The sequence below is a fragment of the Miscanthus floridulus genome, chromosome 4, assembly GCF_019320115.1.
Source record: "Miscanthus floridulus cultivar M001 chromosome 4, ASM1932011v1, whole genome shotgun sequence".
NCBI lineage: Eukaryota > Viridiplantae > Streptophyta > Magnoliopsida > Poales > Poaceae > Miscanthus > Miscanthus floridulus.
The window spans coordinates 13,822,958-13,895,046 of record NC_089583.1 but is presented as its reverse complement, the minus strand read 5'-3'; the positions used below and the strand labels follow the sequence as shown (position 1 = coordinate 13,895,046).

General features: G+C 43.3%; 2 protein-coding genes across 9 annotated transcripts; both read left to right on the top strand.

The window, feature by feature from the left end:
* Positions 1-22,544: 22,544 nt before the first annotated feature.
* On the top strand, positions 22,545-27,080 carry LOC136550988 (uncharacterized). 7 transcript variants are annotated; one of them, XM_066542581.1, is made up of 4 exons: positions 22,546-22,684; positions 22,835-22,872; positions 24,589-24,961; positions 25,557-27,078. In XM_066542581.1, the coding sequence occupies exons 3-4, from the start codon at positions 24,608-24,610 to the stop codon at positions 26,307-26,309; spliced, it is 1,107 nt and encodes a 368-aa protein (XP_066398678.1). In that variant the 5' UTR covers positions 22,546-22,684; positions 22,835-22,872; positions 24,589-24,607; the 3' UTR covers positions 26,310-27,078. The 7 variants fall into 7 exon arrangements, with proteins under 7 accessions (XP_066398680.1, XP_066398678.1, XP_066398675.1 ...); XM_066542578.1 differs by having other exon boundaries at positions 22,835-23,975; XM_066542582.1 differs by lacking the exon at positions 22,835-22,872 and adding an exon at positions 22,904-22,955 and having other exon boundaries at positions 22,549-22,684.
* A 2,638-nt stretch (positions 27,081-29,718) lies between these two features.
* Positions 29,719-31,114, top strand: LOC136550986 (GATA transcription factor 16-like). Of its 2 annotated transcripts, none has more exons than XM_066542577.1 (3): positions 29,719-30,066; positions 30,167-30,283; positions 30,400-31,114. In XM_066542577.1, exons 1-3 carry the CDS (start codon positions 30,046-30,048, stop codon positions 30,712-30,714), a joined length of 453 nt encoding a protein of 150 aa, XP_066398674.1. In that variant the 5' UTR covers positions 29,719-30,045; the 3' UTR covers positions 30,715-31,114. The 2 variants fall into 2 exon arrangements, with proteins under 2 accessions (XP_066398674.1, XP_066398673.1); XM_066542576.1 differs by having other exon boundaries at positions 29,720-30,066; positions 30,164-30,283.
* The last annotated feature ends 40,975 nt before the right edge of the window (positions 31,115-72,089 follow it).

Below are 72,089 nucleotides of genomic sequence, written 5' to 3'. Positions count from 1 at the left end.
CCTATGGAACAGTTGTTATAAATCATGTTACTCACTTTGTTCCATAGAATCATTCATCATCATGTATATCAAGTTTAGTTAGAGCAATAGCAATCTACCCATATGCATTTAACCCATAGGAGACAAGGAACAGGATAAACAATCACTAGGATGTCCTTACGGGTATCAAAATTAGACACATGCAAATAAGTAATTGATTAAAGTGAAATAGGACATCAAGGTAGGCCCATGCTATACTTGCCTTGGTTCACAAACTCGTGCTGATCCTGCTGGTCGTCGAAGAGTTCTTGGTCTCCAACGTTTTCCTCACCGTCTGAACACGACCAACACGGCAACATACAACATTCCAAAAGCACTCATGCAAAGCAAACATTCCTATCATTAGAACAGTACACCAACAGTATTGAAAACAAGATAAAATGTTTGTAAAAATAATCTGCGCCTCGCTACGATCACGTCAACGCGAAGTTCACGAAAAACGGAGCTAGATTGCGATAGTTATGATTTAAACGGGTTTTTCCTATAGCAATATATTTAATTAAATCTAACCAGGAAATTAAAATGTTCCAAACTTGACTAACACTGGTTCTAACATGTAGCTTATAAAATTACGATGCTAACGCGATTTGAATGGATCAATTCGGAGCTAAACGACAATTTTATAAGCGAAATAGTTCAAATGGCATTTCTGTAAATACTGAAAACGTATTTTTGACTTAAGCCATGAAGTTTACGTTTTCCAAACGAGAATGCGCATTCGGGGAACTACGCCTTGGACTGTGGGTTCAATTAGATGAAAACCGAGGGTCTCTTTAGAAAATTAACCCGCGAAGGGGTATCGGATGATCTCGGCCGTTGGATTAGAAACGAGCGGCCAAGAATGATTCCGGGGAAAAGGAGAAGAAGGTGGCCGGCCGGAACAGTGATGCCGGCGGCAAACACCATGGCTGGCGGCGCGGAGGTCTCAAGCGCGCGCGGTTAGGGGGCTAGGTTCACCAAATGAGAAACCGAGAGCACTGGGGTAGACGGGGGAAGATGGGGGATCTCGGCCATGCTGATACGGCGGCCGGAAACAGCGGGTAGCGCGGTGGCCGCCATGGCCGGCGGCCAAGGCTTGCGGAGCTCGTGGCCAGGGCATCTAGAAGCTAAGAAAAATGAAACCATCGGTACCGGAAGATAGATGGAGGCCAGGGAATTCTCACCGCGGGGAAGAAGGAGGACGGGGAAGCTCAGCGGCGGCGGTCCGTGCGAAGGCGTGGTCGGCGAATCCCGGCCACCTTCGGCTCGGCAGTGTCAGCGGCGAGGGCGAAGAAAAAGGAGCGGGGAATAGCAGGGGCGCGCGGGGGGGGGGGGCTCGGCTGCTATTTAACAAGGCCGAGGAGCGGGGGAAACGCTCCCACGACGCACGTCGTGGGCGACGGTTGCTGCAGCGCCGGGCGCGGGCGGTTCCGAGCCACGTGGGGAAGAGGACGGCGCTGACATGCGGGGCCGAGCGGTCAGCGGCTGCGGGGAAGGGAGCGGCAGCGGTTGCGGCCAGGCCGTTTGGCTAGGCTGGGCCGGCAGCGGTGCTGGGCCACGCAGCGCGCAACGGCTGGCGGCTAGCGCTGGGCTGAGCGAGGCGGGGAGGCGAGCTGGGCCGGGGGAAAACTGGGCTGCGGGGGAAGGAGAGAAGGCCAGCGGGCCGAAATCAAGAAAGGGGAAGAAAAAAATGATTCTTTTCTTTTCTTTTTCTACTATTTTCCAAATCCCCTTTTTAAATTCAAATTTCAATTCTTTTTGAAATATTTAATAAATTCCTAACATTCACAAAATGATATGCAGCAGCATGTATGCATCAAAAAGTTTCTAACCTTATTTTTAAATTTTAATTCCACAAAATTTATTATTTCCCTATCTTTTAATGCACACATATTTGCATAAATAAATCCTATTTAGCTATTTTAAAAGAATGTCATTTTTAGGGTGTTACAGTTTAATACCATGTGCACCTATTGGAGCCTCCTCACAACAACTCCACCGAGGAAGGTCACCAAGTCCTCCACCAAGCCATCTAGGTGATGGCAATCACCTAGGATAACAAGTCTTTAGCTCCTACTCAAAGAAACCCAAGCAAGAACACCATTAGCACTCAAGCTAGGCTAACACTCAAATTCACTTCTTGGATTGGGTACCTCTCCAAAGGCTTCACAATCCTTTCCTATAAGTGCTGACAAAAATGGGATGAAAGAGCATCTCGAAATAAGCCAAGGGTAGCACTTTTATATATATATATATATATATATATATATATATATATATATATATATATATATATATATATATATATATATATATAACTACTATCCTGTAGCTGGCTACAGAATAACTTATTCTATAGCCACTTTGAGTTACGATAATTACTATATTAATTTACAAGATTATAGTAACTCCTTACTAAGTGGTTTAATATAACGTTATGGTAAATATCCCCATGTGTTATAGTAACCCAACTATCGTAAATATGTATTGACATTATGGTAAATTAGTATATAAAATTATAGTAAATGGAGGTGGCTACAGAATAACTTATTTTGTAGCCGGCTACTGAATAGCTATATATATATACACACACACACACACACGGTGAAGGGGCTGCTAGCCATTGGAAAAATCTGACAAATGCAGACATCAATTGATGAATCGCTGGCCTTCATTGCCTATGCTAGATCATATGGTGCTGGTGTGTCACACTAGTTGGGGATATATATACCAGAATGTTCCCCATTGTATCATACATTGGTTTGTCACATAGTCACACTGGAACATATGGTGCACGATAGAAACTTGGCCAAGCTTGTCACGGAGTCAAGCTAGGCCCACCAGATGATCCACCGAGAGTTACTTAGTCTCCACTAGATCATACGGCGCACTCTAGTAACCTTGCCAACTTGTCACTAAATCAAGTTGGACTTTTCCTAATGCTCTTCTGAGTGCCACGCAAGCACACTAAATCATTTGGTGCACATCAATGGAATGGTCAACTTGTGACTTAGTCAAGTTGGGCCATAGTGTATGATGCACCGGGAGCTACATAGGCACAACGGGTCATACACTTACCAATCTGTAACTAGAGCAAAGTTATTTCTACCCAAGTGAAAGGTCCTAATATGGCTAGAGGGGGGATAGCCTATTTAAAACTCTACAAATCCACTAGAGCAATTTGTTAGTAAACTAAATGACGAAATACAAACTTGCTCTAGCTCTACAAGGGTTACAAGCCACCTACCAAACAATTCTAGTTGCTATAATCGCTAGGCACACAAGAGGCTAAGTCACTACATACTAAGAGCTCTCAACAATGCTACACTAAAGAGCTCCACTAGATGAAACTAAGCTACCAAGAAAGCTCTCAAAACTAGCTACACTAAAGAGTTTGTTACAACTAGTTTGCAAGAAAGTAATGGAGTGAGTAGGGTGATTATACCGTCGTGTCGAGGAATAAACCAATCACAAGATGAAGCCAATCAATCATCGGGAGAAATCCAATCACATAAGAGACACAAGATTTTTCTCCTGAGGTTCACGTGCTTGCTGGCACGCTAGTCCCTATTGTGTCGACCAACACTTGGTGGTTCTATGGCTAAGAGGTGTTGCACGAACCTCATCCAACAAATGGACATCGTAAGAACCTACCCACAAGTGAGGTAGTTCAATGACAAGCGCAATCTAATAGAGTACCTTTTGGCTCTTCGTCGGGAGAAGGTCAAGAACCTGCACAAGCAATCGATCGAGGCCGGAGACAATCACCAACTCTGCTCAATGATCCTCCAATCACTGGGCCATCTAGGTGTCGGCAAACACCAAGAGTAACAATCTCACAATCAACCCAAATCACCCAACTAGTGCCACATGATGATGAAACTCAATGCAATGCAATAGAGGCTCACCAATCTCACTCAAATGATGAAATCAAGTGTGCAAGTGAGTGGATTGTGTTTGCTCAGCTCACAAAGGGTGTGGGAAAGTGTATGAAGTGCCAAGAGAGTGGCCAAGGCCAGCCACACCCTCTTTTTATAGCCACATAAGCAAATAGAACCATTGGCCCTTTGGAGCTACTGTCTGCGAGGTCACCGGACATGGCGGTGACCTGCCCAACGGTCGAATTCCAACGGCTAGGAACTGGCCGTTAGGGCACAGGAGACCCCAAAATACCTCCTCTCTAGAAAAATATGGTAGTGCACTGCCGTCCCAGTGGCGGTGCCCGCGGCGGTGACCGAAGCCAGATCCCCTACTCTATGGAATAAAATGGTGGTGGCACCACCCTGCTAGTGGCGGTGATCGGGCAATGCACCGCCCTCATAGAGGTGGTGTGCACCAGATGCACCAGTGCCACCCTTCAACTTGCTGCTCACGGCCACGTCTAGGTGGGCACTGCCCTAAGGGTGGTGGTGCCACTGGACATAGTGGCGGTGCTAGCCCCACAAGCAGTCTAACACTTCTTTGCGCATTGCTAACTCTCAAATGTTTTCCAAACAAGTCTTGAGCTATGTTAGCATTTTCCAAAAACATTTTCAATAAATATTTTCGCTTGCTCTCTGAATGTGCACTAGGCCTAAATGCAATGCATGAAGTCCAACACCTAGTGGCACTACATGACCGAATTATCTAGTAGAGAACCCCTCCTAATAGTATGGCCATCTACCTTAAATGTGATCACACTCTCTATAGTGTCTTGATTACCGAAACAAAAACCCCTAATTATACCTTTACCTTGATCTCCATAGGGTTTTGTTTTTCTGTTTCTTCTTTTCCATGTTGAGCACTTGATCATCATCACATATGGCCATCTCATCATTTCCTGTGATCAACATCATCACTTGAGTGCCACCATGCTTCACAACTTGGATTGGACCACCTTTTCTAATCTACACACTTAGATCAAAAGTTAGTCCTAGGTTTCATCAATTATCCAAAACCAAACTAGGGCTTTCAATCTCCCCATTTTTGGCAATTGATGACAACCTTTCACAAAGATATTCAATAAAATCTTTTTGGATTCATGTTGCTTGCCCAAAGTATATTACCATGTGTAAAGGTTATGAACAACTTTCATAAAACCCGAATTGGTAGCATTAGCTCCCCCTACATATGTGCTAAGAGTTTGGATTTGAAAGCTTGCACATATGCATGGATTAGGAAGTGTGGGAGAGTAATGTCTACCAAATGATGCTATGGTTTAAAGAATGGACCTTTGAAGCGTGATACCAATCGGAGTTGCCATTTAAACATCATCCTTAGCACCATGGTTTGCTAGACACCACTTGAAAAACACAAAGAACTAGATACCTCATAAGATCAATATTAGAAACAAGGCTCTAGTACCACTTGTAAGTGTCTAGCTATCCTATGCATGCTATTTTTTTATTGCATCAATCATTTTCTATAATCTAGCAACACCACACAAGCATGGATATAGAATTTTAAAACTTGTGCCATGCAAGCAAACATATGTAATGCACATACAAATGCAACATACAAGTTTATGAGCTTGCTCCCCCTACTTGTGTGCTTCAAATTTTAATTGATCACCTTCCTTTGTCATTTCATTCGTTTGCTCCCCCTATCTTCCTATCTTTGTGAATTACTTCTCCCCCTTTGTCATCAATGACCACAAAAAGTGAGCTCAAGTTTTAGATAGGTAGGGGTGAAACCATGTGGAGGAGGATCATTTTCCCATATTTGGTTCAATCTAGATCACTTGCAAAAGATATTTAACTTGGTTTGATCCAAGGGCAAGCTTCTTCACACCTCATTTCAAGGGTTATCTTGACCATGTTGAGTTAAACACTTATAGCTCATTTTCTAGATTAAACACTAGGTTCACAAGCCCACAAACATGTCATATGCTACCACTAGATTATTTCAAGTATACAAGCAATAGTGATACCATACAAGCATTAAATTCATTTGATTTTCATGAATGAGCATAAGACATATGAGGAATAACTAGATGCACTAAATAAGTCCTTAGCAAAGGATGAATGACATGACAATCAAGTTTTACCTTGCTTTGCTCGAAGGAGAGGCATGTCATATAATGGAGGTGCATCAACACATATTTGAGAAGTCAAGTATGTTCAATTCATTCCTTAGCTTGCAAAACCTCTTCTCATCAAGTGGCTTGGTGAATATGTCGGCAAGTTGATCTTTGGTGCCCACACTCTCAATGCAAATGTCCCCTTTTTGTTGATGATCTCTTATGAAATGATGGCGGACATCTATGTGCTTTGTTCTAGCATGTTGAACCGGGTTATTGGTGAGCTTCACGGCACTCTCATTGTCACATAGCAATGGCACTTGTTTGAATTTGATTCCAAAGTCACTCAAAGTAGCCTTCATCCAAAGTAATTGAGCACAATAACTACCGGTCAAAATGTACTCCGCTTCGGTGGTTAAAAGTGCTACACTATTTTGCTTCTTTGATGACCAAGACACAAGTGATCTTCCCAACAATTGGCATGTGCCCGATGTGCTCTTCCTCTTAACTTTGTATCCCGCATAATCAGAGTCTGAATATCCAATCAACTCAAATCTTGCTCCTTTTGGGATACCACAATCCAATATTTTGTGTATGCTTCAAATACCTCAATATTCTCTTTGTTGCCTTCAAGTGACTCTCTCTTGGTGAGGCTTGAAATGTTGCACACAAGCATACACTAAACATCACATTCGGCCTTGATGCGGTCACATAGAGTAGGCTTCCAATCATAGACCGATACATCTTTTGATCCACCATGTTGCCACTAGCATCACTATCCAAGTTTCCATTTGTCCCTATTGGTGTACTAATAGCTTTAGCATCATCCATGCCAAACTTCTTGAGCATGTCTTTGATATACTTGCCTTGACTCACAAATATGCCATTCTTCATTTGTTTGATTTGAAGACCAAGGAAGTAACTAAGCTCTCCAATCATAGACATCTCAAATTCATGTGCCATCATCTTTCCAAACTCCTCACAATAATCTTGATTGGTTGATCTAAAGATAATGTCATCAACATAGATTTATAACATAAACAAGTCCTTGCCAATCTTTGTGATGAAGAGAGTGGTGTCAACCTTGCCCATAATGAATCCCTAAGAGAGTAGAAAATCCCTCAATCTCTCATACCATGCTCTTGGTGCTTTCAATCCATATAAAGCCTTTCTCAACTTGTAGACATGGTTGGGTTTCTTCTCATCTTCAAAATTGGGAGGTTGTTCAACATACACAAGCTCATTAATGTACCCATTTAGAAATGCACTCTTCACATCCATTTGGTACAACTTGATGTTGTGGGCACATGCATAGGCTAACAAGATCCTAATTGCTTCCAATCTTGTAACCGGGGCATATGTTTCTCCAAAGTCAAGACCTTCAACTTGAGTGTAACCTTGAGCCACTAATCTTGCTTTGTTCCTTACAACTATCCCATCTTGATCTTACTTGTTCCAATCACATTATGATCCTGAGGACTCTCAACTAACTCCCATACTTGATTTCTTGTGAAGTTGTTTAGCTCTTCATGCATAGCATTCACCTAATCAACATCCTTCGAATATTTATCTATCTTCTTAAGTTCAATAGATGACACAAATGAGAAGTGTTTACAAAATAATGCCAATCTTGATCTTGTTTGTACACCTCTTGAGATATCACCAATAATAGAATCCAATGGATGATCCCTTGCAACATTGGTTGGTTGGAGCGTACTTGTACTTGATTGCTTGCATTTGGTTAAGATGATGTACTAGCCACTTGTTGATCTTGCTCTTTGTCATCACTTGCACTAGCTTCACTTTGATCATGAGAACCACTAGCGTGCACATTTGAGTTAGAGAGCACTTGATTCTTGTCATCTTCAACTTCAATCACCTCTCTAGGCCTTATATCACCGATGTCCATGTTCTTCATTGCATTGACCAATTGAGTGCCTCTCACATCATCTAGATTCTCATCTTTCTCTTGAGAGCCATTGGTTTCATCAAATTCCACATCATGAACCTCCTCAAGAGTACCACTAGACAAATTCCAAACTCTATAAGCTTTGCTAGTAGTTGAGTAACCAAGTAAGAAACCTTCATCACACTTCTTCTCAAACTTGCTCAATCTAGTGCTTTTCTTCAAGATATAGCATTTGCATCCAAAAACCCAAAAGTATGCAATGTTGGGCTTTCTCCCATTCAAGAGCTCATATGGTGTCTTCTCCATCATGGGGTGACAATAGAGGCGGTTGCTATAGTAGCAAGCCGTGTTGATTGCTTCGGCCCAAAATAAATGACTCACATTGTACTCACTCAGCATTGATCTTATGATGTCAATCAAAGTTCTATTCTTCCTCTCAACTAGGCCATTTGATTGTGGAGTATACTTGGTCGAGAATTGATGCCTAATTCCAAACTCATCACATAGCTCATCAACTCTTGTATTCTTGAACTCACTTCCATTGTCACTTCTCACTTTCTTGATGGTTGTTTCAAACTCATTGTGAATTATCTTGATGAATGTCTTGAAGATTGTAAATACATCACTCTTATCTACAAGAAAGAACACCTAAATGTATCTAGTAAGATCATCCACGATCACAAATCTATATTTGTTTCCACCAATGCTAGTGTATGTAGTTGGTCCAAACAAGTCCATGTGCAACAACTCAAATGCCTTAGATGTACTCATCATGCTCTTCTTAGGATGTGTGTTACCAACTTGCTTTCTGGCTTGACATGCACTACATAGCTTATCCTTCTCAAATGTGACATCTTTCAAACCTCTTACTAGCTCATGCTTAATCAATTTGTTCAATTGTTTCATTCCAACATGACCAAGCCTTCTATGCCATAACCAACCCATGCTAGACTTAGTGAGCAAACATGTTGACAATTGAGCTTCTCTAGCATTGAAATCAACCAAGTATAGATTCTCATATCTAAATCCTTTGAATATCAAGTTAGAGTAATCTACACTTATGATCTCTACATCATCATCTCTACATCATCAACTCCAAATATGCACTTGAAACCAAGATCACACAATTGAGCTACCAACAATAGGTTGAAGTTCAAGCTCTCTACTAGTAGCACATTGGAAATGCTCAAGTCATTGGATATTGCAATCTTACCAAGCTCTTTGACCTTGCCTTTGCCATTGTCACCAAATGTGATACTATCAACCCCATTGGCATCATTTGCATTGATTGAACTGAATATTCTTGAATCACTGGTCATGTGTTGTGTGCACCCACTATCAAGCACCCAATACCTTCCTCTAGCTTTATAATTGACCTACAAAAGAAGATCAATTCTTTTTAGGTACCCAAACTTGCTTGGGTCCTTGAATGTTAGTTACTAAGCTCGTTGGCACCCAAATGGCTTTCTTCTTTGAGCCCACAATTGGTGCACCAATGAACTTAGCCTTCACACCATTGGCACCCTTAGTAAGCAAATAACAAGAATCAAACTTAATTGAGGATACATTAACATGTGATTTCTTGTTCTTGCAATCATACTCTTTGTGACCAACTTGCTTGCAACTATAGCAATACCGGCCATTGTTCTTCACAAAACTAGTCTTGTGAGGAGCAAAGGTGGCCTTGCCTTTCTTGGGGTTATAGCACAATCCCTCTTTGTAGAGAGATGCTCTTTGGCTACCCAAGCATATAAGCAAGCGGTCCTCACCACCATAAGCATCTAAGCAGAAGGTCATAGGTTTGCCCCCTATCTGGTGTGCCAACTATCGATAAAATATCATTGGTAGTCCTCCGAGGGGTATCCCATGAAGGTAGATTGATCGGTAGAGATACGTGTAATCAAGAACAAGAAGGCAACAGAGACACTAGAGTTAGATAGGTTCGGGCCATCAGCACAACGTAATACCCTACTCCTATGGTCTGTTGGATTGTATTGGCTATCGTATGATATTGTGTGTGTTTTAAGGGGGTCTCTGCCCGCCTTATATAGTCCGGGGGGCAGGGTTACAAGTCGGTTAGATCTAGGAGATAACCGGAAAGTAATAATAGATTACAGAAATCATGGGATCATATGTATCCTAACAGATCTCGTAGTATCTTCAGGATATCTTCCCGGTGTCTTGCTGGACGCACCGACCAGTGTCGTGCTCTGCAAGGCTTTGTCTTGTGGGCTGGGCCACCCCTGGGGGTGTAGCCCATGTGGTCTGTCGTGGGTATCTAGGGTCATACCCCCCACAGCATGAGTGAGCTCATTGACCTCCTTCTTAAGGGTCTCATTTTCCACCATTAGTGAGGCATCACAAGTGAAACCATCACTCAAAGGTGAAGTAGAAGTGGTAGTGCTACAAGAGGGGTTAGTGGGAGCAACAATAATGGGCTTATAAAAAGATTCATCAATAATATCACATGTTAGTCCCACATCACATGACACAATCACTTGCTCCTTCTTGGCTTCCTCCTTCTTAACTTGCTCGAGGAGAGAGAGGAGTGAGCTTTTTCAAGCTTGGAGTGAGCCTTGCCAAGCTCCTCATGGTCTTCCTTTAGACACTCATGAGAAGCATTGAGCTCATCAAAGAATTGCTCAAGAGATTTGACCTTCTTGCACAATTCTTTGCACTCCTTTCTCTTCATCTCAAAGCAAGTATGGACTTGCTCCAACATGTCCATGAGCTCCTCCTTGATGTACTCCTCCTCTTCTTCATCATCATTATCACTCCTACAATCATAACTTTCATAAGCATCATTATCACTCACATCATATTTTACTGTTGGCATTCCTTACCATAATCACCAAGTATGGAGGTTTCAAATCCATCCTCGGTAATGGTGTCAAAAATGTCTATTGGTATTTATTAGCACCATCACTAAGATTGAGTTAACCTTAGCGATGCCGCCAAGAAGCACCAACTACGATAGTTCTTAATGATTATAGAAAATATCCACAAGCACACAGATCTATCGTTGTAGCATTTCACTCGGAAGTATTCAGGGTATCATTATTTATATTTTCCCAAAGGAGGGCAAGGTGTAAAGAGTCTAGCATGAGCATGAACAAGTTACATACTTGCATTAGTAAACCAATAGCTCATGATAGGGGTAAAAATGGTAGTTGAAGGATAGTGGACACACATCTGAGCCAACCTCAAGGATAAAAGGAAAACAAAGAATAAAAGAATGTTCCTAAGTGGAGCCGGCATTGTCAAAATATAGCCATGCAAAGAACGGTTAATGATCATACAAGTTATATGACTAGAGTTAGAACTAAGTGTGAGATAGATGGGGAGATCTCCAAGCATTGGTCTGCCAGCAAGCATGAGAGACTTTAAAACTCCTACACAATACCCGAACATGGGGGATTACAAGGGACGGATAGGGTTATCACCACCTGCCGCCTACCCCTCAACTGGAGGGCACCGTCATATCCGAAGGTTCCCATGCACCCGGGCACCATGCTCATGTACAAAGAAACTACCCATATCCTCCCGGGACTCCGACCCTACAGATCGACAAGCATAGGACATAGGCAAACCTGAAGGAACGACGAACCACCACCTCAACCTGTCTCTACTTCTACTCATACAAGATGTATGAATGGTTAAGCATAAAGTTGAACATGTTAAGATCAAAACATACAAACTATATGCTAGTTCATATGTCAAGATTATAACATGAAAACTATAGTCTAGTTCATATGCACTACTATATTTAAAATATGAGAGCAAGACTTTGGAAGAACTCTTCATAGTATTCTACCAAGATGTCTCTCTTCTTCCAAGGAACCAAGCCCTCCTTGATAGCTTTACTAGCTCCAAATACTACTAAGAAAGTAAAACTACAAGATGTGGTAGTGAGGTGTGTAGCTCCAAATGGTGTGTGTGTGTGTGTTGAATGAGAGCACCTCCCCTCTTCGTATACTACTGTGAGGTCGATTTAGTGTGCTATACATGGAAACCCCTATGTAACCGACCTCCCCTAGCATTAATGATACCGCCTGAGCAACGTGGGCCCGAGAGGCGGTGGTAGGGGTATGGCTGCACCCTGGTTGGCGTGCCTAGCCACTGTCCTTCGCTGGTGCTTGGCTCAGAATTGGCATTTGGATAGGCCTTCTTCTCCTTCTTTGCAAATGATCTACTTTATGCTTTGATGTATGTCGTATTTTGACTATAATTCCCTGGTATTTAAGTACCGAGTCTTGCAAAATAGTAAGCTTGCAATACAAGTGGAACTATATCAATAGTAAAAGCATATGTGTATAAGTTTGCTTAATATCTCCTATTTTGGACTTAAGTTAGTGGTTGGACTTGGTCGTTATGGACCACCAACAAATCCCCCAAGCTTAACCTTTGCTCGTCCCGAGCAAATAGCTAAGTACTTGGTTGTTGATTAGGAGTTGCTACTATGCCGAATATATTTCATAAGTACCATGCCTATAACAAAGTATTCTTCCGCAATTCAAATAAGTCAGCATTTTTATCCACCCTTCACCTTAATCCCTGTGGGGCGTATATCTTTTCCAAGTTCTTGGGCGATTGTAAGATAGAATGGTTGTAACAGAATCACCAATCATTAATTTCTTGATTAACCATCTATCCGGAGGTTTTATGAATTTTGCAAAATAAAAGTAAGTTACTCAAATGATTCTCTCGATCGCTCAATGTGTATAAAACCTCATCAAGGCATTTGATATTTTGCCTTCTTTTCATCCTACCACTAAAAGGCTTTTTGGTGGAGTTTTGGGTAGGTATGAAAGTGTGGCATACTTGCATCACATATTTTGCTCAATCAAAGATCGGACCTCAAGGAGATGCAAGTCATACACTTTGATCAAGACATGCAAGTGCGTGGAATTTTTATGACTTTACTAATTCTAAATTTTTTTATACTCCTTTGATTATGAATCTCTCTTTTCAATGAATGCCTTTTATTTGAAAGTATGGGCTATCTTATTTCTTTCTTTTTCTTTTTCTTTTTCTTTTTCGTTTCTTCATGCTCTTTGGCATGTATTTTCTTTTTTTCTCTCATGCCATTTGACATGGATTTTTTTAGCATAGCTCATACTATTCTCTTTAGCATATAGAATTTTTTTAGAGAGACTCATGATAAATGAATGAAGTAATTATTTTGGTGGACGGAAAAAAACATGTTTTTGCGTAACTCTCAGTGTAAGAGTCAGTAGTTTATTTGTGGATGTACGTGTGTCTTGATCATGGATGCATGACGAGAATCTCAACAAGGGCCGCAACAATTTGGCAAAGCTCAATGCAATAACATGCAGCATATGACTAAGGTTTGAATTTAAATCATGTCATATGGCCTTGGTAGGTATTCATAATCATTGAGGAACTATGAATTTTAGCATTTTTTGGAAAATGAAATCTCTGGATGTCAAGTTTCTCTTAGAACAAAGTCATAGCAAATTCTATTTATACCATATCATAACTCACAACAACTTAGAAAAGGAGCATGCATTTACAACCCACAAGTTTTTAAGTTTTTAGGATGAAATATTTTTAGCCAACAAACTTAAATCTTGAAAAATACTAAGTTACAGTCTGGCACAGATGAATTATAGATAGAGCAACTATTCATCATTTCTACATAGGAGAAACTAAACATTCTTAAAACACATATGAGAGTGTAATAAATATTTTTGTTATTTTTATCATTTTTTATCTTTTTTGTATTTTCAATTTTTTGAATTTTTTATATCCTAATAAATAAATAAATGTAGAAAATAAATGCAAAAAAAATAAAAATGAAAAAGATACAAGGTACCTCTGCGGGGTCCTCCCCTAAGCTAGCGCATGGCCTATGGTCTGGGATTGTGTCCCATGGACTGCCAGTAGGACACCTACGCATCGTGTTGTTGCTTCAGCAGTGTGTTCATTTGTGCCATCTGTTGCTGCTGCGGAAGCTGTCACTGGGTCATATTCTGCACATGAGTGTTAAGTGTATTTTGAATTTCACATGTGCCCTGCACATGAGTGTTAAGTTTATTTTGAATTTCACCTGTGCGGATCTCCAGTCCTCCGAGGCGTGTGTTGATGCCGTCTAGCTTGCGACAATCCGAAGTAGACTGTCATGGCTGGACAGGTGGTGGTAGTCCCTCAGAGTTTGAGGAATGAGCATGTCTCCATGCTGCATCGTCAGCCTCGTGCCATCCCGATCCACCGGCGTCGCGTGGTTGCGGGGTGTGACTCCAGCCAGGCTAGTACCCAGGTGTGAACCCAGGCGTCTGCATGGCCAGGAACAACTCCGCATGGTATGCTTGAGGCACAAGTGGTGTCAATGTTGGCGGTGGCTGATGAGAGCTGTCAGCTTCGTCCCTAGCCCTGCTCCTTGTTGCCCTTCGAGAAACAGAACTCCTGCGCGCTTCCTCTTATTCGACAAGAGTGAAGGTGAGTGATGGGGATTTATACAAAGAGAGTTCTAGGTTAGGAAGCAGAATCTCATTTGTATACCCCGGGAAGAAAAACACAAGGTTCCCTGTATCATCATATTTCAAATGATGCCCTTGCATCAAGTAGTGCTCATCAATATTGATGCGTGGAGTAGAGATGTATGTCACATCTTGTCCATCTATTGCACCAATACTAGTGGCAATACGAGTCACAAGGGACGTGCAAGAGATAGATGTAGAAGCCTTGAATGTTTCTAACCGATGTTTAAATATTTCTTTCATAGAGTATTTTTTGTCTTTTTAAGCATGGCATAGAGAATTTACAATTCCGCATGGTAAACAAATCGAATATATTGTCTAGCAAACAAAGTCATGGCAATCCATTGATGCATGAACCTCAAAGCAGGATGATGAATATTCATATTTCGAGGTTGAAACTTACCAACTATATTTTGACCCAAAAATACTCTCCAAAATTCATGGCGATTAAAACCTTTGAGAGCATAATCTAAGTCAATTGAGCATTTTATACTAAAGCCTAAGTGAGAACTGAGATTCCCCCATGTAAGATAATATTCTTTCTCAAAAAGACAGATCCATCAAGTACTTAATTCTTGTTTCTTGGACTTACCCTTGTTCTTGGATGATGAGCTAGCCTTGAATGCTACACTTTTCATCTTGTTGTCTTCATCTTCCTTCTTCTCATCCTTGTCCACCCCCTCCCTTTCCACATGGTATATCTCTTATGTCATGACATCACCTAGTACTTGGTTAGGGGTTAATTGCTTCAATCCTCCTCTTATGATGAGCATTCTTAACATCTCAAATCTTGGAGATAAGCACATCAAGAACCGATGAGAGACATCATCATCATTGATCTTCTCACCCAAAGCCTTCAAGTCAGTGACAATCACTTACAGACAATGGAATATCTCTGGAATGCTCTCATCATCCTTCATCTTGAAGCTTGTCAACTTGTCCTTGAGGATGTATAGCTTGGCACTCTTCACCACCGGTGTGCCCTCATATGTTTCTTCCAATCTCTTCCACACCTCACTTGCTCTTTCATAATTCTTGATTTGCTCAAATACCTTAGAATCAATGCATTGTAGATGGTGTTGAGAGCCATTGTGTTGCATTGCTTGTTGATCTTGTCTTGGTTTGTGAGATTGTCGGGATCAACTCTCGGTCAGATCCCACACTAGATCATTGATTGAACCAAGATACATCTTCATCTTTCTCTTCCAATAATCATAGCATGTGCCATCAAAGAACGGTGGTTTGCCCCCACATGGCTGAACACAACTTGAGCCATCTTTTGACACCGAGGCTGTTAAGCCTTTAATCCAATGGTGACCACAGCTCCGATACCACTTGAAAGGTCCTAATATGGCTAGAGGGGGGGTGAATTGCCTATTTAAAACTCTACAAATCTACTAGAGCAATTTGTTAGTAAACTAAATGGCGAAATGCAAACTTGCTCTAGCTCTACAAGGGTTGTAAGCCACCTACCCAACAATTCTAGTTGCTATAATCTCTAGGCACACAAGATGCTAAGTCACTACTCACTAAGAGCTCTCAACAATGCTACACTAAAGAGCTCCACTAGATGAAACTAAGCTACTAAGCAAGCTCTCAAAACCAGCTACACTAAATAGCTTGCTACAACTAGTTTACAAGAAAGTAATAGAGTGAGTAGGGTGATTATACTGCCATGTCGAGGAATGAACCAATCACAAGATGAAGTCAATCAATCACTAGGAGAAATCCAATCACACAAGAGACACAAGATTTTTCTCCTGAGGTTCACGTGCTTGCCGGCATGCTAGTCCCCATTGTGTCGACCAACACTTGGTGGTTCAGTGGCTAAGAGGTGTTGCATGAACCTCATCCAACAAGTGGACACCACAAGAACCTATCCACAAGTGAGGTAGCTCAATGACATGCGCAATCCAATAAAGTACCTTTTGGCACTTCACCAAAAGAAGGTCAAGAACCCGCACAAGCAACCGATCGAGGCCAGAGACAATCACTGACTCTGCTCAACGATCCTCTAATCACCGGGCCATCTAGGTGTTGGCAAACACCAAGAGTAACAAGCTCACAACTAGCCCAAATCACCCAAATAGTGCCACAAGATAATGCAACTCAATGTAATGCACTAGAGGCTCACCAGTCTCACTCAAATGATGAAATCAAGTGTGCAAGTGAATGGATTGTGTTTGCTCAGCTAACAAAAAGTGTGCACAAGTGTATGAAGTGCCAAGAGAGTGGCCAAGGCCGGCCACACTCTCTATTTATAGCCACACAAGCAAATAGAGCCATTGACCCTTTGGAGCTGCTGTCTATGAGGTCACCGGACATGTCGGTGCCTGGCACCGGACACGGCGGTGACCTACCCAATGGTCGAATTCCAATGGCACTGGATAGGGCGGCGGTGGCACCACCATTGGGGTGGTGGTGACCACCCAGCCGAGCCCCCCAAAATACCTTCTCTCTAGAAAAATATGGCATGGCACCGCCGTCCCAGTGGTGGTGCCCGTGGCGGTGACCGAAGCTAGATCCCCTCCTCTTTGGAATAAAATGGCGGTGGCACCGCCCTACCAGTGGCGGTGACTGGGCCATGTACTGCCCTCATAGAGGGGTGTGCACCAGAAGCACCAGGGCCACCCTTCAACTTGCTGCTCTCGGCCACATCTAGGTGGGCACCACCCTAGGGGTGGCAGTGACACTGAACATAGTGGCAGTGCCAGCCCCAGCACCAGCATCTCTCAGGCCTTGGTCAGTCGGTCACCGGATAGGCTAGGGTGGTGCACCACCCCTACCATGGCGGTGACCACCCTGAGGCAAACACCTCCGTTAGCTGCGTTTTCGATTCTCGATTTGATCCACAAGCAGTCTAACACTTCTTTGCAAGCGTTGCTAACTCTCAAATGTTTTCCAAGCAAGTCTTGAGCTATGTTAGCATTTTCAAAAATGTTTTCAATAAATATTTTTGCTTGCTCTCTGAATGCGCACTAGGCCTAAATGCAATGCATGAAGTCCAACACCTAGTGGCACTAGATGACCGAATTATCTAGTAGAGAACCCCTCTTAATAGTACGGCTATCTACCCTAAATATGATCACTCTCTATAGTGTCTTGATCACCAAAATAAAAACCTCTAATTATACCTTTGCCTTGATCTCCATAGGGTTTTGTTTTTCTCTTTCTTCTTTTTCAAGTTGAGCACTTGATCATCATCACATGTGGCCATCTCATCATTTCATGTGATCAACATCATCACTTGAGTGCCACCGTGCTCCACAACTTGGATTGGACCACCTTTTCTAATCTACACACTTAGATCAAAGGATAGTCCTAGGTTTCATCAATTATCCAAAACCAAACTAGGGCTTTGACCAAGGCATAGTATCACCAAACGATCCACCGAGATTCAACCCTATCATCTAGTGTATACTCTGGCACGATTTTCAACCCATTAAGTACGACCATGACCAATTCAACTTCTTGGCTTGAAACCACTTAGATGAGTCTATTTACCATCATGATCTTGGATAAAAGTTAGCCTTTTGTGCATCAAAATATTTTTGCCTCAACTCCCTAAAGATGAATGCTTTGACCCCCCCCCCCCATAGTATGGCCAATGAAAAAACAAAGCCCTAATACACACTATAGCAAATGTCTCTGAGCACCAAACCTCCATTCACTCTATAGTGTCTTTAGTCTTTACAAACATCATTTCTGCCATACTCCAAGCATCAAACTAAATCTTCAAGGCCAATCAACTTGTGGCTAACACAAATGTGAATACCATTGTAAAACACATGTTAGTCATAACAATCATGTTCATCATCACCAAATTGGGGCCTAGATGCATTCAATTTTTGATAATGCATCAGCTACCAAATTAAGTAACAATGGGGACAAGGGGATAATGAGGTTTCATGTGAGATGAACGGGCAATTAGTCCACAAGCTAGGTTGAGAAAAACTAAAGGCCATGGAGGAGTGATGACATGTCCATGTGTGGAAATAGCTCAACTAGTGAAGAGTTGAACTGAAGATCAATATGAGGAGAAGCATATCGAATATCGGACATACCATAGTCTCATGTGGCAAGATGGTGAAGATCAAGGCAAAGCTTTTGTATGAAGGACCGTGTGCAATTGTGAAGTGCAGGCTAAAGGCTTGGGACACAACAGACCATCAAGGCAGTGAAGTGCGAGTAAAGACCTTTGGCGCTGATGGACTAGGGCAATGGAGAAGAGAAAGTAAGGCTACGATCGATAGACTATGAATGCCATGTGAAGATATGAAGAGGACCATATCATTTCATGGAGATCCAGTCAAGTGGTGATATGTGAATATATCAAGTGGCTTGATGGAGTGAAGATGGAGGAGCTTCATGCAATGGACAATGGTCAAGTTGCAAGGTTGGTCACACGTGTTGATGACCATCATTCATCATATGGAAGATAATGAGGGAGTGTGGATGCTTGCGAGCATCACACTAGAGATGAAATGGAAATGCACAAGGCAAAGGTATGGCTTGTAGGACATTTTATTTCACCGACCTAAGGTGTATAAAGAAGAGCATTGATTGGGTTTAGGATAGATAGTCATATGATCAAGAGCAGCAAATTATTTTTGCTATCTAGTGCCAATTGAGAGGTCTAACATGTGTTCCTTAGAGAGACGAGTGGTGGCTTGAAAAGCATTTGAAAAACCTTTGTGAAATGATATAAAAATGCTAACATGTGCTAAAGGTGTTGGTTGTCTTGTGGGACAACACTTGGGAGTTAGCAAATTTTCAAAAAGTTTGAAAAGGTGTTTGGAGATGGGCTTGGTGGGTGCGCTGTATTCAGCACCACTGGATAAGTTTGGTGCCCGAATGAAAGCCCTATGTCAAGTTATGGTAATTGATACAACTAGTGGACTAACCTTTTGCTAAGTGATTGACTGGGCTAGGTTAAGTCCACACCAAAGTGGTGAGTAAAGGCTTGGAGATGGATGAAGTGTGATCAATCCAATTGGAGCAAGCCAATTGGAGCAAGCTCACACTTTAAAAAGAAGAAAGATAAAAGCAAAATCCTATGATAAAAGAAAAATGTACATGCTAGGGATTGTTTTGCCGGTCGAGACACAATAAAGTGTGTGGTCGGGTTTAAAATAGATAATCGTATCATTAACAGGAGAACTCTAAAGCTTGTTAATCGGTTATAGATCCGAATATGGATCCGAATGTTCTCAAATACTAATACAAAACAAATAGTATGGATTTGAATTTGCACTTTTAGTTAATATCAAGTATTTATCTTTTATCGATAGTTTTAGAAGGAAAATATCATTATTTAAGTAGAGATTAACGTAAACATAACACATGTATGTAGCAACTAAAAATGCAGTATCGACTAAAAATATTTTATTTGTTAAAATAAAAAATTGTATAAATAAATAACTATTTCAATCATACATAAAAATGTTTATAAGGAAATTAATGAATTAAAGTATATAAAATAATATTTGACAACAAAAAATAAAATAGTGTATTTTAATATATTTTATAACATTAAATATATAAGAATCAAACAAAATCAAAATAGTGCTAAACTAAACTTAATATTTATATATGAATATTAAATTTACATCATTAGTCATTAATCATTTGTCATTAGATAACTTTTAAATAGTTTCAATGGATACATCATTAGTTGCACTAAAAGTAGTGTCATTAGTCTTCATAAACATAAGTTTTAAATAGTTTCATCATGTGTATATTCCTTATAGACATAGATAACAATCGGATATTCCATGATTTTTTAATAGGATCTAGAATCAGATAGAGAAAAGCATCCATATCAGAAATAGGTGTAAATAAAAATATTCATATATAAGTTTTATCGGATATGAATTCAGACAAAAAATAGATATATACCCATTTAGCCATTAGTCTACTATATAAAATATATTATCTATAGGTTGTCCAAAAGAAATCAAAAGCTAATATAATGAGCATTGATTGGTTTACTTGCTACCTACTCATTGAATAGAGAAGATCTTGAAATATTAAGCAGCACCTAAAGAAGATCTTGAAATCAAAATGGCATTCAACAACTGACATCCTCCAAACTTCATTCTCTATTCTCTGTGCATAGAAACAAAAGAGACTTTTGCATTTATACTCTTGTTTTGTATCGAAATTATGATTTTATCCCTGTTTTTTAACTTTGTGAATTTGCCCCTGCGTTTTCAAAACGAAGCACCACTTTGCCCATATTCCGTCATCCTCACCTAACGGTGTTAACTTTTATACAAATGACAACTATGCCTTTGTGATTTTGCCCCTAGTTTTTATGGTTGTTTACGATTTTACCCCTAATTTGTAATAAGACATTTATATTGTATTTTAACAAAAAATGGTTATATTTTACCAAATATATTTGGCACAATTTGCAATGATTTCAAATTAATTCATCCTCAAATAAAATGAACCATGCGGTCTACATCAGGAGCCAATCTGGATGTGGATGCTTCTAACAAATTGAATGATAATGTAGTGATTGCTACTGGCATCCACATTTCCACACAGCCAGCAGGCAACAGATATCGTCACATTCATCAAACGAATCTTTACATAAATTATCTACTACGAGTAGGTAGTAGCTAGCATTCATACGAATACGAACGGGTCAGCCTAAACTACAGAGGTCGCCCCGCCGACTGCAGCTCCAGCAGGAAGCTACGCCTGGCCCAGGGCCACCCCTCCGTCACCGGCAGCTCCAGTGAGGAACTGACACCCGCCCTGCTACGGTGGCTCCAGTAGGCTGCTGCTCCTATCCCACCGCCGCTCCTCCAGCGGGCACCAGGAAAGGGCGGCGCGGCAGGCGCAGGCGAGTGAGCTGGTGTGCCGCCGGCCGAGGCCGCCCCACCTCCACCGCGCAAGGCGGAGTGCGAGCAGGCCGGACCACCGCTGGGCGAGCCCACCCTGTGTCCTCTGCGTCAGGGGCAGCGCAGCAACCAGTCTCGGTCCCCACGCGTCCGTCGCCGCCTGCGCTGCCGCCGCCGCTGTACCCCGCCTTGGAAGCGCCCCTAATGCAGCCGCCGCCGCCGCCGGACCCCGCCTCGGATGCGCCCCCGATGTAGCCGTCGCCTGCAAGAAAGCCCGCCCCTGCGTTTTCCTTCTGGTCGGATGGGGGGAGAGGCTGATAAGGGGCAGTTTGGTCTTTTTCCTTTTGTGTTTACAGATTTTGTATTTTTTTAAACCATTTATTCTATCCTTATCTAACGGACATCCAAAGCAGGGGTAAACGGAGGATTCGTTTCAAAATAACGAGGGCAAAATCACAAAGTTTAAAAAACAAGGATAAAATCACAGTTGGACTGCTGGAGAAGGGAAAAACACAATTTTTCCAAACAAAAATAAGACCCTCTTTAGAATACCAGATTTTCCCCCCTAAAACTTGCATTTTTTTCTAGAAATTAAATTGATTCAAGTAAAATTTATATATGGTTCAGGTTAAATTTTCGGGGTCCAAAGAGCACTTATGTTCCGAATTACAAATGTGTACCGATGCAACTTCAATTGAAGTTATTGCTCTCCACGGCACAAAAAAATAATATGAAATACACTAAACTTGAGGTGATTTGTTAAGAGGTGTACCACCGTACAGGTGAGTGTGCTTGTGTGCCTTGTGCTTTTGGGGGGGGGAAAAAGAACAGATAAAATCTCAGACTTGTTTTTGTTAAGGCCATGTTTGCTCCAAACATATGTATAGATAATAGACTAGCTGACTATTAGTTAGATCTTTAGATAACAATTATTTCACTAGTTAGACCAAATCAGATAATGAGATATTAGTCAGCTAAATATTATCAAATAATGAATCCAAACAGGTTCTAAATCAACTTCATTAATTTATTATTTAGTTATGTCTACCACTAAGATTATAATAAACATGTAATAAAAGAACAAAAAAACTAATATGAAAGATAAAAGAATAAACAAATAACTTACCATATGCATTCCAGGTAAGAACTTTAGAACAAGTGACCAATAAAATGTATTTTCTTTACAATAAAAATGGAGCTTAAAACTAAATTGAAAAACGAAATCCCGTTTAAAACTAAATTGAAAAACGAAATCCCCATGGCAAACGCAAGAAACAGGAAAGCAAGAACCGGAAGAAACAGCCAATATACAGAACGAGCCAGCACACCGTTTTCTCATACGGTTGGCCCCGGAATTAGGCGCCTCGATTGCTTGCTGGCCGCCGGATTAGTCTTTCCCTACCCTAAGGTTGGTCGCCTTCGGTGCTCTAAATTTCTTCTCATCCGATTTTTATTTCTATTTTAGGAGTTTAGTTGGGAAAAAATAATTATTTTTCTCTCTATTTATCTCTGTTTCTTGGCTGCCGTTCTCGGATTCTGACCTTGTAATCCATCTCAGATCGGTCGGAAGAACAGCCCAATCGCGGTTCATCAGAAGTAACTCTTTTTTTTCCTTTTTCTTTTTTAGTTCCTAGATCGACAAGGCGAGTTGGTTGGGTACTTGGTTTGGTTTGCTTCAGGTGAAACTGCTGAGAGCAGATTCTTGGATTCCTTGACTTCAAAGTTTGCATGTCTTTAAGTTCTGTCCTGAATTCAATTTGAGCTGCTGCTGTCTGTCTGTCAGTAATTCAGTTAGACATTCCAGATTTTGTTTCCTCAAATCTATATCAAAAAAAAAAACAGAGTTCTTGAGGTGGTTTATTTAGTGCTCACGGATCTGCAACCCCAGTATTTGGTTTGCTTAAGGTCATATCAGTTTGTTGTTAGTTTCTTGGAATTTCTTTCCACGTTGTAGTTTGGTTAGATTAGGATTAAATCAAGTCTTATAGTCAGTTGCTACACATTTTTGGATCAAGATTCGGACAAGCAACTTGTTCCTATCTCTCTTTATTTCTTCTTCCATTTGAGTTCCTGTTTTGCCTTTCCAGTGTGGTACAGGATTAGATCTAAGTTTAATTTTTGCATCCACGACTCCAGATTGAGCTTGTGTGCTGTTCTTCTTTTGCTATCAGGATTCTTGATTGTGGTTCTGAATGGTTAGAATTTAAGACATGCTTTTAGCTGAAGTTTTGTGGCATCTGTTCTGTCTAACGGGTTGCAAGCGGTTTGAATTTTTCAAGAACAAAAGTTTCCAACCTGTACGGATTATCTTCTGTTTCTGGGATCTGCCCATCTGGGGAATTGCTCCTGCTTCAGCCTCTTAGCTTGAAGTCAGAGCAGGAGGCGATTTCGCTAAATTGGTTTTAGTTATCCTGTTTAGATAATTTGAGTCACATCTAATAACATGCAGGGGATTGAATCTTTACCCCCAAGCTTGCTTCACATATAGGACCTGATTTCCTTATATTATGTAAAAATTCTTAGTTGATTCACCTATTTTTTAGGCTCATTGATTTTAAATCTTTTCCCTACATGACTGTTTGATTCTCACTCAGCGCTCAACCTGAATATAAGGTCGTACTCTGAATTTTGTGACTGGGCTTGTGGAGCTTATATGATGGATAGCTTGTGCCCTTCTAATATCTGGGGTATATAAGAAGGTTCAAGTTCTCAATTTCTTTTTCTCCTGGGTTATCTTTGATAGTAATCCAAGTAGTTTTATGAATGCATCTCAGAGTGAGGGACAAGATCTTGCTTCTAATGCCACTATTAATCTTTTTCAGTCATGTTTACTGAACATTTCTTGGCTCATGTTGGCAACCTTGAATGTTGGACACTATGACCTCTGCCTTCATTTATTTGCTCATCCAGATTATAGGACTCTGCCTTCAGCTCTTTTCTGTGTTCCTCAGCCAATTTTTATGCATAGTGCTATCTTGGTGTCTCAGTAACTTGCTTTGTTGTTATGGTGTCAGCAAACACCTATTACAATATGTTGCTCAGATAGCCTACTTTTAATCTGATTAGGCATAACACCATACAAATAAGACTGTTGGTTTATTCTGGTGACTTTATATCCTTGACATTCTTCTGTCAAATCATTTATTAAGGGTGAACTTTGTATTCCACTTGTACGCTTTACCTAGAGATACAATACTTGGCTCTTAACAAACAAGGTCTTCATTTTCTTATCCATTCATGTTCTTCCCTGTGTGCTAGTGCTTCTTTTGACTTTTATTTGTGGTCCACCTTTTATGTGCATATACATTTCAGTCTCAGGTTTTAGTGGGATATGATGAAGCTAAAAAGTAGACAATTGCCGTTCTATAAGGATGTTAAGCCTGAAGACTGCCGTTCAGGCTCAGGTCTTCCACATTTGGCTGCTCAAGCGAAGTTTGCTGCCATGAACATGCAGACTGAAGATGTCAAGCCTCGTCGACCAGTTCAAGTCAGACGAAGTAGATGGGTTCTTGGTGATGTAACCGAGGTGTTGGATCATAATTCGTGGAGGCTTGGGAAGATTACAGAAGTGCTGAAGAATGACTGTTTTGTCATCAGGCTAGCGGGTTGCATCCAACCAAGAGCATTCCACATATCTTGCTTGAGGATTCCACATGATAGCAAGCAGTTGACTGTAGGAGACAGGGTGAGATACTGTTTATAATTTATATTTCTAGTTAAAGTATATTTGTTTCATATTCTGATTATTGTCCAAATGAAAATAGTTCCATTGCATGTGTTTGAACTTCAAACCGCTGAATTACTTTTGTCTAAAAGTGAAAAGCCGCCATTTTTTATTGCCACATGAGAAAACGCACCTGGACAGAAAAGGTACTTCATGAAATGAATTTTTTTCTCAAATGAAATGAATATGTTGCATTTCCAGTTAATAAAAGTTAGGAATTTGGATGCAGATCATGGACAAAGTGCAGATAGATATTTCAGCTTTTTTGCATTATATGGTTTGGTTTGGTCTATTGTGAAAGCATTAACACTTGTTGAAAGTTGAAAATTGAATATTCCCTTATCTTCAACTTATTATAGACTGAACATTTTTTACTATAGAAATTTTGTGCTTCAAGAAGTGAGTGATGGTGAATCAGTGGTACCTCTCACCATGAGCATTTGCTTGACTTCAGTATCTGGCATTACAATCTCTGTCCTATCCTCACATTACCAGTGTAATTTCTTTTTTGCCTTTCTTTGAGAAAGTATTTCATCAGTATCATTCCCTTTTTCAGGTCATTGAACTGAATAAACCAATCCGATTTGCTGACTGCTCCTCTCATCACTCAAAATTTGTGATGGAACAGGACCATCAAGCCTATGAAGAGGTTGATCACTATGCTAAGAGGAAAGCAGCCAATATTTGTGCTTCCACTGGTGCTAGAGCTGTCAAGAGAAAACTAGAAGCAAGTAGGATTCCACCTAATGATTTAGTTAGAAGAACAGGCAAGGAACGGAAAGTAGCTGCATATGAATCTCGTCAGTTAACCAAGAATGAGTTGCCTCTGAAGGTGTCTGCTAGGAATGCCATCGATGGAGATCGCTTTCATAGGCCTTTAAGTAGCAGATACAATGATCTTACCAAGAACATTTCTGAGATAAAATCAGTTTGCAAAGTTCTTCCTTTGTCTGAGAAACCTTTGCACATCAGAGAAGAGAACGAGTGTTCAGTGGCTAGTTGCAGCGCAAATTTCTCAGAGTACTGTACCAGTGATAACCAACAATCAGTCGGAACCGGCAGCTGTTTCCCTGATGATGTTATCTCTGCATGTCAATCTGGGCAGGAGATTAAGAACACCTATGGCTCTGGTTTATTTCTGAATGTCCATGAGCTGGAGCTGCAAGCATACCAATCCACCGTCAGAGCTTTCCATGCTGCAGGACCCCTGACATGGGAGCAAGAGTCACTCCTGACAAACCTGCGCCTCTCGCTCAACATCTCGAATGAGGAACATTTGCTTCAGTTGAGGCATCTCTTATCTCTTTGAAAACTTTCAAAAACTAATATGTTTTTTTTTATATCTGTGGATTACCTTCAACTTGTAGAGATCTCCACAGCCCTGTGTCGTCTGTTTTCCACCTTGGCGGTGTTGTATATAAAGAAGAGTTCAGAGAAATTCACCTATAGTTGCTGTACTCCACCAAAACTTTGTTGTTAGGAGTAAATGAGAGTTGCTTTTTTAGTGCTTTTACAATTCAAGGAAATGTAAAGCTATCATCGAAATTTATTATGTTGATAATCAAGTTTGAAATATCAGTTTCTTCAAAGGAAGCTGAAGTATCAATTGTAGTTACTGATTTCACTCATTCTATCTTTTCTTTGGTAGTATCATTTTGTACATTGGTGGCTGTAAATGATTCACCATCTATAGTTCCTGCTTCAGATATATCCTAAGGGCAATCTTGTCAGGTTTTTATTTGGTTCAGAAGTCAGCCAAGCTGATTTTTTTTCTTGAATATGAATGTAAACTGTGAATTATTTAGAGTATTTTACTAGTTTTGCATTGATGCTGCTGATGTTTCAATCTCATATGCTGTGAACACACAGATTTCTGAGCAGTGGATGGATAGTACCACTTTATGAGAAAGAGATCGCTGAAAGAGACAGTGCACTGAAGTCGTCTGAAAACCAGATGCTTGGGTTCCTTTCTCTCACGTCAGGCCATCATATTGGCATGTCTGGATTTTGTAGATGCTGCGAAGAGGTGGCCCATGTCACGGATAAGACTGAGTACGTCATCAAATAACTTAGGGACTCAAAATGTGCTCATGCCCTCTTGAAATTCAAATTCTTCTGTTTATATGCTCCCAAGGGACCATATTTTCAATTTAACTGGAAAATTGTGTAAGTTTTCTTTTAATCAAACTGTAACTGTGTTTGTCAATTATTCAGCTAAATTTTGTGCTTGTTACTTGAACTTGTATTTCTGCAACAAGCCACTGTTCGATTATTTTATATATATGACCAGTGCCCATCCATTTTTTTCGTCTATCCATTTATTTCGTCCACCTCCCCCTAACTACCGGTAGTCGAGAGTTTTTTCTATCTAGACTTATATCACCAGTGCCCATACAAGTTACAATAGCTCTTGTTTAGCACGATACGGAGTCCGATTCTAAAACGCATTCTTAAGGTAACCTAGATACCTACGAATCCTAATAATCCAAATATATCGTAATATATATGAATAGGAATTTTAAACCAAATCGTAATATGAATAGGATAAGAGTACGAATATATTTCTAATATTAAACCACAACGAGTAGATTTTTTTCTGCAGACGGTCCAGGTCCAGCAACCGAGGCCCATGTTCCACGATGTTTCGAGGCGTTTGCTTTGCTCGGGCCCAGCCAGCTGACCGGTCAAAGCGCGCGCGGCGAGGGCAGTTCCATCAATTCGTCGAGGGCGGGGAAATTGAGGGTTTTCCCGCGGCGGACAGCGCGGGTCTGCACTTCTGCCGCCAACCTGCTCTGCGCCGGATCGGCTGCACGGGCCGAACAGCAAACAGCGGCGAGGTGCACGGGACGCTGTTGCGTGCGCCGAGCCGCGCAGCGAGGCACGCCTCCTCATTTTGCGTCGTAGTGTCGGTCTGGCCTGGATCTGGTGCGGCGCGGCCGCGCGTGGGCGCCCGTGTGGCTCCCTCGCCACATCCTCAATTCGAATCGAAGTTCACTGTCACTGAGGAAGCGAGGGTACCTGGGCCAGGTATGGCTAATAGCCTAGCTATGGCTTTGCTTGGAACACAAGAACTAGTGGAGGAGATCTTCACGTGTCCCTGTCCTGTCCGGCCAAAATTTTTGGTGTGAAATCTCTGAAAAAAAATGACGTTTATAAAAATCGTTAGGGCGGGGGATGCACGCTGCACAGAAACCGAAACGACGTCGTCTCGTAACCCAAGACAGATCGAAACGATCGTTTTTGCGTTGGGCGGTCCCACGTCGTTTCCTCGGCTCCCTGCGCTACCTCTGTCCGAATCCCGTGCGCAGACACATCCGTGTATCCATCGACGGGTCGACGCCGTTGTTTCCTCAGCTCCCCGCGCGCGCAACTCGCCCGGCGCGAAGCTCCCTCCCGCGCGCGCTGTTCAGGCTGTTCGCTTGCGATCGTAAATTTCTAAAGAATAGCGTTTTTCTCTTCTACCAAATTAGTCAACAATAAATAATTTACGATACGATACGACCTCCCGAACAAACTGGCACAGACCTCCCGAACAGGCTGGCTGTCCCGCGCGTGACTTTGTTGCTGGTATATAAACAGTCTGAACACTACCTGCAGTAGTCTGAACACTTTCTGCAGCAGCGAATAGGACGAGGCTCACATCCAATACTTAGACACGTGCATGTATTATTAAATATATACTAAAAAATAACTAATTAAATAGTTTATGACTAATTTACTAGACGACTCTTTTAAACCTAATTAGATTATGATTTAACAATGTTGTGTTACAGTACACATGTGATAATGACGGATTAATTAGACTTAATAAATTCTTCTCCAGGATTACCCATGAATTCTGTAATTTATTTTTTTATTAGTATCCGAACACCCATTCTAAAACTTTACACCCTAAAATTAAACAAGGCCTATGATCAATTGCTGCAATAGTCTGTTGAACACTTATTTCAATGGACTGCTACTATTTTTTTTATAAGGAATGGACTGCTACTATTGATATCGAGTTTAAAATCAACGTGTTTGGTATTATTTATAAAGTGTTTACTAGGGATGAAAACGGATCGGATACGGACGGATATCACTGATATTATATTTGTTTTCATATTTCTGTCCGGATTCGGATTCGAATACGGATAATATCAACTATGTCGGATAGGATATGATTAGATATCGACATCATAAATATGCGATTTGAGTATTCGGATACGGATACGGTATCAGATGTTAGATATCCGGACTCGGATACGGACAGATCTCAACTCCTGTAAACGGATTCGGTTTCAAATACGGTCGGAAAATATCCGTACCGTTTTCATCCCTAGTGTTTACTATCGACGTATACATGCTGTGTTGTGCCGTGCGTGTGTTTTAGAGATGGACGGTATACGTGCAGGCCACAGTTGATCCAACTCATTTTTGTTGCATTTAAGTTTTTACTCTGTATAGAAACTACTATAGAACTTATGAACTGAGGAGAATAATTTCTAAGAAATATTAATTGTGCTATTTTTTCCTTCAAAGTTGATATAAAGGGTTGGGAATGCCCTTACCACATCTAGGACAAGTAACTTTTGTTTTGTGAGCCGAAGGCCCGAGGTGCTGCTCAGCCTTGCCGCAAACCCTACCCGGCCCAAATTTCCCCTGGTTTCCCTCCACGAATTTCCGTTTTCCCTCCACGCCCGCGCCCCTCTTCCCTCCTCCATTTTTTTTTGAGATCAAATCCTCGGGCAGCAGTGCCCACCAGTCCACCACACCACACCACCCCGCACAACAAATCGCACGCCTCGGTTCCTCCCCTCCACGCTTCTCCCGCTCCTAACCCCTAGTACCTTCTTCCCCCACTCGTCCGCTCCGCCGCCGCCGCGACGTCCAGCGGCCAGATCCGCGCAGCAGGGGTGTCCTCCGCCGCGGATCGACCGACCTCCCGATCCGCGCAGGGGGAGTGGCGGCTGGCGCCGGAGGGCTCGGCCGGGGACTCCGCGAAGCTGGAGACGGAGGAGGGGAGTGGTTCCGCTGTGGTAGATCCGCCAGCCCTGTCGCCGGAGATGGACTCCTCCGTCGAGAAGGTGAGCTCCGATCCGCGCTCTCCCGGCTCGATCTGTGTTCCGGAAGGTGGGTGCGGGTGTCAATAAATCGCGTTGTCTGTTTCTTCTTCCGCCGCAGCAGGGGAGCGGGGCGCTGGATCCGGACGAGCGCTCGCCGGCCTCCAGCGAGACCAAGGCCTGCACCGAGTGCCACGCCACCAAGACCCCGCTCTGGCGCGGGGGACCCTGCGGGCCCATGGTGAGTATAGTATTCCCGATCCCGGCCCCCCGATCTGGTTCCCCGGAACCCTAGCGACATTCCCGTTCCCGATCTGTGCCGTCCTCGGCTAATCCGCTCCCGATCTGTGGTCGCAGTCGCTGTGCAACGCGTGCGGTATCCGGTACCGGAAGAAGAGACGGGAGGCGATGGGCCTGGACTCCAGCAGCAAGGCCGGCGGCGGCAACGAGCAGCAGCAGCAGCAGCGGAAGAAGAAGGCCACCGCGGCCTCCAAGCGGGAGAGGGAGAGGGAGAAGGAGGCGGACGAGGTCACCGTGGAGCTCCGCGCGGTGGGGTTCGGCAAGGTGGTGCTGAAGCAGCGGCGGCGGATGCGCCGGAGGCGGCGCCTCGGCGAGGAGGAACGCGCGGCCATCCTGCTCATGGCGCTCTCCTCCGGCGTCGTGTCCGCCTGACTTCACCGCCACCAAATACATGCGGTGAGAGGAGGAAACCGCCGCTGGTGCTACAAGCCGCAGATTTGCTCGACATGCGGCATGATCTGAGCCCAGAGAGATCCGCATCTCTCTCTACCCCCCTTTTCCCCCTCTGGATCTATGCTAAGTTTTCCCGGCCAAGTAGTAGTAGTTCATCAGTTGGAACAAAGCGAGTTTAATAATTCGTTTCCGTGTTAGGCTAGCAGCTCTGTTCCTCCCGTTCTTTTATGTTGTTGCCCCCACCTCTAGTCCAGTTGTAATCCTACCGCTAGTAGTAGTGTGCTAGTAGCTGTCTTGTAACCTTCTCTTGCAATGTAAGGAGAGATTATGATCATCCTTCCGGCCGTTCTTGCAAGCGAGTAGAAGTGGCTTGGTACCAGCTCCCGGATCTGGACGAGTGTGCGGTGCTCCGGCTGGAATCGTGGCCGGAAATGCTGGGGTGCTCTGCAGCTAGCTCTTTTGCATCGTCTCTCTATGCTGGACTGCACTGCTGATGACGTCATGGTTGACCAGCTGATGGTTTCTCTGATGTCGGAGTACGTCTCCACCTACGTATAGCAGCCGAAAGGCGTCACTGGTCACTGCTCACTGCTGCTGCTTGCGAGGCCCCGTTCGAGATGAAAACACTGTTCGTTACTGGTCAGCGCTCAGCAGCAGCTGGGCACGCATCCAGTCATCCACCCACACGGCGACAGTGTTTCCTGAAAGGGAAGTTTGCGTACCATCACTCGGCAGGGCAGTCAACACTCCAGCACGCAGCTCGGCTAGGCAGCTGAGAGTGCTTTTGCGCTTTGCACTCACCTGTTGCTCCTCTCTTGCAGTCTTGCTTACCATAGCTAGAGAAGCCTGTCCTGACTGGAGTGGAGGCGCTGAAAAGGTTCCTGAGGATTTTCCTCTTCCGGAGGGTGCATGATGCGCTCGCTCTCCTGGCCGCCGTGGGGAATATCTTGTGATGGCTGCTCCTCCATCTTTGTCCTGATCAGGACAATCGATGGGCCGGCCGATGCTAACAGATGATAGATGGCCCGTGGGCATCTTGCGGTGTTCGGCAGAACTAAAAAAATAAATAAAAATACTGTTTCAGCTGATTGTTGCGAGAAAAAATACTGTTCTAGCTGAAATCACTGTTCACGTGAAAAGTGATTCGTGAGGGGGCTGGCCAGCCAGCCGAACAGCCCCTGGGGTTGTTCCGCTCTCTTTTTGTGTTCTCTTGCTGCTGCTGCTGGCGATTCTTGGCGAGGAGCAGCGCCCATGATTTGGGTTTTCCCTTGTGGCCAAGCAGCGTCGGGGTCACACAGGGCGGAGCTTGTGCCCTCTGGGATTGTAGTGTAGTAGCCATCGACAGTGACAGAGCTGTTACTGTTAGCACATTCCAAGCGGCGCGATGACGACGATGATAGCGTGGCGCGTGATTTGGTGATGCTTTCCTGGTTTCGGGAAGCGAAGCAAGCAACCGAGCCAGACACGGTTGCTTTCTTTCGTTCTTTGGGTTGCTGTCACGCATATGGAAAGGAGTGAAGGTGAGGTTTTTGCCCGGCGGTCGTGCTGGGTCCCTAAGAGCCAGGCTAATAATACAGCCGGCTTGTTGGCGGTAAGGTTCTTTGCAGCCTTCTCTCAGCCCACTCATACAGTAGTTAGCTCTTTACAGTTAATACATGGCCCACTTGTCTCTCTCACAGACTTTCTTGGTTCTTGTGCCTAAGCCGGCTGTAAGCTTACAGCCCGCTTCTCCTCTCTCTCCTCTCCTCTATCCTCCACCTCAGCATTTAGTCGGCTTACAGCCTGCTATTATACTTGCTCTAATAAAAAAGGTGGGACTGGGAGTGGGAGCCGGGACGCGAGGACAGGGCAGGTGGCCACATGGTACGAGGGTGGCGCCGCGTGGCCACACACCGTGAGCACGGCAGGGGCAGTCATGGCATGGGCGAACTCTGCAGCCTCCCCATGCTCCATCCGTGATCCTGATCGAGCAGCAACCACGTTCTCGGTTTTGCTTCTGCCTGTGCCTCCGTGGGCCCTCAAAAGGCCACGGATCATGGACAGGACAGCCATGGGTTGACGAGAAAGGTAGAAAGGGCCGTTCGTTTGAGCCCGTCTCCGGCTAAAACAGCTTTATTTGTAATTTTGTTGGTGGAGCAGATTCACTCGAACAACTTAATACATTTTTTACACCGTTCGACGTCATTTTCTTTCTTTCCTTATCCTCTCCTCCATCGTCGTTCTCTCTCCTCCCGACCAGAAAGTCGCAAGCTCGCCGTGTCCTTCCTCCAGTGGCGGAGCTAAGCAAAGGAGGTGCGCTGGGCTCGTGGCTGCATAGAATTTTATGTGGGTACATATATGGTAAAAAATTAAACATAATTACTGTTTTTTCTGATGGATGCACCCCCTACCATAACTGTGGATCCGCCCCTGCCTTCCTCCTTCCTCGACCTCAGTTGGCAGCTGCACCGGGCCTCTACGTCAACTCGCGTGGTCCGCGCTCCTTGCCGGCGCGCATGCGCTCGGCCTCGCCGGGGCACTAGCGATCTGCCTCATCGGCGCACGCGATCCTCGCTGCGTGCCGACACGCATGCACGCAGCCTCGCCGGCGCACACGCGCTCCGCCTCGCCCGGTGCGCTCGCACTCCACCTCCACCTTGCTGCTGCGTCCGCGCTTCGCCTCACCATCGCGCCCGCGCGGCCTCGCCCACCCGCACCGGGGCAGAAGAGTCCGGGCCAGCGCGTTATCAGAGGGAGCGGGAGGGAGCTGCTTATTTTAGCTTCATCCTGCGTCTGTCATATGTCTCAGCGGAAATTGCGGAGCTCCATGGGAGGAGCGCCTCCATTTTTTCACCGTTTGGTTGAGAGCTGAAAAACAGCTCCGGAAGCTGTGCATGAATCTATACCAAACGGCCCCAAACAAAGCTCGTGTTCCTTCTTCTGCCCAAACATTTCTGGCCCTAGTTTACCACTGTGATCGTGAGCTCAGCATGGCCCGCCCAGCCCAAAACTCAGCATGTGGCTCCTGGACTGGCTCCCTCTCTGGGGGCCATAACTTGTGTTAAAGCGCCGCCGATTCCTGGTCGGGTCGTGTTCGTGTAGGAGAGCTGTGCTACGCAAACACAGTTCCAGGCAGCTGCTTGCGTCAACTACTAGATTGTTGCTTCTTTGCCCGAAAGAAGAAGCTTTTTTCAGGAGTTAAAGCTCGAAAAAACAAGTGATGCAACATGTGTGTTTGGCCTTGTTTCTTTCTTTCTTCCTTTCCCCCCTTCGTGCGTGTAGAAGTGCAACAGTTCAAGAAGAAAACTGGAACATTACCTTTGCTTCAATGCGTGCTCAGAAGCATTGCCCATTGATACGGAAAAAGTTGCTTTGCGAAGGAGTTATACGAGACGACCGACCAGAGGGGTAAATAGTTTTTTCTAAAATTAATTGTGTCGGTTAATTGAAACAAATACGGAATTAAAACTATCAGTCTAGTTAAAACTACACATCTCTATCTAAATTTTCAAGCACCTTAAAAAAATTCTAATTAGATAACAAAGGTACCGAGCTAGCTAGAGTTTACCTAATAATTCTAGGAGCAAGGTCACACAAACCTATGTCACTAGTACTTTAAGCAACGAGAAATCTCCTATACATGCTAATAAGCAAAAGCACAAAGCGACCTAAGCTCACTAGCAATGCTCAATAACAAGACTACACAAGTCAAATTATAGAGCTCAAAACACTTAGCTACACAAACTAAGCAATATAACTAACAAGGTTATTCAAGCCAAATTAGTTACGCAAAGGAGCTACTTTTATGCTACACAAACAAGAAGATAACTAGCAAGCTACTAAAGTTAGACTAGTTACAAGGGCAACTACACAAGCACAATATATATGAAAGTAAATACAAGCTTGTGTATGGGGATGCAAACTAACGGTAAGACAAGGATGACATGACGATTTTTATCCCGAGATTCACGTGCTTGCCAACACGCTAGTCCCGTTCAATTGGTGGTTCGGCGGCTAATTGGCACCACGCCAAGTCCACACGTTAGGTGCTGCAAGAACCCCATGTACCAAGTGAGGTTAGCTCAATGACACGTTCAACTAGAGTTACTCTTCGCGTCTTCCGTGGGGCGAGCACAACACCCCTCACAAATCACTTCTCTGGAGCACCGCATAATCTTCTTTGCGTGCTTCAACGGAGGCCACTGCCAAGTCGTCTAGGAGATGGCAACCTCCAAGAGTAATTAACAAGCACCACCGGCTTGCAACTTGATCATCTAGTACCACTCGATGCAACCTCACGATTAGTGATGAAAACGGTATGGATATTTTTCGACCGTATTCGAAACCGAATCCGTTTAGAGGGGTTGAGATCTGTCCGTATCCGAGTCCGGATATCCAACATCCGATACCGTATCCGTATATGAATACTCAAATCGCATATTTATGATGTCGATATCCAATCGTATCCTATCCGACATAGTTGACACTATCCGTATTCGAATCCGAATCCGGACAGAAATATGAAAACAAATGTAATATCGGTGATATCCGTCCATATCCGATCCGTTTTCATCCCTACTCACGATGCAATCGCATTAGAATCACACTCACACTCAATCGAATGATCATTATCAAGCGTATGTGAGTTAGAGGGCTCCCAAACACACCTACACAAACCACCAAGGCTTAAGGGTGCTCAGCATCTAGCCCAAGCCAGAGCTCCACCTCTATTTATAGCCTCCAAGCCAAATAGAGCTGTTGGAGCCTTGGAACACATTTTTACGCGGTCACAGGACAACAACATGCGGGCACCGAACAAGGGGTGACGGTGCCCCAACGGTTGAATTGCAACAGCTAATTTAAACTAGCCGTTGAGACCCTGGCAACAGACATAGGGGGGCGGTGCATCGCCCTAGGGGTGGCGGTGCCCCACGACGAGTTTTCCTCCCTCTCTAGAAAAAAGGGGCAGTGCCACACCACCATGATCACCGAACAGTCTAGTGTTCCTAACTTTCTCCAAATCAATTTCCACCACTTCAATGTTGTAGAGCATTTCATTAGCTTTCCAAAAAGTCCTATATCATCGAAATTGAAGTTCGGAGCTAAGAGTTATGCCCAAAATACGAAAGGGTGGTGCTGTTGAAATGGGCACGTTGCACATCAAGGGGGAGCTCTATAAATTTTGGGGTTCAAAAGTTTTAAATTCTTCCATTCTTATAAAAAGCCTAAGTTGGTTGTCATCAATTACCAAAAAGGGGAGATTGAAAGTGTATTTGCCCCCTATGTGGTTTTTGGTGTATTGATGACATCCAAATTAAGGACTAATGTGATCTTAATGAGATATGTCGCAGCTATTAGTCCCATGAAAAATTCAAAGAGTTGATAAAGATGAAATGGTATCCCTCAATTCTTGCAGTTGTAAAGGCGAACGAACTCAAAGCGCTCTCCAAGGGTTTTATATTTTCTTTTGAGTTTAGGATCCGTTGCACTATAAATAGGGATGCAAACTTAGTTGGTCTGAGGAAGATAGAGTGCTCAAGCATAAAAATAAAATCAAAAGAGAGACACTCTAGAACTTCACGAGCACGTAGAATAGTTTTCGGTGACTCTTGGTGTCGGAAGTCCCTACGTAAGTCGAAACTCCCAACCGTCAGAAGTCACGACTCACGTCGGAAGTCCTGACGCCCAGTCACTTAGCCTGCGCAGTGACCGTGGTTGTTGAAAGTCCCGACGTGAGTCAAAACTCCCGACAGTCGGAAGTCCCAACCTGAGTCGAAAGTCCCGACACCTTGACTTTAGCTAGCTAGCTGACTGCGCCCATCGGAAGTCCCGACGTAAGTCAAGAGTTCTGACATTGACTAGCTCATGCGGACTTTGACCTTGTGTGAACAGTATTTTCTTTATATGTTGGAAGTCCTGAGATCTACGTCGGAACTTCCGACGTAGATCTAAATGGTTGAATTTCTACCTTGAATATAAATATCTCTCTCCTCTCTTCTAACCGTCATCCATTCATTGCAACCTACTCACAGCCAAAACAGCTCTCAAGCATTCAAGACTCCCCTCTCCTCTTCCCTTTGTTCCAATCTTCGATCCCCCTAGGGTTTTGAGTGAAAGGAGAGTGGATTGAGTGAGAGCATCACTTTGGCAAGTTTGAGCACTCGATTTCTTCATCAAGACAGTTGGATTTGCGTCTATTACTCTTGGGGCTTTGCCCCTAGCCAGCTAGACGTCGCCCAAGAGCTTCCATCTTGTGGAAGAGCCTTGGAAAGTTTGCATTACCCTTGATTTCTTAGTGGAAACCTTGAGTGACCTTTGTGGTTGCATTGAGAGAGACAAGGAGGTAAAAGAGACTCTAACCTTTGTGGTCACCTCAACAACGTGGACATAGAAGCTCCTTTGTGGGGTTGTCAAACCTTGGGATAAATCCTTGTGTCCCGCGTGCTTATTGTTGTTGAGACTTGTGATATCACTTTTATTCTTGTGTGTCTCTTCCTCCCTAAAGATTTTCTTAGGGTTTGGACTCGATCTATGGAGTGGTGACCTTTCGGTGTCAAAGGAGCAACCCCAACGCATTACCTTACCACTAGGAAGTGGGGTTGTAAGTTATCGAAGTCACAAAATTCATTTTAGCACTTGTAGTACATTTCTCGTATTCGTCAGGACTTCTGATAGTTTGCGCCGAAACTTCTGACGACGTCGGAGTTCCGACCCAAACTATTAGGACTTCCAACAGTTGCTGACAAGTGACTTTGAGTTTTGTGTAGAATTTTTTAGATACGCCTATTCACCCCCCCCCCCTCTAGGTATTGTTTAGATCCTTTCAGCATTGAGCTTTATCAAATTGTTGCGACCCTTGATGAGATTCTTGTCATGCACCCATGATCAAGACACACGTACACCCACAAATAAAACTACTGACTCTTACACTGAGAGTTACACAAAAACATGTCTTTCCATCCACCAAATAATTACTCCATTCATTTATCATGTGTCTATCTCTCAAAAATTTTCATATGCAAAAAAAGAATAGTATGGGCTATGCTAAAAAAAGAAAGAGAGGAAAAGAAAAATATATATATCCATGCCAAAAGGCATGAGAGAAAAAAATGCATGCAAAAAGCATGAAGAAAAGAAAAGAAAAAGAAAAAAATAAAGATAGCCCATACTTCCAAATAAAGGCATTCATCCCAAAAAGAGAGATTCAAGATTCAAGGAGTACAAAAAAATATTTAGATTAGAACTTTATAAAAATTCCACACACTTGCACGTCTTGATCAAAGTGTATGACTTGCATCTCCTTGATGTCTGGCCTTTGATTTAGCAAAATATGTGATGCAAGTATGCCCCACCTTTCATACCTACCCAAAACTCCACTCAAAAGCCTTTAGTGGTAGGATATGAAAAGAAGGCAAAATTTCAAATGCCTTTGGTAAGGTTTCATACACATCGAGCGATCGAGAGAATCATTTGAGGAACTTACATTTATTTTGCAAAACTTATAAAACCTCTAGATAGATGGTTAATCCTAGAATGAATGATTGGTAATTCTGTTACAACCGTTCTATCTTACAACTGCCCAAAAACTTGGAAAAGCTATACGCCCCACAGGGATCAAGGTAAAGAGTGGATAAAAATGCCAATTTATTTGAATTATGGAAGAATATTTTGTTATAAACATGGCACTTGTGAATTGTATTGGCATAGTAGCAACTCCTGATCAACAACCAAGTACTTAGCTATTTGCTCGGGATGAGCAAAGGTTAAGCTCGAGGGATTTGTTGGCAGTCACTAACGACAACATTCGACCTCTAATTATTATCCAAAATAGGAGAAATAAACATACTTTTGACACATATGCATATACATTGACATGGTTCCACTTGTATTGGAGAAAACATGTTTTGTAGGACACACATTCAAATACAATTGGAAAATAAACAAAACCAAGCAAAAAAGGCACAAATAGAAAGAGTAAAGCAGAAATGCGCGAATGAAAGAAATGGAGAAGCCCACCTACACAACTTACCTAGGCAAAACACCACCGAGGATGCGGCCCAGGCCCAGCTAGTAGGCCACCAGAGCAAGGCGGTGGCTAGCAGAGCAGGCTAGGGTGTGATCACACCACCCCCAGCGCCTCAGCCCCACCTCGCTCTGGCGGTTGCATGCCGCCATGCTACGGCGGTTCCTAGGTGTTTCTGAATTTTCTAGCACCAAACCATCCTCACTCCACTATAAAAAGAAGGGCTAGAGCTCATTCTCAAAACACACCAATATTTGGAGCCTCTACCTCAGTACTCATCTCTTGTACTCTTTTAGTTATAGTAGTAGTATTGTGAGCAAGGTAAGACCTACATGGAGAGCTTGTCTCCTCGGAAGAAAAGCAACACTTGGTATGAATATAAAGAGTTCTTCCATAGTCATCCTCTCATACTTATAATATAGCAATGCATATTAACTAGACTATAGTTCTCATGTTATAATCATTATATATGAACTAGTATATAGTTTGTATGCTATGATCTTGACATATAGAACTTTATGCTTGATCATTCATACATCTTGTATGAGTAGAATTAGAGCAAAGTTGAGGTGGTTGTTTGTCAACAAAATATGCTCGGCAGTCCTCCGTGGGGTATCCCATGAAGGTAGATTGATCGGTGGAGGTACGCGTGATAGGAACCGGATGGTGACACAAGGCGCAGAGACAGCGATTTAGACAGGTTCAGGCCATCTAATCGATGTAATACCCTACGTCCTATGTCTTTGGTGTATTGTATTGAGATGTAGTCGTAGTCGACTAGGGGACCCTTGCCTCTTCTTATATACTCTGGAGGGGTGGGGTTATAAGGAAAGTATCATATTTGGTACTATACAATATCTTGTGGTGCACGTCGACCAATGCTGTGCACGCCTTGATCTTATGGGCTAGGCCACTGAAAGGACCTAGGATGCCGCCTAGAGGAGGGTGCATAGGCATTTCTAAAAATTAACACCTTTAAATGCGGAAACAATTAGAAAAGAGAGTTTCCAAAATGGAAACTCCAAATTAAGAGTAATACCACCCCTCACAAGTTAGCCATAGAGTAAACAAGGTATAAAGAATATATCTAGAAGCTACAACCCTGCAACACAAAGATAGGACAGAGATCAAATAGTATTCAACATAGAGCTCTAATACCGGACGTGTCTGGTATGAATACCGGACGTGTTCGGTATACACGATTTCTACAGATCAGCCCCGAACTTGCTCCTTTCGATTTTTATCTTCAAACCAAACTGTAGGCACCTACTAGAGATGACAATATACACAAAGAACCTGCACAAGAGCTGGAGCAACACAAATATCAAATGAAATACGAATTGAGACACGATATTTGTTTTACCGAAGTTCGAACTCGTTCGAGTCCTACTCTCCATTGAGGGGGTTGTGGGCAACCCAGCGAAGGTCAGCCCTATAGGGTACCACGAAGGTCACTCTAGCCGAAGCCTTTTCCAACTCCTTTTCCTCCTTTCACTAGTTGATTCTGAGGCGGCAGAATCGACCGTTACAAACTTTCCGAGGCACACCACAATCTCTCGGGTGCTCTCCGGCAATGCCTAACCATCTAGGACCAAAGAGTCCAAGAGTAACAAATGCGAATCACGAGATTGACAATATGCACAAGTGCTCAAGTGGTTGGATTGCTCTCTTTTTAAATTTCACTCAACCCATAATTTGATTTGGCAAATTTGATCAAACACTCACTAAGAGAGGGTTGAGAGAGTTGGCAAAGCTCAAAAACATATATCGAAACCAGTAGAATCAGCAGCCTCCAAAGGTGGAGGCTTGGGGGTATTTATAGCCCCCTTGGAAAACTAGCTGTTTTATAGCCATTGTCATACCGGACACGTCCGGTATGACTTATACTACCCCAACAGTAACTAAGTTACAATGACAATGTGAGGCGTCGGAACTCCCGATGAATGCCAAAACTCCCGACTCACGTCGGAACTCCCGACCCTCAGTATATTTGAAAAACCATGTAACTGAGTTAAAGTATGTGAGGTGTCGGAACTCCCGACTCTCAAGGCATTTGAAACCTAGCTATAGGCCTCTGGTCGTCCGATATGACCACCACAGTGAACTCTCCAAGTCAGTTAAAGCGCGAGACGTTGGAACTCCCGACCATTATCGGAACTCCCGACAGTCGGAACTCCCGACAAACCAACTCTAGAACAACAATTTTACCATTGCTGGGCAAATACTGGACACGTCCGGTATTGCCAGACCAGCAAGAAATCAGTTAGCTCTTTTGTCTCTCAAATACTCAAAACTCACATGGGTTGGCTTGAGCACTTATAAAACATTATCTATCAACATGATGCATCCCTCTTAATAGTATGGCATACCTATTAAACTCAAGATTAAAGGAAAAACAAATTTATATTGCTTGAGTTGACCTCTTTTGAATTAATGTCATCTCTTTCAATCTTCATCAAGTAAGGGTGCCAACATGTTGATATTGATCTTGTCACTTGAGCATAGACATCTTGAGCACATGACTTGATTCCATTCATCAAATATGAATAACTCCAAATGCATCAAGTCACTTCAAACACTTTGTCCAATATAGATTTGATCCTCCACATCAATATGACCATCGTAGCTTGATTAGTACCTCAACTAAATGCAAGTGCTCCCTTCTTCACCCTAGCTAGGTTCTTCGGCCGCCAAGCTATCGCTTGCCCTTCACCCTTACTTAGTACCTCGAAGCCTTCCCTTGCTATCTTCACCATCTCAAGCCATCAAGTCACATCTTGTGTTGAATCAACCATTCATTTGTATTGTTATCTTTTTCATTTCAATTTAGCAAGCTTCAAATATGAGACCATTCCATATGCAAGCCCTCATGTCTCATTAATTAATTCTTACGAGCTTGCTTTCACATAGAGCATGGAAATCCCACAATAAATAAGCTTTTGCATAAATTCCATTTGCATTGTTGTCTTGTGCTTGAACTAGATTATTTTATACAACAACGCATCATTTTGACTTTCATTAAGTACCTGTGAGATATCCAATTACATGTCTACACTTAGCAAATGGGTTAGACCTTTAATCATGTTGTCATTCAACCATTCAAAACCCACTAAAGGGTTAGATGCACTTTCAATCTCCCCCTTTTTGGTGATTGATGACAACTTGATTAAAGCTTATAAAAGAATATAAACATTTAAACTTTTGGGTTCAATGGTTTATGAGAGGTTCCCCTTAATATGTGCTTGTGATTAGAATTCATGAAATGACCTCAAATGTCAATTGCACATACTAAAACATATAGGAGACTCCCCCTAAATTATTGCATCCGTGGAGTGCATGTGTGTGTGACATAGTAAAACCGTGATGCATATGTCAAGATATATCACACAAGAATAAATATAAAGACATCACATCAAATATTTTCATTCAAGCATGCATAGTCCTTATGAAAATAAATATAACACATGTATGTCACACATAGTACTCATTACACATTTTCTCAAATCCACAAGCCACTAATATAAAATAAATAAAGATCATGTCTCAAGAGATACAAAGATAAAACATAAGTAAGCCTTATCTCTCACATGATACAATCTATTTCAAACTCAAGATATACATTAATGAAGCTCACAAACTACAGCCTGCAGTACATATCTTCAGGTGCAAAGAAAAGTCAAAAAGACAAATATCCTGAAGCTTTAATCAGTCTCTCTCCCCCTTTGTCATCTATTACCACAAAGGTCCAACAATGACATACTAAGTACAAAGTGGCTGCAAGCTATCTCTGACAGCTGTCATCACTCATCAGCATCTTCATCTCTACCAACATCCTCATCATCTGAATGTGTAGCACCGACTGGACAAGAACCACCCGCACTAGATGGGTCATAGAAACTACCCGTGAGGTCACTCCACCAGTCTGAAGCATACTCGTCTGTTGTACTGGGATGTGGCTGAGAGTGAGTAGGCACATGAGCCTATAGTGGTAAAGTGTCAGGGTGCTCTGGTGCCTGTTGTTGCTGCTACTGTCGCTAAAGGAACTCAGTAAACTCTACGTCTACCTGCCTTGCTGCTGCTCCTCAGTCTCAGGCTCACTAGCTACCTCATCTGATAGTGGAGACCTAGGAGGATCAAGCTCAAGTCTAGAAGCAATCTGCTTCAAAGTCCAAGTATCCTTCCTCCTAGCCTCCCTCTTCTTCTACTGACAGGTCCATATGTCCTTGCACATCCCAAAGATAGCACTGAACATCTTATGAATAGGAGAAGGAGGATTGCGGCGATGTGGAGAAGAACATGAAGGTGCATGTGGTAGAGGAGAAGCTCATCCTACTACACCACCACCTACAGGTGCATCTACCTCTGGTGCTATTGCTGCTCCTCCTGGTCATGCTGGAGGTACCCTAACCTAAGTCAAATATGTAACAATCTTCAGGGCCTTATGTACCTTGTCATACTCAAAGGTATGCCTTGTGACCTGCTCAATCATGTGCATGATGTAGGGAGCAAAACCACAGCCCTTGAGGGGCCTCTCACCGACACTCCTAATCTCACACCATATGGAATCAAAGATGCTAAAAGGTCGTGCATCAGGTGCCATCCTGTGGAGCAGGTTCCTAGAGTAATTTGCAATGGTTCCCTTATCTCCACCCTTGCAATCAATAGTCTTCCTGAACATCTTGTCTAGGTATCTGTAAGTAGGGTGAAGACCTAGAACCTTCCCCACTACTCCTCTCTCACCCCTTGGTGGGTACATGTAGGCAAGCTGCTCTAGAGGCAACACCTACTCTGTGTGGATCATATCTTTCTGAAGATTATCATTTGAGAAGCCAAGTAGAGCTGCAAAAGCATCATAATCAACACTGTACCACTAAACCTCAAGCATCCAGTGCATACGCCTCTCATCCTCCTCAACATATAGGGTGGCATAGAACTGAGCTGCCACCTCTGTGTTCCAGTCATGCTGAAACTCCATAATCTCATAAACCCATGTATGCTCACAAATGGTAATAGTATGATCAATGGAGGCCTTCTGCAAATCTCTGACGTACTGCCAGTCAATCCACTGAGACCTATCAATCACTGGGTCCCTGGCGAGGATCACACTGGTGTAGTAGTCCATATGAAAGGCTGTCTAAAATTGATGACCAAACTAAATCCTCGACAAGCCCCTTGGATCAATTCTTCTTTCATCTCTGGCCCTTCTGGTCATGCCTTTCCCTTGATAGTCAACTCTAGAAACATAAGAGGGTACACTAGGTGGATGTGGCTCAAGTAAACCATAGTGCATACCCTGACCTAGCTGGTGCTGAGCTGGAGGTACTACCTGCTCCTCCTCAATCTCTTGCTCATCATCTGAGCTGCCACCATCTAAACCTCTATCAGTGCTCTTCCTCTTTCTTGTACTAGGCTCCACTCTATACTCCTCTGTATCTATGTCAGAGGAAGAATTGTCGTCTCCCTCTTTGTATTGTGGAGCACCTCTAGTAGCCCTAGAGAGTCCTCTGCTACTCCCCTGCTCCTGCTGACTATATCTGGGATGCATTTCCTGTCTTGCCTTCTTGTATTTCTCCAAAGCTGGATCATGCCTATGCTTGGACCTAGGCTTCTGTCTTCCACTCATAGCTGTTGTCCTGTATCCAAATATTTGCAAGGAATTTTAGATACATGCCCAAATGATAGCTTATTTTAGTTGATATATAGAAATAAGAATAATTGTCCCATGCTTTGTAATCACCTCAACCAAACTAGGTCAAAAGGTTCACAAAACACAATAGACAATTAAACTTAGCCCTAAGAATCAACCACTAAGAAGATTGAAATAAGGGAGCAAAATCTGCTCTGTTGTCCCATACCGGACATGTTCGGTATGAGCGGACAGCAACCCTAGCTGGGGTCCTTGGCTCAATCTTTAACCAATCCAATCCAAACTCTGGCATTGCTTCTAGACAGGTAATGTAGCATCTCTATCGAAGGGATTTCAAAATCATGCCCTAACCGCTTAGATCAGATGAGGTCCAGGATTAGGGCACCTAGAGAGAGTGAATGAAGATACGTTTGGAAATCCAAGTCCCAGAGCCTTCGATCTTGATGCAAATCTCCTCCGATCCAATCTCCCTCTCTTACTTTTCATGATGGAAACTTGAAATCGCCAATGAAGGTCGAGGAGAGGCGGCTGGGTTGGCTGGAAGATGAATAACCTAACTTGGCCAAAGGGGTATCGGGCAGTTTTTATAATCCCGCTCATACCGGACACGTCCGGTATTTGCGGGATGGCTGTTCTTTTTCCAAATTTTATTCACTTAATTCCAATCCCCTTCTCTATCATTTCTTGATCCAAAAACATGTATGTCCTTGATCCAAATAAGGTGTAAATACTTTTCTTATCCAAATGCCATGAGTATCACTTCTCTTTTCCAATTATTTGGCATATATAGATTTTGATTACTTAAGAGAGATATTGTGAGACATAGTAGATTGTGGACTTAAGAAAGCCATGTCATGTGTGATTATCTAATCCAACAATCAAGGTGAGCTATAATTATCACATGACAAGGCTAGGTCACAAAGACCAAGATTCAAATAGTTTTTCAAATTCACACCACCTACACATGCTAGTTATGGGTTTTGAAAAACATCTCTTCTATGTCACATAAATGCACATTCTAACATATAAAGGGCCTTAGATGCACTTACAATGCATGTATGTAAAGACATACCTTTGCCTTGAGCCCGCAAGAATACCACTAAGAAGATACATAGCATGATAATCTTTATGTTGACCTTAATTCCCAAATAATCATGCTAGATATATTTTCATTCGAAGGACTACAAAGAATGCAAGATAAATTTGTTAGTTCACAAAGGTGCAAAAAAGAAACTGAGCTCCCCCTAAATAAGTGCTTAAGTAATTTGAATGACTTTCAACTAGCATTTTATTCTATTAAGAATATGGGAGTCAATTTTCTATTTTGAACCATAACCAAATAATTTGCCATATTTAAATTTGAGTTCAAGAGATGCTCACAATCCACTTAGATTTGATAAACCACAAGCTTCTGAGTAAATTGAGGATATATGAAAATATATGGATCAAAGACTCAGTTGTAATCTTATTAGTGTTCTGATTCCTGCAATACCGGACACGTTCAGTAGGTATACCGAACACGTCTGGAATACATAAAATAGAAACACTTGCTTTCTGTCCCTGTCCATACCGGACACGTCCGATAGGTGCAGGATAGAGGCAAATAACCCGCTGCTTGTGATTCATCATTTTAGCGATAGTATTTATTTTATGCCCTGCATCTCAACAAATAAATTGCTCCACTAGAGAGACATTAAAAGCATCATATGGCAAAATAAAATACTTTTCAATTAGCCACTTTCAATATTTCACAAATATGCCTATTTGTGAACTATTGAACACAAAATGAGCAAGGTGGCTATCCTATAAGGTTTAGGTACTTGTTACCAATGGTGAGGATGAAATATATGATATATTCATTGAATTATCTTTGGGTCAACCATATAAGAGATTATGATAAGAATTGGTTGATAGATTGAGTGAATATTATCAAATTGCTTGCTCAACCACCCCAAAGCCTTCATCTCATCATCAAGTACCTACATCATTAACCTAAGCACACTTTGGTACCCAACTCTTGTTGGGTCCTTTTCGGTTATTCAACAAGTGCTTAGGCACCCAAATGGCTTTAGCACTAGTTTGTGGTGAACACATCACCTTGCTAGTGCTAACTCCATTTGTGGTCTTCCTAAGCTTATCATTATACACAAATGTGTTCGGCTTAGGAGCATTACCATTTGGGCATTCATAGCTTAGATGCCCCTTTCTTCTACAAGCATAGCATATGCGACCTTTGTTTGCTCTATGCTTGCTTTGCTTGTATGGACATCTATCAACCTTGTGGCCCATTTCATTGCATCCATAGCATCTTCTGGTTGCAACTTAGGCTTCCTTTCTTGCCTCTTTGTACATTGGGCATTTCTTGGTAGGATGCCCTAATTTCTTGCTCATGAGACAAGCGCTTTGTCCATCACTTTTCTTTTGGTTGGCCAACTTGTTTGAGGCCTTTTTCGGCCACTTCACACTTGTCGGACCAACTCTTATGTGGATACATTTCCCACTCATGTCCATATAATCCACAACCATAGCATAACCTTTTTCCATGTTTCTTGCTCTTGGTTGTGTTGGCCTTACTTGAAATGTGATTCTTTTGTTGGGCTTTGGAGGAAGCAAGGTTTGAACCCTTCTCAAGCTTCTTCACCATGTTATCACGGTTATCTTGAGAATGTTGTTCTTTCTCCCTACCCTTCAACCAAATCACATCTTTTTTTAACCTTTTCACCTCTTCTTTGAGCTCTATGTTTTCTATAAGACTTAGCTCAATCGAAGATTGGCTTGCTTGACGAGCACACTCATTAATACAAGAAATATTTAATTGAGATGGTGTACTAGTGAGTGAATGTGTGAGAGTTTGAGAAAATTTTACCGATGTGATCACAACCTCATGAGCTACCTCAAGCATGATGCTTGATTCTACTACTTCATCATGAGAGCACTTTAGATGAACATAGTTTGCTTGTAGCACATTATACTTGCTTGATAGTTCATCTAGCCTTGCCTTGAGCTCAAAGTTTTCCTTCTCTAGTTGTAAAACACTAGAAGAGGAGTTAGTAACTAAAGCATGCTCAATTGACAATTTTTCATACCTTTCACTTAGAGCCTTTAGTTGTTCCATCTTAGAGATGAGAAACAATTCTTGCTTTTGAAGTGATTGTTCTTGCTTCTCAATCTCTTCTTCAAACTCATCATTCTTTTCAACTATCTTCATGATGATGAACTTGTCTTTGCGGTTGAGATGATCAAGGTTGTAGTTATCTTCAACTTCAACATCACTCTCATCTTGATCATCTACTTGTGCTTTCTCCTTTTCTTGATATTTCTTGTTACTCTTTTTCTTGCTTTTCTTGGCCATAAGACACAAGTGATGAGTATCATGAGATACTGAGGTTGACTCATCACTTGGTCGCCATTGGGCTTGAGCATCGTTGCAAACAACTGCTTGCTATTCTGCTACCTCGGCCATACCGGACACGTTCAGTATGTGCTGGTAGACAATAAGTCATGCGCTGCTTGCACTTCTTGCTCTAACTTGACGCTCTTGAGGTCTTGTGAGGCTTCTTCACTGCATGAAGACACAATGGACATACTTTCCATTGACTCGATCTCAAGTGCATCATCACATTTGGATTTTCCGTATAAATCAAAAAGTCTAGTCCAAATGAGATGAGCACTCTTTGGAGGTGGTTGTCCATTGAAGATTGCCTCATTTTAAACCTCTACACTTAATGTACTCAAAATGACATTAATAGCTTGAGCATTGAGTTGCACACATATCTCTTCCTCTTTTGACAAATTTTTGTAGGTGCTCCAATCAACTATAGGAAGAGTTATGCTTGCATCCACAATATGCTCAACAAGAGGACTAATATCCCTAAAAGCATTGAGTACATGAATTGACCAAGGTAGAAAGTTTGATCCATCATTTTAGAGAAGCACCGGCTCCAACTTGATAGGCGTCGACATCCTTTTCTCATGGCGGTGAAGCTTTAGGTGAGAACCTGGCTCTGATACCAATTGAAAGGACCTAGGATGCCACCTAGAGGGGGGTGAATAGGCATTTCTAAAAATTAACACCTTTAAATGCAGAAACAATTAGAAAATAGAGTTTCCAAAATGGAAACTCCAAATTAAGAGTAATATCACCCCTCACAAGTTAGCCATAGAGTAAACAAGGTATAAAGAATATATCTAGAAGCTATAATCCTGCAACACAAAGATAGGATAGAGATCAAATAGTATTCAACATAGAGCTCTAATACCGGACGTGTCCGGTATACACGATTTCTACAGATCAGCCCCAAACTTGCTCCTTTTGATTTCGATCTTCAAACCAAACTGTAGGCACCTACTAGAGATGACAATATACACAGAGAACCTGCACAAGAGCTGGAGCAACACAAATATCAAATAAAATGCGAATTGAGACACGATATTTATTTTACTGAAGTTCAGGCTCGTTCGAGTCCTACTCTTCGTTGAGGGGGCTACGGGCAACCCAGCGAAGGTCAGCCCTAGAGGGTACCACGAAGGTCACTCTAGCCAGAGTCTTTTCCAACTCCTTTTCCTCCTTTCACTAGTTGATTCTGAGGTGGTGGAATCAACCGTTACAAACTTTCTGAGGCACACCACAATCTCTCGGGTGCTCTCCGACAATGCCTAACTGTCTAGGACCGAAGAGTCCAGGAGTAACAAATGCGAATCACAAGATTGACAATATGCACAAGTGCTCAAGTGGTTGGATTGCTCTCTTTTTTAATTTCACTCAACCCACAATTTGATTTGGCAAATTTGATCAAACACTCACTAAGAGAGGGTTGAGAGAGTTGGCAAAGCTCAAAAACATGTATCAAAACCAGTAGAATCAGCAGCCTCCAAAGGTGGAGGCTTGGGGGTATTTATAGCCCCCTTGGAAAAATAGCCATTGCCATACCGGTATGACTTATACTGCCCCAACGGTAACTAAGTTACAATGACAATGTGAGGCGTCAGAACTCCTGATGAATGCCGAAACTCCCGACCGTCGGAACTCCCGACTCACGTTGAAACTCCCGACCCTCAGTATATTTGAAAACCATGTAACTGAGTTAAAGTATGTGAGGTGTCGGAACTCCCGACTCTCAAGGCATTTGAAAACTAGTCGTTGGCCTCTAGTCGTCCGGTATGACCACCACAGTGAACTCTCCAAGTCAGTTAAAGCGCGAGACGTCGGAACTCTCGACCATTGCCAGAACTCCCGACCGTCGGAACACCCGACTTATATCGGAACTCCCGATGAACCAACTCTAGAACAACAATTTTACCATTGTTGGCCAAATACCGGACACGTCTGGTATGAATACCGGACACGTCTGGTATGAATACCGGACACGTCCGGTATTGCCAGACCAGCAAGAAATCAATTAGTTCTTTTGTCTCTCAAATACTCAAAACTCATATGGGTTGGCTTGAGCACTTATGAAACATTGTCTATCAACATGATGCAGCCCTCTTAATAGTACGACATATCTATTAAACTCAAGATTAAAGGAAAAACGAATTTATACTGCTTGAGTTGACCTCTTTTGAATTAATGTCGTCTCTTACAATCTTCATCAAGTAAGGCCATAAGGGTGCCAACATGTTGATATTGATCTTGTCACTTGAGCATAGACATCTTGAGCACATGACTTGATTCCATTAATCAAATATGAATAACTCCAAATGCATCAAGTCACTTCAAACACTTTGTCCAATATAGATTTGATCCTCCACATCAATATGACCAGCGTAGCTTGATTAGTACCTCAACTAAATGCAAGTACTCCCTTCTTCACCCTACCTAGGTTCTTCGGCCGCCAAGCCATCACTTGCCCTTCACCCTTGCTTAGTACCTCTAAGCCTTTCCTTGCTATCTTCACCATCTCAAGCCATCAAGTCACATCTTGTGTTGAATCAACCATTCATTTGTATTGTTATCTTTTTCATTTCAATTTAGCAAGCTTCAAATATGAGACCATTCCATATGCAATCCCCCTTGTCTCATTAATTAATTCTTACGAGCTTGCTTTCACATAGAACATGGAAATTCCATAATAAATAAGCCTTTGCATGAATTCCATTTGCATTGTTGTCTTGTACTTGAACTAGATTATTTTATACAACAACGCATCATTTTGGCTTTCATTAAGCACCTGTGAGATATCCTATTACCTATCCACACTTAGCAAATGGGTTAGACATTTAATCACGTTGTCATTCAACCATCCAAAACCCACTAAAGGGCTAGATGCACTTTCAGCCACCTCTGATGGTGCGGCCCATGTGGTCTACCATGGGTATCCGGGGTCGTACCCCCCACAACTAGTCCCCGAGCGCCTTGTATCCATTGTGCAACATCATCTTGAGCTTGTCCGAGCAGGTGCGAACAAAACCAAGTAGTCAAACTCATGGTCTGACCACCATGTTGAGTTGCCGAGCAGTGTGAACTGTCGCCGAGCAGTGTATCCCAAGTTAGGTTTGACATAAGGATGTAAGGAGCTCAAGTTCAAAATCTAAAAATTCTTCGACTTAGGAGAAGTGTAGCCACTTAGACTCCGTTAATAACAAGGGTAAATCAAGAAATAAGCACTACATTCACCGCTAGGTGAAGTGTAGCCACTTAGTCCCCGAGCTTGCTGAAAGATGAAGAATGAATCTTGTAGCAGGGTCAAAGAAAAGAAGTCTAAAAGCTTGTCGACGTCATCTGACATTTGTGTATCAAGACCCCAGATGTGCTGCCCAAGATCAACACCCTGATCCGAACAACATGGAGCAACTTGATAGCACGCCGATGAGACGTATCAAGATTCGACCACTAAGGGAGTCCTCAGCGTAGCTGGCGATGTCTGAGCACTGAGGAGTCCCCGGTGTAGCTGGCGATGTCTGAGCACCGAGGAGTCTTCGGCGTAGCTAGCGATGTCCGAGCACCGAGGAGTCCCCGGTGTAGCTAACGATGTCCGAGCACCGAGGAGTCCCAGCGTGTAGCTAGCGATGTCCGAGCACCGAGGAGTCCCCACACGTAGCTGGCGATGTCTGAGCACCAAAGAGTCCCCGGTGTAGCTAGTGATGTTCGAGCACCGAGGAAGCCCCGGCGTAGCTGATGATGTCCAAACACCGAGGAGTCCCCATGTGTAGCAGGCGATGTCTGAGCACCGAGGAGTCCCTAGTGTAGCTAGCGATGTCTGAGCACCAAGGAAGCCCCAACGTAGCTGACGACGTCCAAACACTGAGGAGTCCCTGGCGTAACTAGCGATGTCTAAGCACCGAGGAAGCCCCGGTGTAGCTGATGATGTCTAAACACCGAGGAGTCCTCGGCGTAGCTGGCGATGTCCGAGCACCGAGGAGTCCCTAGCATGGCTAGCGACATATAAGCACCAAGGAGTCCTCGACATAGCTGGCAATGTCTGAGTGCCGAGGAGTCCCTGGCATAGCTGATGATGAAGCACGAGCGACGAACAGTCTGGTCAACTGGTCAGCGATGAAGTGAGCATTGAGTAGAAGCGACCGGCGAACAGTCTGATCAACTGGTCAGCGATGAAGTCTATGAACCTAGCGGTTCGACCAGTTGATTGGTGGAGAAGTCTGAGCACCAGGTGGTTCGATCACCTAGACGATGATCCTACAATACAAATATGTAGAATGGGTAGTATATGATGTAAAACATATGAACTCTGGAGAAGAATCAGTAATGGTGATGAAATAGCGTATGCAGCTCGATGATCAGTTGATGTGAACACTTAGTGTTATTCTGAAGATGTATTTATATTTAATACAAACCGCCCGACCAGTTAGTGTGTAGATGAGTCTCCAGCCCTAGCTAGCCCGTTAACCATAACGTGGAGCGTGGATCCCGTGTGCATGTAGGAAGAACAAAGCGTCGCTAAGGAGCTGCTACCGACCACCCATAACGTAGAAGGCAAACGCTCATGCACGTGTAGGGAGGAGCCAGAGACAGGGCTGTCTCTGGGGACATCCGAGCATCAACATGACTGTTCGGGGGTTCAAAAAATCATTTGAAGAGCAAACATGGAGAAAACAGCTCAGAGAAATATTATGGCAATATACTAAGATTGGAGAATATTTAAAAAAAAATTAAAGCATGACTTAGCTTTAGATAGAATATCTAGTCGGTGACGTATGTCGTTATCTATTCAGCGACGTGGGCAGCTCACTTAGCGGCTCGCTTGACGGCTGGAACAAAGTTGATTTCATGTTGGAGTAGGACGGACATAGTTAGAGCTTGGTGGTGTCATTCTGCGTATGAAGACGTGCGTCGTGGTTATCGAAGGATGTCAACGCGATCCGCCGAGTTGCTATGAAGGATGTTCATCTTGAGTTATGCCATCTGGTTCGCCAGGGATCAGCGCGCATGAGCCCCACGGTAGGCACCAACTGTCAACAAAAGATGCTCGATAGTCCTTCAAGGGGTATCCTACAAAGGTAGATTGATCGGTGGAGGTGCGCGTGATAGGAACCGGATGGTGACACAAGACGCAGAGACAACGATTTAGATAAGTTCAGGCCGTCTGATCGATGTAATACCCTACGTCCTGTGTCTTTGGTGTATTGTATTGAGATGTAGTCGTTGTCGACTAGGGGACCCCTGCCTCTTCTTATATACTCTGGAGGAGTAGGGTTACAAAAAAAAGTATCCTATTTGGTACTATACAATATCTTGCGGTGCACGTCGACCAGTGCCGTGCACGCCTTGATCTTGTGGGCTAGGCCACCTCTAATGGTGTGGCCCATGTGGTCTGCCATGGCCAGGTATCTAAGGTCATACCCCCCCCCCACATTGTTCATCGTGCCTTCAGGTGTACCCATGTCCTATGCTTGTCAATCCGTAGGGTCAGAGTCCTGAGGGGATGTGGGTAGCTTCTGTGTAATCGGGCGTGGTGCCCGGGTACATGGGAGCAGGTGAATACATTTCCTACTCCACGGGTGAGGGGTAGGCGGCAGATGGTGATAGCCCTATCCATCCTATGTAATCCCCCATGTTTGGGTAGGGTGTAGGAGTCTAAATTGTCACACGAGGTTGCTGGCAGACCAGTACTTGGTGGCCTCCCAACCTATCTTATACTTAGCTCTAGCTCTAATCATGTAACTTGTATGATCATTAACTATTCTTTGCACGGCTATATTAGAACATGCCGACTCCGCTTAGGAACATTCTTTTATTTTTTGTTTTCCTTTTATCATCCTTGAGGTTGGCCAAGATGTGTGTCCATGTAGAATCTACATGAAGATAAAGAAGGCCTAGAGGGGGGTGAATAGGCCTGTAAAAATTCAACTCAAAACTCTGTTAGAACAGAGGGCGGCACTGCCGGCCTTACAGGGTGGCACTGCCGCTCTACAAAAAATAGTCTAACACAGTTGAGATTTAACAGAGATGAACCTGACCCCACTAGCTGCTTAATCCAGTAATATAACTTCAAAATCTAGCATGTATAGTAAAGATACCACAGAAACTTCACACAAATGTGAATCGAGCAACTAAACCCTAACAACAGCTAGCAATAAGATAAATAGCATGTATAGTAAAGATGAAGCACGCAAGACACAAGATTTATCTTGTGGTTCAGCTCACCACTAAGGTTTGCCTAAGTCCATGTTGTTGAGGAAGCCACAAAATGCTTGAGCTTGCCACAAAGGCTTGCCTTACCCTCGTTCTCAAATCAAGAGAGTGAACTCTTGAAGTGAGAGGTGATTTCTTAGCTTTCGAATGAGGTTACAAACCTCCCAAGGCTGCCACATAAGTTGGCAAGCACAAGGGCGACGCCTAGCCAGCTAGGAGCAAGCTCCAAGAGTAACAAACCCTAGAACCGCCGGCCAAACGTGAACCAAATGCTCTTAGACTTTGGGAATCAGTGGATCTTCTCTCCAATCGAGTTTTGCTGCCTTTTCTCTCAAGTTTTGATGGTTGGAATCAAGGATTAGCTTGAGGGATGGAGAAGCAACAATGGAGGAGAGAGGTAAACTTTTGGTTCTGTCTTGTTTTGAGCAGAATGATTTAGTGGAGAAGATGACCATTGTGGGCCGGGCCTGAAGGGTACAAATACCCCCCGAGCCCAACGGTCAGTTAAGGGCGGCACTACCGCTCTTAACAGGGTGGCACTGCCGCCCTAGCCAAAACAGGTAATATGATATCAAATTTGGCTGGCTATTTTGACTAGGTGGGAGGATGTAAATCTGTGAATTTGAGCATCTGATTCAATAGTTGACCAACTGTTCTAAAATCCCTCTTAATAGTACGACTTTCCCTAAAATCAAATTCAAAATATAAAAGAATTTAAACCTCCTTTGAGCTAGGTCTAGCCACCTTTTGTAATTAGGACACCTGCAACCTGTTCATCATCCTCATTCTTCTATTCCCTACTTATCATCTTGATAAATCTCATTAGTCCTCTAATTTGGTGGTCATCAATACCAAAACCCACAATAGGGCTTGATTGCACTTACAATCTCCTCCTTTTTGATAATTGATGACAACCCAATTAGAGCTTACAAATGATACGAAATCTAGACTGAGATTTTTGAATCATGGGTGTAGGAGCCTCCTCCTAAATATGTGAATAGAGATTTGAATTCTCAATTTGGCATAAGAGGCCATGATTCACATTTTAGGTATGATTGAAACCTCCCCCTACATCCATGCCTACTGTGGGGTGCTGAACAAAGTGTCATGAGAATAAACTTGATGCACATGACAGGTTTTATCAGTTCGAGCACATAAGATCCTGGCTGATACAGCATAGGGCGACACTGCTGGACCCAGAGGGTGGCACTGTCGTCCTGACTATATTAGTTAGGTAGCAATCAAATTTCTACAACATATCATGTGAATATAAAACAATCTAAAATCAAAATATGATAAGCTAAAATAGTAACCATGAATACATGTCCATATCCGAAGCAAATTAAGTCACAAAGTAGCATAATTTCATAAAATAGAGTTTTAAGCGACTCTCAAACTCACAACCTAACTACTCTCATCGGATCTGAACATCAAGCGCAGCAGCGAAGAACATATGGCGTTGAAAAACTATTGACCCCTCTCATTTTCTCCCCCTTTGGCATCAAGTACCAAAAAGAGAAGAAAAAGAAGAGAAATCACTCATCACTGTTGGAGTCGATGCGGGCATGTCCGGCGACGTGGGTGTGTGAAGTGAAGCATGCTAAATGTCACGGAGGTGCTGCCCCAGCTGAAGTAGAAGTCCCTAGCTGATCCGTCGAAGGATGCGGTCTCCTAGAATATGTGCGAAACAAAGCTACCTAAACCTGTGGATCGGCCTCTGTAGGGTGGATCTCTGCACCAAGGTCCTACTGACTTGGGGGCTCCTCAAAATGCTGTCCCTGTGGGTACCCATAGTACTGACTAAATGGCTCATATGAGTGTCCATGCTGCCGATCATCTGGCTGTTCATCATGGTGCTCATCTGCCTGATCCTGCTCCTCATCAGAAGAAGAAAGGCGAGGCAAGTTAGGAAATTGAGGTGGTGGCTGCACTGGTGGAAGTGGTGGCAGCCCTGCCATCTCCCTAGCATGCCTCACTACTTCCTTGTTCTCCATTCGATCCTCATAAGCAGTCTATGAAGCATATGCACAATGAGTAAAGATTGCCTTCATCCATGCACTCATCTTTCCCCACTTTGACTTCTTCTTTTGTTCCCTAGCCCTAGATGGCTTAGGAATATCTCTCTGTGTAGCTCCAGAAGGGTAAAAGCCTACTGCCCCACTATCTCTAGGTCCTCCAGAACTAGTGTGCTGAGTAGCTAATCCAAGTCCCCCTAAACCACCATGGGTCTTCTTGAACTTGTAAACAGTGTGCTCACAATCCTTAGGGAACCACATGCCAGTCGCTCGCTTAATCATAAACATGAGGTAAGGAGCATAGGGCAAAGATCTCCTCCCATCATCCATGGCATATGCTAGCTCAACCCAAATGAATCTTGGAACATTAAACTTTTCACTGCTGGGAAACCTAGACAACACATTAGTGATATAGCTATTCAAATATGTTGCATTATCTTTAGGGTTGAGAGTGATCCTGAAAAGATTGTTCATGATGTAATAGAAACTCTTGAGCTTGGTCCTTGACCAATCAGGAACTGCAAGATTTTGATCCTCCCACATGAAGCTTACTTCCATTGGCTCAAGACGACGCTCATTATGAATCCTCTCATATCCCCTGTGGATGTGTCCAAAACCAAGAATACGACAGAAGGTGACAAAATCAATGTGATAATGTCACCCATCAGTCATCCAATGAAGCTCATCCACTTCCTTGTTCCAATAGTAAGTAGCATGGAACTAAGCAAGAATCTCCCTATTCTAATCATACCTGAAACTCATGATGTCCGTCATCTCAAAGCGGTCACATGTCTTGATTGCTGTAGCAAACTGATGATCATCCCTGTTCTCCAAGTCACCAAAGTCAATGTACTGCATCTTGCTAATCTTGCCCTTTGACTTAGATAGAATGGCTATAGCATAAAAATTAGATTGGAAAGCATTCCAAAATCTATAATCAATGCCATTTGATCTGTCAGAGGAGTAGGGATCAATCTCTCTGGCTTCACCTGTCTTCTTCCAACTCATGGAATAATCAACAACTCTATGATCATCACTATTTTGGGGAGGAATGAGATCGAACCTATTAGTGTTATCTCTCATGTAGCTGCTATCAAACTCTGAAATGTGCAAAGGAGAATCAGGCCACACACGAATAGTTCTTCCCATCCTCTGAATGTTTTCCTCTTCAGCAAGGTCTTCATCAAGATTTCTGTCTCTAGGAGTATAGCTCGTCTGTTCCCTACCTCTCTTGACCTTTTGCTTGGTTGTCAACACCTTCCTTTTACCTTGGTCCATCTATGTAATTTAAATGAGACTTGATAAGAAACTGTATAAGATAATGAGTTAGACATGGCTGCAAGCAGGTTTTAACAAGAAAAAGAATTTTGAAAATGACACAGGAAGCTTTGTTGGATTTGAATTCAGCATGGTAGGGCGACACTACCGCCCCCTGAGGCCAGCACTACCGCCCTCAGTTGCTTCACTATTTCATTTTCAACTTTCTCATTCTGGTTAAATCCTATTTCCAGCAGTGTCTATTCTCATCACAATTTCAGAATCACAGTCTAAGCAAGGAATACATAAAACCCTAGCCATAAATTTGAAAGATTAAGTATGAAAAACTTTAGAAACAATTTTTGATAAATGAATCCAATTCATTCTAAAATTCATCGGATTTATGAGCTTGAGTATAGCAGTTAGAATCTGCTAGGGGTGCCATTAATGGTCCTAAGGGCGGCATTGCCGCTCTCCCCAAAATCATCCAACCGATGAAATCCAAAATCAACTCGATTCAACCATCAAAAACCTTTCTAAACCCTTCATACTCCCCCTAGAAACTAAAATTCATGACTAAAAGCTTCACATTGCATAGATCGAAAGGGGTTAGGGTTTCACCTTGCTTCCAAACCGTTGGAGTGGAGGGAGAAGAGAAAAAACGGCTCAGCCAGGAGCCTCCTGCAGTGACCAGCGATGAAGAGACTTGGCCGGCAGCAGGGGCGGCACTGTCGGGGTGGCAGGTCGCAAGAAACGGCGGCGGCGCATGCTTGAGAGAGAGGAAGGGAGGAGCACGGGCGTCGGCGTCGGTGTAAGGTCGAGATGGCAGACTAGAGAGGGGGTGAATAGTCATTTCTAAAATTAATCACGTCAGCTAACCGAAACAAGTGCGGAATTAAAACTATTGGTCTAGCCAAGACTACACCCCTCTATTTATGTTCTCTAGCATCTTCCAAAGATACTAATTAAGCAACAAAGGTGCCGGGCTAACTAGAGCTCACCTAACCAATTCTAGGAGCAAGGTCACACAAACCTATGTCACTAGTATTTCAAGCAATGAGGGAGCTCCTACACATGCTAGTAAGCAAAAGCACAAAGGCAACTAAGCTCACTAGCAATGCTCAATAACAAGGCAACCAATGCCAAATTAGAGAGCGTAAATACTTAGCTACACAAACTAAGCAAAGTGACTAACAAGGTTACACAAACCAAATTAGCCACACAAGGGAGCTACTTCTATGCTACACAAGCAAGAATGTAACTAGTGAGCTACACAAGCTAACTAATTACAAGAGCAACTACACAAGCACAATGTATATAAAAGTAATCACAAGCTTGTGTAAGGGGATTGCAAACCAACAGGAAGAACAAGGTTGACACGGTGATTTTCTCCCGAGGTTCACGTGCTTGCCAACACGCTACGTCCCCGTTGTGTCGACCGCTCACTTGGTGGTTCGGTGGCTAATTGGCATCACCCACCAAGCCCACATGTTGAGCACCGCAAGAACCTACCCTGAAAGTGAGGGTAGCTCAATGACACGCTCAACTAGAGTTGCTCTTTGTGGCTCCCGTGGGGCGAGCACAATGCCCCTCACAAAGCTCTTCTCCGGAGCACCGCACAAGCTTCTTGCGGGCTTCGACGGAGACCACCACCAAGCCATCTAGAAGGTGGCAACCTCCAAGAGTAACAAGCACCACCGGCTTGCAACTCGATCACCTAGTGCCACTCGATGCAATCTCACAATGCAACGCACTAGAATCACACCCACTCGCAATCGATTCGCACTCTTGCAAGCACAAGTGAGTTAGAGGGCATCCAAGCACTCCTACACAAGCCACATAGGCGTGAGGGTACTCAGCAAAAGCCCAAGGCCAGCCACCACTTCTATTTATAGCCCCATGGGCTAAAATAGCCGTTACCCCTTCACTGGGCAAGATTCGGGATGACCGGACGCGCAGGTCATAACGACCGGACGCTGAAACCCGGCGTCCGGTCACTAACAGAGAGGTTCCAGCGACGTTTTTTAGCGACCGGACGCGTCCGGTCATCACTGACCGGACTCTCCCAGCATCCAGTCGCTTCTGGACACGCTAAAAGCACTGACCGGACGCTGGGACCGGACGCATAGGTGCTGACTAGACGCTGGAACCCAGCGTCCGGTTGTTTTTCGCGCAGCGTCCGGTCACAGACCTTTCGGCGCTAAAACGGCTATAACTCTTAGCTCTGAACTCCGATTTCGATGATCTTGGACATTTTGGAAAGCTTACTTAGAGGGCTACACATCCCACATGCATACTTGATCCAAATCACAATGGATCAAAGCAGTATTCCAATCCAAGGACCATCCTATAGTTTGGAGTACATCGAAAAACCTTTTTCTCTTCTCTAAGTTGATTCACAACAACTCTAACTTCTTCTCCTTTGCAAATGTGCCAACACCACCAAGTGTGCACCACCATGTGTATGTGTGTTAGCTTTTCACAAAGATTTTCCAAAGGATTAGTCACTCAACTTGCCACGCCACTCGATCCTAGCGATGATGCAAAGTTAGATCACTCGAGTGGCACTAGATGACCGATATGCAAACAAGTTTGCCCCTCTTGATAGTATGGCCATCTATTCTAAATCCAGTCATCAACTTCTCTACACACCTATGACCGGTGAAATGAAATGCCCTAGGTTATACCTTTGCCTTGCGCATTCCATTTCATTTCCTCCAATGTTGATGCAACACATGCACCAATATGATCAATAATGATATGATCTACTTCATATCATCACGTGATCATATTGGTTCATCGATCTTGACATCACTTGCTTTTCACCATTGCCTTCGTCCATCGGCGCCAAGTCTTGCTCAAGCTTTACCGCCATGCGGTCCATCGCTCTAAAGCCTCCGACTTGCCCTTCATGCTTGCAAACGGTCCATTAAGCCAAGTCTTGTCTTGATCTTCTCCACCTTGATCACATGACTCAATGTCATGTCTCATGTGCAATGAGCTCCTTTATCATCACATGTGTGAGCTTTTGCAACATCTTCAAGCCATTTTCACCTTCATGGCATATGTTGCTAACACATATGTACCTGTGGACTAACCACCTGTGTATCTTACATAAACATAATTAGTCCACCTAGGTTGTCACTCAATTACCAAAACCACACAAGGACCTTTCAGTCGGCTGGGAGGGAAGGAGAGAGTTGGGTTGGGGCCAGAGAAGGAATAAGTAGAAGAAAATAGGCCCCGCAACCCAGCCAAAATTGGCTAAAAATGGCTTAGTTTTTAGAGAGCGGCACTGCCGGCCATAATGGGCGGCACTGCCGCCCTGCCAATCTTATAGGGATTACACTGAAACTTTATGACCTCCTTCACCTCAGATATGGATATATATACTCTAAATATCATGACCAGTAAGCAATCAATAATATAGACAATGGTCATGACACTTAGTTGGCCTTTTGAAATGATTTTGAAACACAGTATAATATCTTTTTAAATCATTTTCCTATTTCACTAGGTAGTCAAACAGAGGTGTGCCATATTTCAAACCACATTACGAGAATCAAGTATATTTAGCTCACTACGCAAAGCACAAAACCTTGACTCATCGAGAGGCTTAGTGAAGATATCGGCTAGTTGTTTTTTGGTGCTCACATGTTGAATTTTGATATCTCCTTTGGTTTCGTGGTCTCTCAAGAAATGATGTCAGATGTCTATATGTTTGGTTCTTGAGTGGCTTACGGGATTGTTTGCAAGCTTTATGGCACTTTCATTGTCACACAAGAGTGAGATTTTGGTAAATTGACATCCGAAATCACGAAGGGTTTGCCTCATCCAAAGTAGTTGGGCACAACATGCACCGGCTGCAACATACTCGGCCTCGGTGGTAGAAAGGGCTACACAATTTTGCTTCTTAGAACTCCAAGACACTAGGGACCGTCCAAGGAATTAACATGTCCCCAAAGTGCTTTTTCTATCTACCTTGCAATCGGCATAATCGGAATCCGAATAGCCAAGTAGATTGAACTTGGAGCCCTTGGGATACCACAAGCCAAGGTTAGGAGTGTGTACTAAATATCTCAAGATTCTTTTAACAGCCACTAAATGGCACTCTTTCGGGTTGGCTTGAAATCTAGCACACATGCACACACTAAGCATTATGTTCGGCCTAGATGCACATAAGTAAAGTAGAGAGTCAATCATGGAGCGATATACCTTGATGTACATAGCTTTCCCTTCTTCATTTAGATCAAGATGTCCATTGGTTGGCATGGGAGTTTTGATAGGCTTGGCATTCACCATGTTGAACTTTTTAAGCATATCATGGGTGTACTTGGTTTGGCTAATGAATGTCCCTTCCTTCATTTGCTTGATTTGAAATCCAAGGAAGAACTTTAGCTCACCCATCATGGACATCTCAAATCTCTTAGTCATGATCCTACTAAACTCATCACAATACACATGGTTAGTACTACCAAATATTATGTCATCGACATATATTTGGCACACAAATATATCATTTCCAACTTTGTGAGTAAAGAGTGTAGGATCAGCTTTGCCTATTTCAAAGCCTTGTTTGAGTAAGAATTCCTTAAGGCATTCATACCATGCTCTTGGTGCTTGCTTAAGCCCATAGAGCGCCTTTTGGAGTTTATAGACGTGGTTGGGGAACTTGGGGTCTTCAAATCCCAGTGGCTGCTCCACATACACCAACTCTTGTATTGGGCCATTGAGGAATGCACTCTTGATATCCATTTGGTACAACTTGAAGTCATGATGGGCAGCAAAGGCTAGAAGCATTCGGATTGCTTCAAGTCTTGCCACCGGTGCATATGTTTCTTCAAAGTCCAAGCCCTCTACTTGAGTGAAGCCTTGGGCCACCAATCTTGCCTTATTCCTAGTTACCATGCCATTTTCATCTTGCTTGTTGCGGAAGACCCACTTGGTACCAATGACATTGGTGTTGGGCCTTTCCACCAATTTCCATACTTGATTTCTCTCAAAGTTGTTGAGCTCTTCTTGCATGGCCATGACCCAATCTGGATCTTCAAGTGCTTGTTCTACCTTGAGAGGTTCCAAAGAGGAAACAAATGAGTAATATTGACAAAAATTTGCTAAATGTGAATGAGTTGTTACCCCCTTTCGAATGCTCCCAAGAATGTTGTCAACAGGGTGATCCTGTTGTATAGTTTGATGTAGCCTTGGATGCTCAACACCTCCTTGTTCCTCTTCTAGACCTTCAGCCTCTTCTTGTTCAAAGATAGGCTCCAGGTTGAGTCCTTGAGGTGGTAGAGTAGGAGTTGAAGGAACTGCTGCTGAGGTAGATGGGGCGGCACTGTCGCCCTCATGAGCGGCATTGCCACCCTACTGATGTTCAGCAGGTGAGTGCTGCCCTTGTCGATGGAGTACGTCAGTGGAAATTTGTGCAGCAACAGCCTGGGGATCCTCATCATCAGTGGCTTGATCTTCTTGTGGCCTAATGTCGCCTATAGCCATTTGCTTGATTGCCTCACATGGTGGGTCCTCCTTTCCTACAACACTTGAATCAACTTACTCTACTTGAGAGCCATTAGATTCATCAAATGTTACATCTACCGTGACTTCAACTCTACCCATGGTTTTGTTGAAGACACGATAGGCATGCTCATTTGATCCATAACCAAGAAGAATGCCTTCATCAACTTTAGGTGCGAATTTAGAGGTTTTGGGTCTTTTGTTAAGTATAAAACACTTGCACCCAAACACTCTAAAGTATGACACCTTTGGTTTGTTACCGGTTAAAAGCTCATATGAAGTCTTCTTGAGTTTCTTGTGTAAGTAGAGACGGTTGATGGCATGGCAAGCGGTGTTGATGGCGTCACTCCAAAAGAGGTTCAACGACTTGTACTCATCTAGCATTGTCCTTGCCATATCAAGAAGTGTACGGTTCTTCCTCTCTACTACACCATTTTGTTGAGGGGTGTAAGAAGTTGAAAACTCATGCTTGATGCCCTCATCATCAAGAAACTCTTCAACTAGAGTGTTCTTGAATTCGGTCCCATTGTCACTTCTTATCTTCTTGATAGAAAGACCGAACTCCCTTTGTGCCCTTCTCACAAATATCTTGACTTTCTCTTGCACCTGGGACTTATCATAAACAAAGAACACCCAAGTGAAACGGGAATAATCATCAACAATAACTAGACCATATTTGTTACCCCCGATGCTTAGGTAGGCGACCGGTCCAAAGAGATCCATGTGAATCAACTCCAATGGTTGTGTGGTGGTCATGATGCTCTTTGGTGGGTGAGGTACACCTACTTGCTTTCCGGCTTGGCAAGCACTACAAATCCTATCTTTCTCAAATTGAACATTGGTTAGTCCAAGGATGTGGTTGTCTTTTAGGAGTTTGGCCAAGTTCCTCATCCCAACATGAGCTAGTCGGAGATGCCATAGCCAACCCATGCTAGATTTTACCACTAAATAGGTCTCAAGCTTAGCTTTCCCTTTGCTGAAATCAACTAGGTAAAGCTTGTTCTTGAGGCGACCCATAAAGATAATAGAGGAATCCTCCCTCTTAGAGACTTCCACACCTTTATCCATGAAGAGACAATTGTAACCCATCTCACACAATTGAGAGACGGACATCAGATTGTACTTCAAGGAATCAACATGTAAGACATTTGTAATTGAATGATCAAGTGTAATAGCTACTTTACCAAGTTCAGTCACACCCCCTTTTGAATTGTCACCAAATATGATATTCTCATCTGAATTTGTAGTTGGGGAGTATAATGAGAACATACTCCTTTCTCCGGTCATATGATTTGTACAGCCACTATCAAGCACCCAACTTGAACCACCAGAGGAGTATGCTTGCAACACAAGTTTAGTTCCTAGTTTTAGGTCCCCAAATATTCTTGGAGCCTTGCATGTTAGTCACAAGAACTTTAGGAACCCAAATAAAAGCATTATGATAAACATTTCGACCATTGCCAAGAAACTTGGCAAACACTTCCCCCTTGTTGTTGTGCTGCAAGACAAAGTTAGAATTCAAACATTGTGAAGGTGCTTTTGCCTTTGGTTGATAGGCATATCTATTTGGAGTGACCCAGATAGATTTCTTTGGTTTCTAGACAACCTGCTCAGGATAAGACACCTTCTTCTTGGGCTTGACATGAGCAGATGAGTAGGAGGTGGTCTTCCCTTTTCTGTGGGGGCGACACTGTCGCCCTTCACAGCAGCACTGCCGCCCATAGGCCACGGTGCTGCTCTGGGCTGACCTTGTGCCACTATCTGTGCAGACCTATCTGTACCTTCCTACCCTTTGCTCATGAACTGAACACACTCATATCCATTGATTACCTTTCTCCCATTGGTTTTACCTCCATGAGTGTGCCTAAGCCCATCTTTAATGCGTGGATTTCTTCCATCTTTGTATTGTGGCCTCTTTGGTTTTTCACCTTTGCCACCAGCAGGTTTCTTGCCTTCCATGCACCTTTTTCCTAACATAGCATTGAGCCTAGCAATCTCCTTTTTCATAACCTCCAAGTTTGCAAGGTTAGTGGAATGAACATTTAAGTCAAGATTATGGCAATTTCCACATCCTTGGCTAGTGGAGGGAATAGAAGTGTCATTTGTGTTGGAGGGAAGTGGGGTGCTCTCATATAGAAGGTTATATTGCTTCTCAAGTTTGTTGTGCTTTTCAACTAAGACACAATACTTGTCATTGAGTGCAATATTTGCCTTTTTTGTGAGAGCATGTTCTCTTTGTTCTTCGGCCAAGGCCTTGTTCAAAGAGTCCACCTCACTTCTCTCTAACTCAAGAGCTTCCTTGCAGTCAATATACATCTTTTCGGTTTCCTGAAGATAATCATCTCTATCGGCTAGCTCGGCTTTGACACTTTCTAATTTCTCCATTAGATTCATGATAAAAAGCTTGATCTTAGAATCTAACTTTTTAGTCAATTTAGCATATTTATCAACATCACTAGTATCATCATCACTAGAATCACTAAGTTCACTACTAGAGATGTTACTAGGAGGTGGAGGAGATTTGGCTCTTTGTTTTACCTTCTCACCCTTTGCCATAAGACAAATGTGAGTGGAGCGGTGGTCATCATCATCAGACATGTTGTTGAAGAGCATTGATGTAGAGGATGGCTTTTGAATAGCCATGGTTGCAACTTTCATATCCTCTTCACTTGACTCCTTAGTTGAGTCCCACTCATGCCCAATGTGTGCCTCTCACATTTGTTTGTATCTCTTTTTGTATTCGTGCTTGCCTTCATTGTTGTCCCTCTTGTATTTGTTTTCTTTCTTGTCATAGGGACACTTAGCAATGAAGTGCTCCGTGCTGCCACAATTGTAGCAAGTCCTCTTCTTCTTGTTGGGGAACCTTCTTTGCACTATTTTATACCCATTCTTTTTCAACCCCTTGTGATAGCTCTTCATGAACAAAGCCATGTCATCAATCTTCATATAATCAGCCCCATCATCTTCATCTTCACTTGAGGATGAACTTGGATCATCATTTTGTGGAGTTGACTTGATTTCCTTGGGTTGACTTGTTGATGCTTGCTTGCTGCCCTTTGCCTTGTTGGAGATGCCTTAATTGCTTGATTTATTGTCCTTGAGAGCTATTTCCTTGATTTTCATGCCTTCTAGCTTGGCTTGCAACTCACCAAGTCTTCTCCTCTCATTAGCTTTTTCTCTTTGCATGTCAAATGTCAACAATCTTCCAAGCACATCATTAGGTGTGAAGTGCTCAAACTTCTTCTTATCCCTAATCAAGGTGACTACTGTCTCATTTCTTGGTGAGTAGGCTTCCAACATAACCTTCACCACTTTGTGATCATCAAGCTCATCACATCCATAGCCTCTAATCTTGCCCACCAAGGTCATCAATCTATCAAACATCTCTTGTGGCCCCTCTCCATCTACAATCATGAACCTATTGAGCTTGGCCATCAACAAATCAATCTTTGCCTTCCTTACTTTATCAACACCTTCATGTGCTAGATGCAAAGTATCCCAAATCTGTTTTGCAACATTGACATTCATCACTCGGTTGTACTCATTTCCATCCAAGGCACTAAGAAGAATACTTGTGGCTTGGCCATTGAGATGGACAACAACTAGTTCTTTATTTGTTGGTGCTTCGGGATCTTCCGGTGGCTGCAATCCATTCACATCAATCTCCCAAAGACCGGGGTGAAGACCTACAAGATAGGCACTCATCAAGTGCTTCCACTTGGCAAGATTTGTCCCATCAAAATGATGCAACTTGCCCGCGGGCACATTGACAAAAGACCTTTTGTTATGGTTAGACAAATAAGAATAATTAAAGGATATGGCGGCATATTTGTTCTTGTTGTTGTTGCTACCCTTGTCCTTGCTATCCTTCTTTTTGTCCTTGCTCTTCACCTCCTTGCTATCTTTTGAAGTATGGTATGACACATCATCATCTCCATCGTTCGAGCTACTAGAGAGCTCACTAGATGATGCATCATACTCATTCTTCTCTTGCTCTTGAGCTCTTGCTGCCCTTCTCTTAGCTCTTGCCTCTCTTGTGATTCTTCTAGCTTCTTTTCTCTTCTTCTTGTCTTTGAGCCGCTGCTCTTCCTTCTTCTTTTCTCTAGCTTCTCTTGTTGTGATCTTTGCGCCTTTTCTTTCTTTTCTTGCCTTTCTTCTTTCGGCATCGGTGGTCTTGGGTTCTTTGATGGTGGCATCACTTGCTGTGGACATGGATAGCTTACTGCTACTGCCAACATCCTCGATGTGCACACCACTTGTGTCCGCAACGCGAACGGTCTTCGAACCTTCTCCTTCTTCCATACTTCACGCGGTGAAGCGTATATGAAGCAACCTCGCTTTGATACCACTTGTAGGATCTACAGGAAGATAAAGAAGGCCTAGAGGGAGGGTGAATAGGCCTGTAAAAATTCAACTCAAAACTCTATTAGAACAGAGGGCGGCACTGTCGGCCTTACAGGGCGGCACTGCCACTCTACGAAAAATAATCTAACATAGTTGAGATTTAACAGAGATGAACCTGACCCCACTAGCTGCTTAATCCAGTAATATAACTTCAAAATCTAGTTCGAAGACTGGATACCACAGAAACTTCACATAAATATGAATCGAGCAACTAAACCCTAACAACAGCTAGCAATAAGATAAATAGCATGTATAGTAAAGATGAAGCACGCAAGACACAAGATTTATCCCGTGGTTCAGCTCACCACTAAGGTTTGCCTAAGTACACATTGTTGAGGAAGCCACAAAATGCTTGAGCTTGCCACAAAGGCTTGCCTTACCATCGTTCTCAAATCAAGAGAGTAAACTCTTAAAGTGAGAGGTGATTTCTTAGCTTTCGAATGATGTTACAAACCTCCCAAGGCTGCCACACAAGTTGGCAAGCACAAGGGCAACGCCTAGCCGGCTAGGAGCAAGCTCCAAGAGTAACAAACCCTAGAACCGCCGGGCAAACGTGAACCAAATGCTCTTAGACTTTGAAAATAAGTGGATCTTCTCTCCAATCGAGTTTTGCTGCCTTTTCTCTCAAGTTTTGATGGTTAGAATCAAGGATTAGCTTGAGGGATGGAGGAGCAACAATGGAGGAGAGAGGTGAGCTTTTGGTTCTGTCTTGTTTCGAGCAGAATGATTCAGTGGAGAAGATGACCATTGTGGGCCGGGCCTGAAGGGTATAAATACCCCTCGAGCCCAACAGTCAGTTAAGGGCGGCACTGCCGCCCTAGCCAAAACAGGTAATATGATATCAAATTTGGCTGGCTGTTTTGACTAGGTGGGAGGATGTAAATCTATGAATTTGAGCATCTGATTCAATAGTTGACCAATTGTCCTAAAATCCCTTTTAATAGTACGGCTTTCCCTAAACTCAAATTCAAAACATAAAAGAATTTAAACCTCCTTTGAGCTAGGTCTGGCCACCTTTTGTAATTAGGACACCTGCAACCTGTTCATCATCCTCATTCTTCGATTCCCTGCTTATCATCTTGATAAATCTCATTAGTCCTCTAATTTGGTGGTCATCAATACTAAAACCCACAATAGGGCTTGATTGCACTTACAGTCCACTATCCATGAAACATCGTTTTTACCCCTGTCATGTACTATGGTTCACTATACAAGTATGTAATCTTGTTCATACTCATGCTAGAGTCTTAATACATTGCCCTCCTTTAGGGAAATATAAATAACGATACTCTGAATACTTTCGGGTAAAATGCTACAACGATAGATCCGTGCGCTTGTGGATATTCTCTGTAAATGTTAAGAACTATCATAGTTGGTGTTTCTCGGCAGCGTTGCTAAGATTAACTTAATCTTAGTAATGGTGTTAAGAAATACCAACAGATATTTCTGGTGCCGTTGCCGGTGATGGACTTAAAACCTCCTCACTTATTGATTGCGCTAAGAAATGCCAACATATGGAAGTTCTATTTTGGGTGTCAGGAGAGGTATAACCCAAATCTGAGTATCCTCTCTCCTGAAGACCCATTTGCATAAAGGGTTCTCTTTTGGGTCTTGTTGGAGAAGACAAAAAAATAGGTATTGAACCCTTTGCCTGTAGCGTTATCCAAATATGAAATGTGTCTTATATTTTGAATAACGGTTGTTAGAGACAGTATAAAGGAGTACTTAGAGGATGTCCAAAATGTGCCGATTGTCAAAAGGTTTGTGTAATTCTGAAAATTGATGGATAGCCTCCACAAAGGTGTTGTTGTGTTGCTTATATTACATCACATCATGCAGGTTATTGCAAGATGGAATCCATCTGGTGCACGTAGGCCTGTTCTTGATGAGGCTCCTGTTTACTATCCTACCGAGGAGGTTTGTTGCCACATTGTATTGTATCAGTACTTTCACTGCACTGAATTTGTTTTTGCGTGCACTAATCTTATGATATCTTCGTATGGATCAGGAATTCTAGGACACCTTAAAATACATTGAGAGTATCCGCCCAACAGCAGAACCATATGGGATATGCCGTATTGTTCCACCAGCTTCATGGAAGCCTCCATGCCTTCTTAAAGAGAAAAACATTTGGGAATGCTCAAAATTTTCTACTCGGGTACAGAAGGTTGACAAGCTCCAAAATCGTAAATCGTCCAAGAAGAGTAGAAGAGGTGGAATGATGAAGAAGCGTAGAAAGATTTCAGAGACTGAAGAAATAAATCACAATCAAATTGGAATGCAACAAAACCAAGAGAGATTTGGATTTGAACCAGGACCAGAGTTCGAACTACAGATGTTTCAGAAGTATGTAGATGACTTCAGTGATCAGTATTTTATGAAAGATAAATGCAGAGATTCACCACCGTCAGTGGAAGATATCGAAGGCTGAGTATTGGCGCATAGTTGAAAGGCCGACAGAAGAGATAGAGGTATCAAAAAACTTAGCAAAGAGTATCTATGTCCATTGCAATTTAAGCTTTTGAAAATGCAATTGTGTTGGTCCTAGATTTTTGACATTTTCCAATAATGGCCCTGTTAGAGAATTTCTTGTTTAGTTTGGGTCGGTGGCAACTCGTGGCTTGCCACGTGGCACTGGGGCCGTGTGTCATAGGCTCATGGAAAACACAGATCAAAGGAAGCACGACCGCGTAGATTCCCGGGGCCAGGGCGTGTATGTGGCACAGCCAGTGGCCTTGCGCCACGTGGCCGCGGGGGTCCATTTGTATGTATCTATGAGTAGGTTTACATCTAGTGCGGAGCACGGCGGGTAGAAAGTCCACTTATGTCTCCATTGTCCTATCAAAATGAAGTATCCTGGGAAAAAAAAGTATTAAAGAGACAAAATTTCAATCTATTTTTTTTGTTTATCCATTTTTTTTTGTCCACCATCTTCTAACTGAGTTTGTGCTGTCTATAGCTCTCCTAATTTATACGATGGGTTCATGATATCTCCGAATTCAAATCCAAAATAGAACTCTACGATATCAAACAAGCTGAATAGAAATCATAATCTCTATCTAACATGTCTATCTATCTATACCTAATATTAAGCCTACGATCCTAACTAAACTGAATAGAAATTCTAATCAAATAAATCTATATCTAGCTATATATCTTATTATAATCTTTTTTTTCTACCACGTTCTCTTTTTTTCAGTTCTGTTTTCACACAGCCCAAAAACTCATGTGAGTCTTGCATCCTCAAATTCCTATCGGTTAGACTGTCTCCAACAACCGCTACCCAAAATACAAAACTCATTTCACTTTAGGGTAGCGCTACAGCTAAAGGGTTCAATACTTATTTTTTGTCTTCTACAATAACAAGACTCGAAAGAGAACCCTTTCTGCAAATTGGTCTCCAGAAGAGATGATACTCAAATTTAGGTTATACCTCTTCTAACACCTAAAATAAGTCTTCCATATAGGTATTCTGTTGTAGACTATAGACATTCTATTGGAGATCCATTTTAGGTTTGGCTCTCCTGCCGGAGACAACCTTACTGAATAGCATTGATGCTGCTGATGTTTCAATCTCAACCCTTGTTTAGTTCCACCCCAACTTCCAATAAGTTGCTACAGTACCTGTCACATCGAATGTTTGCGGCCCATGCATGGAGCATTAAATGTAGACGAAAAGAAAAACTAATTGCACAGTTTGGTGGGAAATTGCGAGACGAACGTTTTGAGCCTAATTAGTCCATGTTTGAACACTATTTGCCAAATAAAAAATGAGCGTGCTACAGTAGCCCCAAAATCCAAATTCCTACAACTAAACAAGGGCTCATATGTTGTGAACACACAGATTTCTGAGCAGTGGATGGATAGTACCACTTTATGAGAAAGAGATCGCCGAAAGAGAGTGCACTGATGTCGTCTGAAAACCAGATGCTTGGGTTCCTTTCTCTCACGTCAGACCCCATCGTATTGGCATGTCTGGATTTTGTAGATGCTGCTATAAATGTCCATTCGGACCGCCCGGCCCGGCCCAGCCCAGCACGGGCCCGTGTCAGACACGGCACGGTAGAGCACGACAGGCCGTCGGGTCGTGCCGCCTCAGTCCACCTTGCCTGGGCGACGGCCTAGGCACGGCCCGTCGAGCCACTTTTCGTGTTGGGCCGGCCCAGAAAGCACGACCTTTTTAGCAGGCCAGGCCGCCCTGAGGCCTGCATTAGCAGGGGAAGGGAGAGAGGACGGAGGACGAGGTTGAGGCGCTATCCTACGGTCGTGGTGGCACTCGAGGCGACCACGTCGAGGAGGACGCGGAGACGGTGATGGCGTCGAGGCACGTGACCGTGTGGAGGAGGCCAGGGAGGCGATGCAGAGGCGCGATGACTAGGCGATGTAGAGGCACCGAGCACCGTCGGCGGCGGCCTCGGATCGGCCGCGTGCTCCAACAGCGGCAGCGGCCTCAGATCGGCCGCTTGAGGCTACCGCGCTCGAGGCCGGCGCCTGCGGTGCGGCCACGCGGGACTGCGGGAGGCTTTGACCACGGAGGAGGAGCATGCGGCCGTTGGTGTGGGGGTGAGGAGGTGGCCGCCGTCGGTGGTGCGGGCGTGGAGGAGGCGGCTGTTGGCGCGGGGGGCGAGGGGGAGACGAGGTCACGACTGCGACGCGCGTCCGCGCGAGCCTAGTGCTATAGTGCAGCGTGGGATGAGGATGCGCCTAGGGTTCGCGTTGTGAGAGCCACCGCGGCTGCGGTGTGCGCTTATATATGAGGAGGGAGGAGGGGGACGGTGAGCCGGCCGCGTTGGGCCTTTGGGGAGGGGGGAGGTCGGGCCGCTACCGGGCCGACCGACGCAGGACAGGCCATGCCGTGCCAGCTGACGGGCCTGAGCAGCGGCCCAGGCACGGCCTGCTCCCTCAGGCCGGGCCAGGCCAGGC

Excerpts from the sequence above, each read along its gene's own strand:
- LOC136550988 (XM_066542583.1), top strand. The coding sequence starts at position 24,608 with ATGATGAAGCTAAAAAGTAGACAATTGCCGTTCTATAAGGATGTTAAG. Across the intron at positions 24,962-25,556 it reads AGTTGACTGTAGGAGACAGG|GTCATTGAACTGAATAAACC; the intron begins GTGAGATACTGT and ends TCCCTTTTTCAG.
- LOC136550986 (XM_066542576.1), top strand. The coding sequence starts at position 30,046 with ATGGACTCCTCCGTCGAGAAG. Across the intron at positions 30,067-30,163 it reads TGGACTCCTCCGTCGAGAAG|CAGGGGAGCGGGGCGCTGGA; the intron begins GTGAGCTCCGAT and ends CTTCCGCCGCAG. Across the intron at positions 30,284-30,399 it reads GGGGACCCTGCGGGCCCATG|TCGCTGTGCAACGCGTGCGG; the intron begins GTGAGTATAGTA and ends CTGTGGTCGCAG.